At 45.9% G+C, this 56282-nt stretch overlaps 2 protein-coding genes, 1 long non-coding RNA gene and 1 pseudogene across 4 annotated transcripts; 1 reads left to right on the plus strand and 3 right to left on the minus strand.

Annotated features, from left to right (window-relative positions):
* Nucleotides 1-9826: 9826 nt before the first annotated feature.
* Nucleotides 9827-30933, minus strand: LOC309376050 (cytochrome P450 2G1-like). Its single transcript, XM_081922203.1, has 9 exons — nt 30493-30933; nt 30002-30164; nt 26553-26702; nt 21089-21249; nt 20694-20870; nt 18960-19101; nt 17751-17938; nt 16730-16871; nt 9827-10182 (listed from the first exon to the last, which is right to left on the minus strand). Exons 1-9 carry the CDS (start codon nt 30667-30669, stop codon nt 10001-10003), a joined length of 1482 nt encoding a protein of 493 aa, XP_081778329.1. The 5' UTR covers nt 30670-30933; the 3' UTR covers nt 9827-10000.
* On the plus strand, nt 26709-28564 carry LOC309376264. The gene is made up of 2 exons (XR_014171132.1): nt 26709-27876; nt 27986-28564. It is a non-coding gene; the product is annotated as an uncharacterized lncRNA (long non-coding RNA).
* A 3600-nt stretch (nt 30934-34533) lies between the features above and the next one.
* LOC309376135 (cytochrome P450 2C18-like) lies at nt 34534-39475 on the minus strand. Its single transcript, XM_081922338.1, has 5 exons — nt 39203-39475; nt 38361-38502; nt 37482-37669; nt 35834-35975; nt 34534-35617 (listed from the first exon to the last, which is right to left on the minus strand). Exons 1-5 carry the CDS (start codon nt 39353-39355, stop codon nt 35436-35438), a joined length of 807 nt encoding a protein of 268 aa, XP_081778464.1. The 5' UTR covers nt 39356-39475; the 3' UTR covers nt 34534-35435.
* Nucleotides 39476-45045: 5570 nt separating this feature from the next.
* Nucleotides 45046-47291, minus strand: LOC309375823 (cytochrome P450 2G1 pseudogene; annotated as a pseudogene). Its single transcript, XR_014173319.1, has 3 exons — nt 46512-47291; nt 45963-46125; nt 45046-45059 (listed from the first exon to the last, which is right to left on the minus strand). The product of XR_014173319.1 is annotated as a cytochrome P450 2G1 pseudogene (transcript).
* Between the last annotated feature and the right edge of the window lie 8991 nt (nt 47292-56282).

A 56282-nucleotide genomic window follows, 5' to 3' on the forward strand; every position in this document is an offset into this window, starting at 1 on the left:
GACAACGTTGTGTGTGTTCCTTCGCTGAGGAGCAACCTGATGTCCATCTCCTGTCTGCTGAAAGCTGGGTTTGTAGTGCATTTTCGGGACAGTTACTGTGACATCCAGGAAGGCGGAGAGACATTGGGGAGGGCTCTGGCAGAAAATGGTTTGTTTGTGCTAAAAGACTGTGTTCAAGAGTCTGTACTAGCTAGCAATGATACACAACCTGTATGTAAAAATGAGGCTTTCCATAAAAAATGTTTGCATCTATGGCACAGAAGATTAGGTCACACCCACTGGCGCAGTGTAACCAAAATGCCAGAATTAAGTAATGGGTGTGAATTACAGGGTTGTGACAAGTATCTTGACTGTAATGCATAGCTGTCAACTTACGATTTGAAAATAAGGTACCAGCAGCCTCGAAAATAAGGGATCAGCAGCCAAATAAGGGATTTTAGTCACCCAGCAGCCAAACGAAGCCTCAAGCGGTGGTTCCCACAGCGCAGCAACCCGGGAAAGGAAAACCACCGTCACCTCTCTGCTGGGAAGCGCTGAGCAAAGGCAAGTCCCCAGGCAACACGTCCAATTTGATCAGCACAAGGCATGCAAGCTCCACTCCCAGTCATTCTTAGACTCCTTATTGGGTGAGCAACACAGCCAAGCAACACAGTTGGAGCCTCCCCCCTCCCTGGCCAGCAGGGAGGGAGGGAGAGAAGCTGCTTCCTTTGAAACCCGGGAAATTTAAGGAACATCATCAATCCGGGACAGCAGCAGGAAACGGTGCTGGGATAAGGGAGTTTCTTGCCAAATAAGGGACAGTTGACAGCTATGCTGTAATGTTTGTAAGAAAGTCAAGAGCCACTGATGGTCTTATCCCAGAAGTGAGAGAAAATCCTTTCCAACTTGTGCATGGTGATGTGGTGGGTCCTTTCGCACTCAGCAGGGCTAATTCCTGTTATATGCTAACGATCATAGATGATGCCACAAGGTTCTGTTGGGTCTACCCTATGAAGCACGAAGGTGAAGTGTTTACCAAGTTCAAAGCCTGGGTGGCTTATTTTGAGAGGCAGTTTTCTTTCAAAGTGAGAAAGCTGCAGTCTGATCATGGAGGCGAATTTATCTCTGGACCTTTTCAGTCTTGGTCACAGACAAAGGGCATAGGGCATAGGAAAATGAACTCCCATTCTCCGGAAGAAAATGGATTGGCTGAGAGGAAAAACAGATCTCTACAAGAGATGGTGTACTCAATGCTTGAGGATGCTGGTCTATCAAAAGCTTTTTGGGCTGAAGCTTATCTTTCAACTTGTTATTTGCAGAATCTCTTATATCATAAATCAATTGGAACAACACCCTATTTCAAATTGTTCAACAAGAAGCCCAAAGTTGATCATGTGCGTACGTTTGGTGTGAAGGCACAGGTTCATGTGCTTCGAGCACAGCGTAAAAAGGGTGATCCCAAAGCACAACAGCTTATTTTTGTAGCTTACCAAGATTTGGGCAAAGGTTACAGGTTTGCTGTTGGTAAAAATGGGCTGGTTGTTTCAAGGAATGCTACATTCTGTGAGCATGGTGGCTGGGAGAAGGTACATGCCAATTCTGAACTTTGGTTTCAAATAGCAAAGGGGGAATCTTTGAGTGCTAAAGGAAAACCAAACACAGACACAGAAGAGGATTCTTCTGTTGAGGCTAATGAGAATGGCAGTCAGTTTTCGCCACAGGAGGAATTCCACTCTCCTAAAAGGGGCAAGAATCTGAGGGGGGTGACAGAAAAAGCTAAGACAGTTTTACTCCCAGAAGGTCTCAGAGGGAGACTAAAGGTGTACCCTCAGATCGTTTTAAACCTGGTACAGTACTGCTAATGTTTTAATGTAGCTGCTCTCAAAGCTACAAGGAGGTGCTGCGGTTACGGTCTTCAAACAAAAACATCCTGAAGGTCCCAGGCAACAGAGAGGTTAGGCTGGCCTCAACTAGAGCCAGGGCTTTTTCGACTGTGGCTCCAATCTGGTGGAACGCTCTGTCACAAGAGACAAGGGCCCTGCGGGACTTGACATCTTTCCACAGGGCCTGGAAGACAGAGCTGTTCCACCAGGCCCTTTGGTCAGGGCACAGCCTGACTCCCTCCTTTGGCAATCTTCACAGAACTTTAGCCTAATGGTCGCCATCAATTTCATTTGAAATAATTTTATAATGAAATGATTTTAGAACTATTTTATTGTTGTTAGCTGCCCTGAGCCCGGCTTTGGCTGGGGAGGGTGGGATATAAATAAAAATTATTATTATTATTATTATTATTATTATTATTATTACCAGAAGACCACGTTTTGCTCTGGAAAAGCGCTATGCAGGAGGAAATGGATTCTCTGGTTGAGCATGACGTGTTCACACCCACACCACAACCAAAAGGAGCTAAAATAGTGGGGTGCAGGTGGGTTTACAAGTTCAAGCCTTTAGCCACTGGTAATTTTAAGTACAAGGCACACTTAGTGGCTCAGCGTTTTTCCCAGAGACCGGGCTTGATTTTGATGAAGTGTTCACCCCTACAGCTAGAAGCGAAACTCTGTGGCTGTTGCTGGCACTTGCAGCAAAACGCAAGCTTTTTTTAAAAAAAATAAATAAATTTTTTATTGGGTTTTCACATTTTATACAGACATCACAAACACGCAAAAAGACAAAAACAAAACATGTATAATTTCATATCCTTACTTTCTTAACCCCACAAGCTGAAAGTAAACCATTTTGACATCCAGACAGCCTATTTACATGCTAGTTTGAGTGAGGAACTCTATTTAGCAGAACCCCCCGGTTTTGAGTCTGGGTCGGGCAATGTGTAAAAGCTACACAAGGCACTGTATGGTTTACAGCAATGTGCGAGAAATTGGAACAAGTGTTTAGATGAGACTTTGGTTTCTCTAGGTTTCCAACGCAGCGTTGCAGACAGTTGTCTGTATGTGCGTGGCGCTAATGACAAACAAGAGTTCCGTTTGGTCTTTGTAGATTATTTGCTCCATCCTTCTAAGACAGGTAAACAGATCAAAGCATTTTCCATGCAGTTAGCCAAAAGGTTCAAAGTAAAAGACCTTGGTTCTGCGAAAAGTTATCTGGGTCTGGAAGTGTGCTGGGCAGATGATGGCAGTTTGTTGCTTAGCCAGGAAAAGAAAATCAAACAACTGCTAACAGCATACGGAATGCAGGACTGCAAAGGGGCAAATACTCCAGTGGTTTGGTTAAGTCTTTGCAAGCTGATGAAAGCGCAGTGTTTGAGCGACCTGATTTATATCAATCAGCTATTAGGAGTCTGCTATACATATCGCAGTGGAGTAGGCCTGATATCAGCTACGCAGTAGGGATTTTGAGCAGGCAAGTGTCTAAACCTACTGTGAGTGCCTGGAAGGCAGTAAAACGTGTTCTGAGGTATCTGAAGCATACTGCTAGTAGTATTTTAAAGTTAAGCTCAGCAGGTGATGAAATACTTGCGTGCTACTCAGATAGCAACTAGGCAAATTTACCTGACCGAAAATCAATTACTGGGCTAGTGGTTTTTTGGGTGGGTCACTAATTAGGTGGAAGTCCAGGAAACAAAGTATAGTCAGTGTGTCATCCACTGAAGCTGAATTTTCAGCTTTAAGTGAGCTCTGCAGTGAATTAGTGTATTACAAGCGCTGAGAGATTTGGGCATACAATGCAATTCTCCAATTCAGGTGTATGATGACAATCAAGTTTGTATTATGCTCAGTAAAACTGAACAGTTTAAGTCTAAATCCAAACATGTGGCAGTAAAATACCAAAATGTAATGTACAGAGAAATGTCATTGCATGTGAATATGTTCAGAGTACTCAAAATGTTGCTGACATCTTGACGAAACCATTGTCGTTTGTAAGAAACAAGCAAATGTGTGAATGCCTGGGTGTGCAGAACAAAGTTGGGCGAAATACTTTGTATGTGCTCAGAAGTTAATTGCACTGTGTACGCTGTGAGGGGGTGCTGGGTTTTTGACGTGAAATTCTGTGCAGTTTTACACAGAGTCAATTAAGAGTTGGCCAACAGCCAACAATGACTGAGCAGAAAGGAGGATTTCTGCCTGGAAACAGCTCTACCATTGGTCAAGGTCTCACACAGGCGTAATAATTTATGAGCTACTGACTGGAATGTGTTAGTGGTTTGGTCAGTGTGGAGTCTAAGAGTTGTTTGGTGTAAGAGAGTTAGTTAAGATCCATGTATCTGTTCTGTTCTTGTACATAGTAACTTGAAGTCAGTTGTAAATAATAAACACACCTACAAGTAACAAGTTACTGGTTCCTGCTTCATCCATCCATCCTGCTTTCAAGGAACTCTGCGTATGCTCTGCTAAGGTCTGGCTAAGGTCCTGCAGCAGGTCAAAGTTGCAAAACACCAACAGTTTCTGCACAGCGAAAGTGTGTGGATGGTAGCCAGTACTTTCTTAAAAAATGTTTAGGGGCACTCTCATTTTTACTCAAGAAATTCACTATTTCACAGTTCAAATCTGGAGAAATACAGTAAATGGACAAAAGTACAAAGATTCACAAAATGTTTAGGGGTATGCATACTCCTGCGTACCCCACCAGCCCCCCCAAAAAACCAGCACTGACAGTAACTTCTAATACACTGCCATGTATTATGGCAATCTGTGATGGCCTGGGAATCGGATTCAGAGGCTGAACCTGAGGAATCCCAGCCTGCACAGGAATCCTCACCTCCAGGGCCGGCTGAGCCGGGGCTGGGGCTTGAACCTGAAGGGCCCTCACCTGGGCCGGATTCCTCAGGAGCAGACACCAGCTGAATCCGCTCTGGCTCCAGAAGTGATCGAGGACCCATTGCCTGCAGGTGCGCCTCTCTCAGCCCTGTCAGGGGAAGGTGAGTTTGCCTCTGGGTCCAGTAACCCTCCAGCCTCTCCTGAGCTGCAGAGGCTCAGGGCAGAGAGGCAGAGGGAACTAAATTCTCACAGGCGGAGTGCTCGCCTTCAGGCCAAGAGAGGCGAGTCACCTGTGGACCGGGGCCGCCCTATGCCTCAGAGGAGATAAAGGCCAGCCAGCCCAGTCCCTGGTTGCGGGTGCAACATCGTTGGTAACCTGTTCCTGCCGGCACCCTGACCTGCTCTCCTGAGTTCCTGACCACGCCCGACTCCTTGCTTTGGACCTCGCTTCGCCCCTGACCGACAGCCTCCTTACCCTCGACCTAGGACTGGACTTAGACCACGGCGCACAGTAACTCCCCCCGAGACCAGTACACAATCACATGTGATGTTATATGGATGGCCATATGCAACAAATTTTCCTCTCTGTTCCCTGACTTTCTGGAGACCTGGAGCAACAACACATACTGTCCAGCATTCTACTTATGTGGTTTTTAAATTGTATTGCTTCAAATGTATTGCATTTTTCAATCATGTTAGTAGTTATAAAATTGTTTCAAAATGTTTACAAGGCTTGTTGGCTGCAAGTAAGGAGGAGGCGGCAGTAAAAGAAAAAGCCTTCTCCATTCAGGAGCCTCTGGGTCAGCAAACTGCCTAAAATGGGGAGAATACCCAGTGCCCTAGAGCAAATGTCTTACTTGGCTAGAAAAAAAGCTGATACAGGTATATGGAACTCAGTCACAAGAAACACTACGGCTATTTCTGAAGTTGGATTAGAGGTCAGTATGAACTTGTGATTTCCAGCTGGTTATGCCAAACCCCACCTCCGTCTACTGCCATTTTGTTTGGGAACTGGTAGACCTCAGTAACTTCCAGCTCTTTCAGGCAAGCCTAGTGAGGAAGGTGTCAAACTCTGCACTAGAAGTTGCCATTCTTCAGATTTCAGCCCCTTCCAGACAGCAAACTTTGACTCTTGTGTAAGAGAGCCAAACTTCACAGCCTATTATCTTGCATATAAACCACAGCTGGAAAAGTTCTTTGACCAATCAACTATAACCTTATAGGTGCATCAACTTTTTTTCCTAGTTCTAGAAGAGCACAATCTTTCCTCTGCAAATTGCACCACTTTGCTGGGTGCACTGCTGTTGATTCTTGGTGAGGAAAACACAAACTGCTTTCAGTTCCAGCTTTTAAAGCTTAGTACCTGGATAGCAAATTAAAAAGCTTTGTTTTAAACTGTGCCTCCCCCCCCCCCCCAATTTTCAGGGGTGTTTTTGCAATATTGTAAACCACCTAGAGATTTATTTCCAGTAAAAACTCACAAATTATTATTTTTTTAAAGTAGCAACCTCTATTAAAGGAATACCCCTTAATGTTTTTTGGTAGGAAATTTCAAGCTCAAGGTTCCCACTCCCATATTTTTAAAAAAACTTTTAAAAAAATTATCTGCAGTTCTTCAAATAGTGTTTTCAAACAAGTTTATCAAAGGGGAAAAAACCGCCTCAAAGGCTGGAGCAAAAACATCTATGTTAAGGAGACGCTGCAAAACGAGTCCCTTGCTAAATTAATCCCTCTCTACTTTTCAGAAGCCTTAGACCACCAAGCTATTTTGTTACCTAGCAAACGCAATTCCACACATCCTCCCTCCCTTTCGTCTCCCCCGCGCAAAGCGAATGGAGAACTCTGCTCCCTGCACAGCCTTTTATAGCAAACAAGGAGCCTTGAAACGTCAGAGGACTCCGACCCCGCCCTCACCTCTCCTCCAATCGCATTCCTCCTAACACCTGCACAGGTGTAGCGAATGAAGAAGGGGGCAAAATCAGGCAGGAAAGGGAGAGCCGCCTTGCTCTGCTGTGTCGGCAGCTGGAAATGATTTAGTGGAATGGCCGTGTTACTGCCTATGATTTCTGCATCAGCCTCCAATGACACCAACGGGACTTACTCTCGAGTAAGACCCTCCTGCCAGACGCTGCAGCTCCCCAAGTCCCTAGATTGCAATGGGGCTTATTTCTGCATCATTACGCGTCTTCCAGGCGCTTCACGTGCGCTTGACCCTGTTGCGATCCTTGGAGGAACCCTGCGCTTATAGAGCAGGTGTTTTGGGTTGTGGGACTATCTCAGCTGCCAAGCCCCGTTTACGAGGGAGGCAAGGAGCGCTGATGGGCTTGCTTCTGAGTAAAAGGTGCACAGGAATTGTCGTGTACAAAGCACCAGCATTTCCGCAATCCGTGCAGAATAAAACAAGCAAGTTCTCCTAAGAGAAGCAAAATCTGGTTGTGGAGTTTAGGCTTGAATCGTGGGTTTTTTAAAGTCTTTCTTCTAAGGGAGGACGCCGGGTGGTTACCCAACAGAAAGACATACTGATTTCAGAGGTGCAACTGGAATTGTTAGCCTGTCAGATTACAGTCTTGCAGTCTGGTTTCCAAACACCCTTGGGCATAGCTGTCAACGTTTTCCCTTTTTTAAGGGAAATTCCCTTATTCCGAATAGGATTCCTCGCAAGAAAAGGGAAAAGTTGACAGCTATGCCCTTGGCTCAGAAGTTAAATCCCACAATTTCCCACAGGGTTTACTTCCAGGTAAATGGGTGGGACTATTTCTTTGCTAATGTTCTCTTTGAATAAGTTGGAAGAAAGTTCCATTTAATTCAATGAGGCTTACTTCTGAGCAGTGCTTTCCTGGTGGTATGCAGGGATACACATACGGTACTCCTAGACATTTTGTGACTCTTCGTACTTCTGTCCATTTACTGTATTTATTTTCCCCGATTTGAACTATAAAATGGTGATTTTCTTGAGTTAAAATGAGAGTACTGGTTCTGCTGGGTGTGGAATCCTAAATAAATATGAATAAATGAAATGAATGTGTGGAATGAGCGAAAGCAGCAAAAAGGACATGAAGGGGAGGGGTGTGTGGAATTCAGGAAGGGAGCAGTAGATGGTGGGCTGGAATCAATTAAAAGGAGATATGTCCAGGCTTAGCTTCTGAAGACTTTCCTTATGTACCTTCTCACCCCACCCAACTTACAATGACTGGGCTTCCAACAAAAAAAATTCCTTCAAGTGGCACCTTAAAGACCAACTAAGTTAGTTCTTGGTATGAGCTTTCGTGTGCATGCACACTTCTTCAGAGACACATGCACACGAAAAGCTCATACCAAGAACTAACTTAGTTGGTCTTTAAGGTGCTACTTGAAGGAAATTTTTTTGTTTTGACTATGGCAGACCAACACGGCTACCTATCTGTAACTGGGCTTCCAACAAACAGTCTGCTTCAATGTTTATTCTGCTAACTTGATAGTTTGACTGAGAAAACAGTAATTCATCAGCGGTGACATCTAAATCCAGCAAATTCCTCTGGCTTTTCCCTGTTGCCTTCCTGTGCTTTTTCAGCAAAGTCTTTGTTGAAAAATGCAATGGATGCAATGCAGAAAACCTGGTTGATGTTTGTTATGTTACAGCGGTAAGCGGGGGGGGGGGGTTCCCAGGGAAAGCCGTGAGGGAAACCAAAAACCTCTCAGACCCATGCCTAGAAAACATGGGAAAACAGAAGTGTGGACGAGCCCTGTGTCAGGGTGAGACCCCAATTTTCATTCCATCTCCACCTATTGCAGAAAAACAAGGCTTCAGCCAACTTCTGCTGCCTATGCTCTGTTATCTTCTAGGTTAGATTACTGCATTTTATGGGGTGGTTCATGGCTGGTGGCCTCTGGCCTCCTCAGCAGCCACAGCTCTTGGAGCTGGAGTCAGTCAGGGTCTTGCCCTCCCAAGGAGGTGGGGAAAACCCTGCAAGGCAGCGAACAGGTCTTCCAGGACTCACAGCCAAGGTATGTGTTATGTACAGAAGTTCTCACCCTGGGCCAGCAGGGGGATACTGTAGATAGTTTTCACTGAGGTCCACATATGCAAATAAGGGATTGAAAGTGACGTTCAGTGATTGGATAGTTACAGAACGTTGTTACAGTTGTTTTGTACTGGAGCTCTATGTAAGCAGGCTGGCTGAACCCTTCAGTTCAGTTCAGTTCTGGCCTGTGAATAAACAAGAGCTGTTTGAAGAATTGCTGTGTCGTCTGATATGTTCACCCACAACTTAACAGTTGTTGTTCAGTCGTGTCCGACTCTTCGTGACCCCCTGGACCAGAGCACGCCAGGCACTTCTGTCTTCCACAGCCTTACACAGTTTGGTCAGACTCATGTTTGTAGCTTCGAGAACACTGTCCAACCATCTTGTCCTCCGTCGTCCCCTTCTCCTTGTGCCCTCCATCTTTCCCAACATCAGGATCTTTTCCAGGGAGTCTTTTCTTCTCATGAGGTGGCCAAAGTATTGGAGCCTCAGCTTCACAATCTGTCCTTCCAGTGAGCACTCAGGGCTGATTTCCTTCAGAATGGAGAGGTTTGATCTTCTTGCAGTCCATGGGACTCTCAAGAGTCTCCTCCAGCACCATAATTCCAAAGCATCCATTCTTCGGCGATCAGCCTTCTTTATGGTCCAGCTCTCATTTCCATACATCACTACTGGGAAAACCATTGCTTTAACTATACGGACCTTTATTGGCAAGGTGATGTCTCTACTTTTTAAGATGCTGTCTAGATTTGTCATTGCTTTTCTCCCAAGGAGCAGGCGTCTTTTAATTTCGTGACTGCTGTCACCATCTGCAGTGATCATGGAGGCTAAGAAAGTAAAATCTCTCAGTGTCTGTACTGTGTTATCTTCCATTCAGAGACAGAGAGAAGATGTTTAGACTAAACTGACACATACACAACCCTGCATATCCCAGGCACTTCCTCCAATGTGTTTGTATACTCACATATATCTTCTTTAAAGATCTTAAATTCTCCTCTTAAGACATTCTGCATTTCTCCCACAGTATAAAATATTAAGTGAGCCACCTCACCTATTTGTTGCTTTCTTCTCCCGGTTAATACTCTTTTCTTTTTCTACCATGAGAAAAATCAAGAACAGAAGAAGCGCAAGCAAGGAAGACTCCTTTTATATTGAGATTTACACATAACACACTTTAGTCACAGTGATTTTCAAAGCTGTTTTTCAGCCACGAACCTTCATTGTGTTAATATTATCTCCCAATCAGAGAGATAGAAGAGGCACCTATATCCCCCAAATATCTCACGCTCATGCAGCAGGGACCATTTACCGTGGAACCACGCAAAGATTATAAGGCCGGGGAAGCTTTGAACTGCCTCGCACATCCGCTGAAATGTCTATTTCCTCCCTCTCTTGGAGGGATTTTAGGTGGAAGTTTTGCAACACCGTTGTGAGGAATAGGAAGAGCTCCATACGGGCCAAACCTTCGCCAAGGCAGACCCTTTTCCCTGGAGAAACAAAAAATAGGCTTTTATTATGTATTTTGTGTTTTCATTTTGTATTTTTTATGTTGTGAACTGCCCTATGATCTTCGGGTGAAGGGCAGTGTTATGTGCTGAGTTGAATAGGATCCAAAAGGATCTGATTGGTCCTAGAACAATAGGGTCCAGAATGCAGCAGTCTGATTGGTCCACAAGAGTCACCCAATCCAGCTCCAGCTGGAAGTGAATCCGCAACCTGATGGGCCTACAGGAGAATCCCAGAATTAGCCAATCACGTGGGGCCCATTGTGTAAATAATGTATATAAAGCAGACATTCTGGGGGAACTGGCATTCCTCCTCACCACTATGAGCTGAATAAAGAGCATGAAATCCACTCTCAACTCCGAGTATATTTCAGGCAGTATACAAATTTAATAATAATAATAATCAGGCCCCTGCAAAGGGTGGGAGGGGCAGCTGGGGACACTTGCCCTGGGCTTCCGAATGATAAGCTGGCCAGGGGCCCTGCTAGACTTACGCTGCCATGCCAGGAACACCCTGTTACTCCCAGCTGATGAAGAACCCCTGCCCTGGGCCACAGACAAGCTCTGCACTGGCCTGGTAATTATAATACAGTGGTACCTCAGGTTAAGTACTTAACTCGTTCCAGAGGTCCGTTCTTAACCTGAAACTGTTCTTAACCTGAAGCACCACTTTAGCTAATGGGGCCTCCCACTGCCACTGTGCCGCCGGAGCACGATTTCTGTTCTCACCCTGAAGCAAAGTTCTTAACCCGAGGTACTATTTCTGGGTTAGCGGGGTCTGTAACCTGAAGCGTATGTAACCTGTAATAATATTAATTTTAAAGCATTATTCCTCCAAATGTGGTGGTGGCCCAGAGGGCCACAATAAATGTGATAGTTTGTGTCCCTGTAACTCCTTGAGTGTGTTTCTAATAGAGGAGTTATGGTAATCTGTTGCCTTATGAAACTGATGATTTTGCAGGCTGCCCCATTGGGGCAGGAATACAGCTAACAGGTGAATCAGAGATGCAGCTCACAGCTGGGACATTGGTTGCTATATGGTGCAAATAGCTACATGTAATGTGGGTCCCCAACATGCATACTAACCATGTAACAGAACACGGTGAGATTTAGATGCCCCAGTGGTCCCTGGCTATGCCAGCGGTTCTTTGTGAGCAGTGTTATGGAAATTACAGGGGGGGCACATCTTTAAAGTTGTTAAATGTTACAAATATTATGCATAAATGTATCCTTTCAACTTGACAGCTCAGGGAAGTTACCTAGCTTTAACAATCATATAAAATCAACTCCTTTGCCAGTTTCCTCCATTTCAACACTATTTTGCCCTTGGAAAAATGACTCTTTTCCCTGCCACTTCCTCAAGTGTGAGGAAAATGTATACACACCTCCTACCCCAGGTCGTTGGCCAAGGAAAGCCTAATCCCATCACCAGACTTGCCAAGGGGCCCAGACATGCAAAGGAACTTCTATTGTACTTTGGGTGGTGGGACTTCAGAGGTGTTTGCCTAGGCTCATCTTATACCTGAGTCTTGCCCGGACATGTCTGCTTATGCTAATCTTGTACCAAGGACTTGTCTGGACATGTTTGCCAAGGTGAAACTAGTGTAACCCCTGTCTACCCCTCCCCTTTTGTGACATGTCAGTGATGTAGCAATGATATATTGTGATAGGAATTTTATGGTCTTAGATATATGGCAATGTTCATAACTGCACATCCAACCTGGAACCATTTTGATTCCTAAACTGACCAAATGTTTTCTCTGCAAGGTCAAACTGGAAAAGTCTCCCCATTGTCTCTTTCCTCACAAATCCTGTCTTAAGGACACATTTAAGATATGATTAAGGTTTGAGCCTGTGACCTGGCCCAGGAAATAAGTATTTTACCACTACAAAAGAATGGCCAGGCTCCCCAGGAAATCCAATCAAGTAACCTGCCAGACAGGAGATAAACAAGGACAAGAGAAAAACAACATTTAAATTTCTGTGATGTAGGTGGGATGTATCTTGAGGGGTGGTCTTAGGTTACACCCCTTCTGTGATGCATGCATAATGTTTCTGGGGGTGGTCTTGATCTAAAGGTAAAGGTAAAGGTACCCCTGCCCGTACGGGCCAGTCTTGTCAGACTCTAGGGTTGTGCGCCCATCTCACTCAAGAGGCCGAGGGCCAGCGCTGTCCGGAGACACTTCCGGGTCACGTGGCCAGCGTGACAAAGCTGCATCTGGCGAGCCAGAGCCGCACACGGAAACGCCGTTTACCTTCCCGCTAGTAAGCGGTCCCTATTTATCTACTTGCACCCGGGGGTGCTTTCGAACTGCTAGGTTGGCAGGCGCTGGGACTGAACGACGGGAGCGCACCCCGCCGCAGGTATTCGAACCGCCGACCTTTCGATAGGCAAGCCCTAGGCGCTGAGGCTTTAACCCACAGCGCCACCTGCGTCACCGGTCTTGATCTACAGGGTGGCAATTTCAGAAGTCTTTATAAGGCCTTGCACATCATTTTTCTGGGTCCTCCTCCTTTCCTGCGTGTGAGGGGAGCACCCTGTTGCAACAGATCAATAAAGATCAAGCTTACTAGCTCAATATTCTCTGGTTGGCCTCTGTTATTTTCTCCTACCAATAGGGAACCTATGTAAGGACTCTATATGGGCTCTTGGATACCCCATAAGGGAAAAGGGCATATTTTTTATTTACAACAGTATCAATGATGCTGTATGAACTGTATTCTGGGATTTGGTGGGGAAATTTTAAAAGTCATTGCCACCCCATCCTTGGGGTTCAAAATTCCTTTTTGAACCTGTTGCGCAATAAACTTTGGTCTACAACTTTGGTGGCTGGGCTCCTTCCTTTATTCTGCAGGCACCCGCGGGCTCTGCCCGACGAGCTGGGGGACTGAGCAGCCTCACACCTAGAGTCTGCTTTAGAACACACACACACACACACACACACACACACAACGTGGAGAGTTATTTACAGCAAGGTTGACGTGTTCCTAGACTTTGCAAAAGACAGCAGTCTCTGAGAAATGGATTGAGAAAGTGAGAGTCTGGGTCTAATCTTGAAACTTGCTTCTAAATCCTCATGTAGTGGTGGGGGTGGGATTATTGGGACTTCAGCTTTTGCTTATGTAGCAGTTTATAACCTTCCTTTGGACATGCACACATATTATACACGTGACTTGTTTGTTCAATACTATAAATACCCAGCTCTGGTTGGAGTTGGGGCTTTTTGCTTTTGGGAAAAGATCCCATGAAAAGCCTGCTGCGGCAAATAAAGGCTTTTCTCGGAAGAACCCATGTCTACTTTATTGGCAAAGATTCCTGCTACACTAACACAATGCCCATCCAAGACTTAAAGGTAAGGTAAGGTAAAGGGACCCCTGACCATTAGGTCCAGTCGTGACCGACTCTGGGGTTGTGGTGCTCATCTCGCTTTATTGGCTGAAGGAGCCGGCATACAGCTTCCGGGTCATGTGGCCAGCAGGACTAAGTCGCTTCTGGTGAACCAGAGCAGCGCACGGAAACGCCGTTTACCTTCCCGCCGGAGCGGTACTTATTTATCTACTTGACCTTCATGCTTTCAAAATGCTAGGTTGGCAGGAGCAGGGACCGAGCAACGGGAGCTCACCCCGTCGCGGGGATTTGAACGCTGACCTTCTGATCGGCAAGTCCTAGGCTCTGTGGTTTAACCCACAGCGCCACCCACATCCCAATCCAAGACTTATTTTCCTATTAATTAACTGGACATCCTTGCCCTTCTCACTCTTTCTTTCCTCCTTCCGATCCTTAATTGCTTCTAAGGTTTAGCCGAGCCAGCCCTTCTGAGGCATCTAATCATAGCCTGCATTTTTATCAAGGCTTATATTTTGATCAGGGTCTGTATTTTAAAATGAGCTTAAAGATTTTCAAATGTTTTATGCCAGGCAGAAGACCAGCTGCCTAAGTACTTTGGCAAGATGTTTATCCTCCTGGACAAGGGGGCCCCCTGATTTATAGCAGAAAACAATTCTCAAAGTCGTAAAAAGGGAATTACAGGCTGAGAGCAAAGGTTACACTGACCCTACATATTACAGAATATAAAAAAGCTGAGAAAAAACATACCGTATTTTTCGCACCATAGGACACACTTTTTCCCCTCCAAAAATGAAGGGGAAATGTGTGTGCGTCCTATGGTGCGAATGCAGGCTTTCGCTGAAGCTGGAGAGCGAGAGGGGTCGGTGCGCACCGACCCCTCTCGCTCTCCAGGCTTCAGGAGAGCCCCACCGCTAGCCCCACAAGCTCGGGGGACAGCGGGGAGGCGGAACGCCGCCATCCCGCTGTCCCCCGACTTGGTTAGAAGGCTGGCGGGGGGAGAAGCCTGCTCCTCCCCGTCACCAGCTCCGCAAACACGGGAGACAGCGGGAGAGGCGCAGCGCGCCGTTCCCGCTGTCTCCCGACTTGGCTAGAAGGCTGGCGGGGGGGAGAAGCCTGCTCCTCCCCATCGCCAGCCCCGCAAACTCAGGAGACAGCGGGAGAGGCGTAGCGCGCCCTTCCCGCTGTCCCCCGACTTGGCTAGAAGGCTGGCGGGGGGGGGAGCCTGCTCCTCCCCGTCGCCAGCCCTGCAAACTCGGGAGACAGCGGGAGAGGCGCAGCGCGCCCTCCCGCTGTCTCCCGACATGGTTTGGAGGCTGGCGGAGGGCTTCCTCCTCCCCCAGCCCCGCAAGCTCCCAGGGCGATGCCAAAGCTGCGCGCAGCTTCGGCATGGCTCTGGGTCCCGTTCTGGGGGAGGGGGAAGCTCGGGCTTCCCCCGCCCCAGCCCCGCGTCTCCAGCCGGGAGATGGTCGCGGGGGGCTGCTTTAGCCCCGCGCGCGCTCTCCCAGCTGGAGTGGTGACACGCGCCTATGGAGGCTCCTGCCATAGGCGCGCGTCACCTCTCCAGCCGGGAGAGCACGCACGGGGCTACAGCAGCCCCCCGCGACCCTCTCCCAGCTGGAGAGGTGACGCGCGCCTATGGCAGGAGCCTCCATAGGCGCGCGTCACCTCTCCAGCCGGGAGAGCACGCACGGGGCTAAAGCAGCCCCCCGCGACCCTCTCCCGGCTGGAGAGGTGACGCGCGCCTATGGCAGGAGCCTCCATAGGCGCGCGTCACCTCTCCAGCCGGGAGAGCACGCACGGGGCTAAAGCAGCCCCCCGCGACCCTCCCCCGGCTGGAGAGGTGATGCGCGCCTATGGCCGCTGCTCCCTGACCTGCTCTTTGGGGCTGGTGGTGGGCTTCCCCCGCCAGCCCCAAAGAGCAGGTCGAAAGGAACCTGAAGCCTGGAGAGTGAGAAGGGTCGGTGCGCACCGACCCCTCTCGCTCTCCAGGCTTCCAAGGTAGTCGCCTGAATGCACCTTAAATGGCACCTTGTTTTAGAGCGGGATAACAAAAGGGGGAAAATTCTCCCACTCTCTGCGCAGTGCTTCCTGCCGCTTCGCTGAAGGGGCTCTGGGCAGAGAGCAGAAGAATTTTTTTCCCTTGTTCTCCCCCCTCTAAAACAAGGTGCGTCCTATTGTCCGGTGCGTCCTATGGTGCGAAAAATACGGTAATTAAGAGTTAGTAAATAGTAAAATAAAACCATGTGCCTCCCATTAAACTTGAGCCATATCTTCCTAAGGTTAAAGAGCAAATGGAGAAAGCAACTGGCTGGAGAAGGGGAGTGTAAACAGAAGAAGAGGCTTTTTCCTATTTTATTTTGAGGCTGTAAACTGTTCCTTCCTTTTTACTTTGAGAAGGTTTATTCTTCTAAAAAGCTATCTATGATAAATGTATGAAATATATTGGCTTAAATGTAATTATGCAAAGGATCTAGAAAGAAAGAAATGTTAAATTTTTATTTCATAGAGTCTTATAGCTGTAGGAGACCAGAGGGGCAAACGAGCCCAGCCCCCTGCCAGACAGGAAATGCCATCGAGCACTCCTGACATATGATTGTCAGGCCTTTGTTTAAAGACCTCCAAAAAGGAGGTCTTTCATTGATGATGCATGAGAATGTGAACCCAAGATCTCTGACATCTGTTTAAGATAAAAATTTAAAACTATTAACCATCTGTTTTGGAGGGCAATAGGGCAAGGAGGGCAAGAGGTGAGCTGGTAATTAAGGTTTCTTGTTGAGACAAATGTAAGATATATGACTACTTATTTGTCATTTATAGATAGAAGAATATATAGCTTTTTGTTTCCCATAAAAGGCAATAGGAAATGGGTGTATCTTTTAGGATTGGTTCTAGCAAACAGCCAATGGGAATTTCAACCAGGCTGATTGGACAGAGGCAGCCAAAGGAGGAGCAAGGAGGCTGGGCTGAGGGAATATAAGTGCTGGCCATAATGGCAGGAGCCCAGGCCAGAGCTTGGTAACCATATACCACTGTGCCTCTCATTTATTTGCCTGACAAATAAATTATTATTTTAATTTCTCTATTGCTGCGTTGAATATTTCATTCCAACTAAGCGTTAACCACAAGCAGGGTGCTACACTCCCATGCATCCCTCCCTACCATGAGGCTGATGTTCAATACCTGTTGAAAATGGGAGGGAGGCCTCATTCTTCCTGAAGGACCCTCTTTCATCCAGGAAGTGACGAGGATTGAACTTCCTCGGTGTCTCAAAGTGCTGGGGGTCATGCAGGGAGGACGACAGGAATGGCACTACTGTGGTTCCCTGAAGAGGAAAGACAGAGACCGCAAAAGCAATGGTTGCTGATATATAAAATATATCAGAATTGGAGAGTAGCCACTACCAAAGGCGGCATGGACTTTGAAGGTTTTGAATGTTTTTAATGTTCTGTTGAAAGCCGCCCAGAGTGGCTGGGGAAACCCAGCCATATGGGTGGAGTAGAAATAAAAAAATAAATAAATAATAATTGCAACTGATTCAGTTCAGGGCCTTCTGTTTCCTCTTTATCCTGCATTTGGCCTTTCGCCCTGTGCCAGACCCACCTATAGCTTAAACCTCTTGAACTTTCTGCATTAATAATACAATAAGAAACGTAGTTAGTTCAAACCTCCTCAAATGCAGGAGTGATGATGGCTCAGGTTATTTAAGGTAAGACAGCACAATTATAACAGGATGTTGTGTGTGACTGAGCTTGCTGCCATACTAAAGTCCTTCTACAGTGATGAGGGACTGCTTTTCTGTCCATTAGGCGTGATTTGCACCACAGGCATCTTGCCTCACTGATTAGTCCTCGAGTTTGCTGCACTACGCAGATGCACGTGACCTTCTGCTTCCTGTAAATGATGGAAAGAGGAACCACAACCATCTAGGCCAGGCATAGGCAAACTCCGGCCCTCCAAATTTTTGGGACTACAATTCCCATCACTCCTGACCACTGGTCCTATTAGCTAAGGATGATGGGAATTGTAGTCCCAAACATTTGGAGGGCCGGAGTTTGCCTATGCCTGATCTAGGTCACTGCAGCTTCCTACTCTTTCACAGGGGGGGGGTGCAAACACACATGTACACAGCTGCATCTGTACACTGCAGGTAGTATTTTGGACCTGACACTAATGCTTCTGTTGGCCACATGGCTCACCGCACCTTGGGAATGCTGAAGCCCCGGAAATGTGTGTCACAGGTCACCGAATGAGGAGGCGCCAGTGGGGAGACGTCTACAAAGCGCTGGATCTCATGAATGACAGCATCCGTGAAGGGCATCTGACTCCGGTCCTCTAAGGAGGGGCTGCGGTTCCTCCCAATGACCCGGTCAATCTCCTCTTGGACCTTAGCTGTAAAGAAGAGAGAAGGGTTAAAATGATATACTGTGGTACCCAGGCGGTGGGAAGTGGTTAGATATATACATTTATAGGAGGAGGAAAGATTTTTGATAGCCTTTCTTTCCTTGGTGATCACTCTTGGCTGATTAAGATTGTCTTCCATGAATATGGTCTTAACAGTGTGTCCATAAGTGACTGTGGAGGCCAATTCTGGATCCACACATCCTTCCACATTAGGGACATAGGTTTATGGGGGCAAATTGATCACGGTGAGGATTTGCCAAACGTATCTCCCTTTCATTCTGAGTTCGTGCTTCTTCAAAGTTCCCTGATGCCTTTGGTAGAGGCTGTTCTCCAATTCTGATATATTTTAGATCAGAGCAGTGTAGAAAGTAAAATCAAAATGGAGCTCAAGGTTTGCACACAGAAGGTTATTTTTCTGGCATCTCCAATTAAAGGATTCATGTAGAAGCTGATGGAAAGAACCAATCTCCATCTGAGAGCCTAGCTGCCAGTCAAAACAGATAAGAAGGGGCTAGACTGGGGGTAAGGAAGACCTTTTTGAAACCATGGACTGCAGTCTTTTGTGTAGAACCTTTCAGGGACCACATGACAATGGTGGATAGAACCAAAGCCAAAAGTGGATGGAGCAACAGGTGTGACTCTCTTAACACTGGACAGTCGGCTACCTTCCGGTCATGCAAAAGACAACAACCTGCCCCATCATCTCAAGAAACTGCTACGAATGGTCTAAAACTACTCCAGATTATTCCCAGCAGCAATTTCACATCAAACCACCACTGTTCCAGTGTGAACCCTAGAATAGTAGGAGTGCTTGCCATAGATGTTCTGGCCCCAGGGTGATCAAAGAAAGGACCTGGGCAGGCTAAAGTTCGGGTTTCATCCCAGTGGAACTTTCATAGGCTAGAGCTAAAAGGGAGTCCTGGTTTATTTGGCAAGGAAGGAACCCATAAGGCAGCCCAAAAGATGGGCAACAAGACTGAGCGAGGAAGATTTGGTCTTGTTTTTTCACCTTCTATCTCTGGGTATCGGAGGAGGATGAGAAGCCCGTATCTGAGGGTGCTGCTGACTGTCTCTGTCCCTGCAAAGAACAGGTTAAGAACCGTAACAGCCAAGTTCTCATTATGGAATTCCGAAGTTGGGTTCCCTTTCTCCTGACACAGGGAGGAAGAAGAGGAGAGAAGAAGAGAGCAAGTTATACAACCAGGAGCCAATCAGCAATCCTGCACAAAGATTATATGGAAGGCTGGTGTATGGCCAGCAGGATTTGCTTTCCGTATATTTAGATCAATTATGAAAGATCAACTGTGCTGTATATTATCAACCTCTATTACATAGAAATATTTTGGTTTATACATTCCCCTGAATGAGATTGACTGGATACAAGTTAATGAAAATGAAGACATCTCTGCATGACCGCTCTGGCAGGAAGGTAAACGGTGTTTCCGTGCGCTGCTCTGGTTCGCCAGAAGCGGCTTAGTCCTGCTGGCCACATGACCCAGAAGCTGTACGCTGGCTCCCTTGGCCAATAAAGCGAGATGAGCGCCGCAACCCCAGAGTCGGTCACAACTGGACCTAATGGTCAGGGGTCCCTTTACCTTTACTTTTGAGATTGGCTTGGTAAGGAACCAAGAAGTGTTTGGCCGTAAATTTCTATTTTTCATTTTTACACTATATTATGGCAGCTGTTTCTAGTCCCCCTCACCTTAGATATCTGACTCAATAGAATTTTTATTCTAATCCCTTGTAAGTTTTATAACTTTTGTAAAGTGTGGTTGAACAATACAGTGGTACCTTAGGTTACAGACGCTTCAGGTTACAGACTCCGCTAACCCAGAAATAGTCCCTCGGCTTAAGAACTTTGCTTCTGGATGAGAACAGAAATCATGCTCCAGCGGCGCAGCGGCAGCGGGAGGCCCCATTAGCTAAAGTGGTGCTTCAGGTTAAAAACCGTTTCAGGTTAAGAAAGGACCTCCAGAACGAATTAAGTACATAACCAGAGGTACCACTGTATTATTATTATTACCAGGCCAGTGCAGAGCTTGTCTGTGGCCCGGGGCAGGGGTCCTCGGTTGGCTGGGAGTAACAGGGTGTTCCTGGCATGGCCAGGAAAAAGAAAAGCAGGAAAACCCGCTTTTCAATGCTGGACATTGGTGCAGGAGCTGCTCAGGTGCCTGGGGCGGTGTGCCCAGGGGCGGGATGAGCTGCCCATAGGGGCAGGGCACACCGAGGGGCCTCCAGAGTCTGTCTGCCTCCTCCCACTCAGCTGCTCTACAGTTGGGGGAGGGGGAGGAGTGGGCGTACCATTTGGGCAGCGCAGAGCCTGCGGGCACCTAAGCTACCACATCTCTCCCAGGAGAGATGCGTGGCTTGGGCGCACTGCAGGCCCTGCGGTGAGTGCCGCCCAGCATTTTCTCACCCCCCTCAGTGGTGACACCCAGGGCGGTCCACACCCACCGCACACCCCTTGCTCCGCCCCTGATGCCGGACCAGAACAAATGGCGGTTTGGGTTTTTCCATGGATTGCTGTTTGCTCCGATTCATTGGCAAAGAGTAATGGAGAAACCAAAAAGGGGCCAAAAAGAAAAAGGGGGAAGCATTTAGACACGGTGCTTTCAAGTGTGGACCTGTGCCTAGAAATGCAGCACAAAATGAAGTCTGGGTGAGCCGTTTATGGCAGAACAAAGACTGGTGAGAAGGTCAACCTCCAATAACTGGGAGACACACGGTTCCCCGCAACAAGTACCTGCTCCATTTTGGCCAGGAAACAGTCAATGAAGTCCCGGGGACAATTTGGATCGAAGGATTCCCGGTGGATCTCGACCCTCTGAGAGATGAAGTTTATTAACTCCTTCATGTACTTGGGACCTTCTTGATGAGGCCCAGGCAGGATCCGCATCAGGCCCGGGAAAAAATTCTTCATCTTTGAAGAAAAATAACAGACGTAACTGTCTAAGCTTCCTCACTGTATTGCACCCCATGGTCTGGACCCCTTAATGCCCAGGCCCTGTACTATGCCCTCCCAACCCACACCCAAATAAAAATGAGCCATTTTTTTAAAAGTGGAGGGCATGAAATAACCAGGTTACGGGAGGCTATGGATGCATTCTCTTGTCCCAGGTGAGCAGGTGCCTCCATTACCTGCGATGGTGCGGAAGTCACAAGACGGAAGGATTTGTTGATCACATCAAGTAAAAAGACAAACTGTTTGTCTTCATATTCGAACCGCTGGCCAAACACCACAAAGCAGATAACATTGGAGACGGCATGGCTGAGGTAGAAGGTCGGGTCAAATGGGTGCCCTGCGGAGGTGGAAAATGGGGACAACATCACCTAAGATGCCAGGATGCATCCTGTGGTTTAAAGGAGTAATAGTAATAGTAATAATTTACTTATACCCCACCCATTTGGCTGGGTTTCTCCAGCCACACTGGCAGCTCCCAAAAAAATATTAAAAACACAATAAAACATCCAACATTAAAAATTTCCCTAAGCAGGGCTGCCTTCCTCAGGAAAAAGAATATACCTAATGGACACTTTTATATGCCTGTTGCTTTTGTCCATGGAGTAAACACAGAATAATTATACCAGAAAGATATGGATGCCTCGTGTACCCCAGGTAGTGTGGTTCCTGACCTTGAGCCAGACATCCTGGAGAGTGAAGTCAAATGGGCCTTAGAAAGCTCTGCTAACAACAAGGCCAGTGGAAGTGATGATATTCCAGCTGAACTATTTAAAATTTTAAACGATGATGCTGTTAAGGTGCTACATTCAATATGCCAGCAAATTTGGAAAACTCAGCAGTGGCCAGAGGATTGGAGAAGATCAGTCTACATCCCAATCCCAAAGAAGGGCAGTGCCAAAGAATGCTCCAACTACCGCACAATTGCACTCATTTCACACGCTAGCAAGGTTATGCTTAAAATTCTACAAGGCAGGCTTAAGCAGTATGTGGACCGAGAACTCCCAGAAGTGCAAGCTGGGTTTCGAAGGGGCAGAGGAACCAGAGACCAAATTGCAAACATGCGCTGGATTATGGAGAAAGCTAGAGAGTTCCAGAAAGACATCTACTTCTGCTTCATTGACTATGCAAACGCCTTTGACTGCGTCGACCACAGCAAACTATGGCAAGTTCTTAAAGAAATGGGAGTGTCTGATCACCTCATCTGTCTCCTGAGAAATCTCTATGTGGGACAAGAAGCTACAGTTAGAACTGGATATGGAACAACTGATTGGTTCAAAATTGGGAAAGGAGTACGACAAGGCTGGATTTTGTCTCCCTGCTTATTCAACTTATATGCAGAATTCATAATGCGAAAGGCTGGGCTGGATAAATCCCAAGCCGGAATTAAGATTGCCGGAAGAAATATCAACAACCTCAGATATGCAGATAACACAACCTGGATGGCAGAAAGTGAGGAGGAATTAAAGAACCTTTTAATGAGGGTGAAAGAGGAGAGTGCAAAATATGGTCTGAAGCTCAACATAAAAAAAAGATCATGGTCACTGGGCCCATCACCTCCTGGCAAATAGAAGGGGAATAAATGGAGGCAGTGAGAGATTTTACTTTCTTGGGCTCCATGATCACTGCAGATGGTGACAGCAGTCACGAAATTAAAAGACACCTGCTTCTTGGGAGAAAGGTGATGGCAAACCTAGACAGCATCTTAAAAAGCAGAGACATCACCTTGCCAACAAAGGTCCGTATAGTGAAAGCCATGGTTTCCCCAGTAGTGATGTATGGAAGTGAGAGCTGGACCATAAAGAAAGATGATCGCCGAAGAATGGATGCTTTTGAATTCTGGTGCTGGCGGAGACTCTTGAGAGTCCCATGGACTGCAAGAAGATCAAACCTCTCCAACCTTAAGGAAATCAGCCCTGAGAGCTCACTGGAAGGACAGATCCTGAAGCTGAGGCTCCAAGACTTTGGCCACCTCCTGAGAAGAGAAGACTCCCTGGAAAAGACCCTGGTGCTGGGAAAGATGGAGGGCACAAGGAGAAGGGGACGACAGAGGATGAGATGGTGGGACAGTGTTCTCGAAGCTACCAGCATGAGTTTGACCAAACTGCGGGAGGCAGTGGAGGACAGAGGTGCCTGGCGTGCTCTGGTCCAGGGGGTCATGAAGAGTCGGACACGACTAAACGACTAAACAACAACAATGGACACTGGTGCATTTAGCTAAAAATAGCTCCTGAATGTTTTAACAGCATCCAGAAATATGCAAACGATGCTTCTCCAGCTAGATGAAGCCAAATAAACCTCTGCACATGGGCAGGATCTTGCCATGCCGTGGAATACTATAAAGCTTGGGGGCTGTCCTTCCTCTTAATTAGACAAGATATAGAAAGTCCCCTCAATTCTATTAAAAACTTTCCAGAGGGGCAGAGAAAGAAGAAAGATCATTTGACATTTAAAGAATACACTCTTATTTAATATTAAACTGTCAAGGCGTAGGCAGAAAACACAGAGGGTTATATCCACCCTCATGTGCAAACTGTGCCCCAGAAAATGAAACTCTATATAGTGAATTTCGAGAGATCCTTAAGACAATGACTTGGAAAGTTGTGGTAAAAGAGAGGCAGCTATGCCTTTTCAATAGCTGAGGGAAAAGCCTAAGGAAATAAGGAAAAGGGACAAGGCCATCTTGCAGTTTCACCCAGCAATGCAATTCCAAGCCATCCTCTGAGGAACCTTCCAAATTCCTCAGGGACTCGTGAGGCGTGTGTAGTAATTAATTTATTTCAGAATGAGGCATGTGTAGTGATTTATTTCAGAATGAGGCATGTGTAGTGATTAATTTATTTCAGAACGAGGTGAGGCATCTGATCAAGGCCTGTATTTTAAAAATGAGCTTAAAAATGTTTTGATGCCAGGCAGAAGACCAGCTGGCTTTGACAGATGTTTATCCTCCTGGACAAAGGCCCCCTGATTTATTTATAGCAGGAGCCAAAATTCTCAAAGTTGTAAAAAGGGAATTACAGGCTGAGAGCAAAGGTTACTAGGTTACTGACCCTACAGAATACAATCAAGCTGCAAAAGCACTAATTAAGAGTTGGTAAATAGTAGGATTCATTGTTTAACAAAATATAATACCATGTGCCTCCCATTAGAGACTTTAGCCACATATTCCTAAGGTTAAAGGGCAAGAGCTAATGGGAAAAGCAGCTGGCCAGGAAGGGGGGGTGTAAATTTACTAAGTTCCTTTTTACTTTGAAAAGGCCTTTGCTTCTAAAAATCTATATATGTTATGTATGAAATATATTGGCTTAAATGTAATTATGCAAAGGATTTAGAAAGTAAGAAATGTTAGATTCTTATGTTAGATTCTTATTTCATAGAATCATAGAATCATAGAGTTGGAAGAGACCACAAGGGCCATCGAGTCCAACCGCCTGCCAAGCAGGAAACACCATCAGAGCACTCCTGACATATGGTTGTCAAGCCTCTGCTTAAAGACCTCCAAAGAAGGAGATCTTTCTTTGATGGTGTGTGAGAATGTGAACCCAAGATCTCTGACCTCTGTTTAAGATAAAAATTTAAAACCATTAGCCATCTGTTTTGGAGGGCAATAGGGCAAGAAGGGCAAGAGGTGATCTGGTAATTAAGGTGCCTTGTTGAGGCAAATGTAAGATATATGGCTACTTGTTTGCCATTTATAGATAGAAGGAAACATAGCTCTTTGTCTCCCATAAAAGGTAATAGGAAATGGGTGTATCTTTTATGATTGGTTCTAGCAAACAGCCAATGGGAATTTCAACCAGGCTGATTGGACAGAGGCAGCCAAAGGAGGAGCAAGGGGGCTGGGCTGAGGAAATATAAGTGCTGGCCATCAGGGCTGGAGGGGGCAGAGCTTTGGTAACCATATACCACTGTGTCTCTTATTTATTTGTCTGACAAATAAATTATTATTTTAATTTCTCTATTGCTGCATTGAATATTTCATTCCAGCTAAGCGTTAATCACAAGCAGGGTGCTACAGAGGCATGTCTAGTCATTGATTTCTTTTGGAGGGCCGAGCTGTTCAGAAGGGCTTACTCTGGGGGGCAGGAGGGCAGGAGAACCTTTTGAATCCTCCTTAAAAAAACAAAATCCTGAGGCAACTCCTGTGGCCCTCTAAAGGCCCCTGGCCTTGGAAAGGCTCCCCTCACCCTCCAGGCCATGAGGAGAGAGAAAAGGGAGAAAGGAAGAGGCAGCTCCTGGCATAAAGGCAGCCATTTTGAGCCTGGCGTTCATCTAGCCTCTTCATGGCGGGAGAGAGGAAAAAGGCGGGAAAAGGACTCCACTAGAGGATGGCTCCCTGGTATCTCCTCAGTTTGCTCACATCCCTTGTCTGGTCTGAGGAGAAAGAAAAATGGGTCTTATTTCTCCACAGAAACAATCCTGGTTCCTCACCAGATGTCTCACCCCTCAAGTCGAAGGAAGAGGGAACGGAGGCAGACAAGCCCAAGGTTTATACAGGGGTCAGCAAATTGTTTTGCCTACGCATGGTTTATAATAATGATGATAATTTATTATTTATACCCCACTCATTTGGCTGAGTTTCTGAGGGAAGGCGCCGGGTGCTCAGAAAACCACAGAATCTGGCACCACAATGGACCCCTCTGTGGTGATTAAAGCCTTTTTTGCACATCTGGGCTGGAACACAAGGAGGAAGGAGATCCTTTACAGTGGTACCTCGGGTTAAGTACTTAATTCGTTCCGGAGGTCCGTTCTTAACCTGAAACTGTTCTTAACCTGAAGCACCACTTTAGCTAATGGGGCCTCCCGCTGCCACTGTGTGTTTTCTGTTCTCATCCTGAAGCAAAGTTCTTAACCCGAGGTATTATTTCTGGGTTAGCGGAGTCTGTAACCGGAAGCGTATGTAACCCGAGGTACCACTGTATATGCCACAATCTTCCTAGGGGACTAACGCCATCTCCTGAAACCAGATGACAAACTCTGTGGGCAAAGCGGCAGATGCAAAGGAGGAAAGCCGGACCCACTTATTTGACAGGGGACTGAATGACTGTGAGGAAAGCATGGCGTGTGTTTTGGCAGGTTGAGCGGCCGTTCCTCAGTTACAACATCGTTTTCCTCGCCTACTGTCTTGAAAGACCTACATTGGCTCCCAGTATGTTTCTGAGCACAATTCAAAGTGTTGGTGCTGACCTTTAAAGCCCTAAACGGCCTCGGTCCAGTATACCTGAAGGAGCGTCTCCACCCCCATCGTTCTGCCCGGACGCTCAGGTCCAGCGCTGAGGGCCTTCTGGCGGTTCCCTCATTGCGAGAAGCAAAGCTACAGGGAACCAGGCAGAGGGCCTTCTCGGTGGTGGCACCCGCCCTGTGGAACGCCCTTCCAACAGATGTCAAAGAGATAAACAACTACCTGACATTCAGAAGACATCTTAAGGCAGCCCTGTTCAGGGTAGTTTTTAACGTGTGATATTTTAATGTATTTTTGGTTTTTATGGAAGCCGCCCAGAGTGGCTGGGGAAGCCCAGCCAGATGGGCGGTGTATAAATCATAAATTATTATTATTATTATTATTATTATTATTATTATTATTATTACTGCTGCCACAATGTCAAAAAGCACACGGCGCCTCTTCCGAGGGGAAACGTTCACCTTCCGTTTTCCTCAGGGCTTCCACCAGGAACTGGGCCTCCTCCTGGATCCGCTCCTCGATGGATCTCTTCCCCATCCCAAAGTTCCTCAGGGTTGTGAGGGAGAAGCGACGCAGCTGCCTCCACCGTTCCCCGTTGGTGGAAACCACGCCTGGAAATGGAGAAAAACGCCACACAAAAAAAGGCAGAAGACTGGGGGAGAAAAGATGGAGGCGCTACACGGAAAACAATGGCACACAGAACCTCCCTCTAGTTTAACAATCCCGTTCTCACAGGGGCAGGGGGGACATTTTCTTCACTACAAGTCAGGTCTAAAAGAAGATGGAAGGGCCACACAGAGAACAGTGGAAAAAGCAATGTTTTTCTGGTTTCTCAGAGATGAAGTGGGATAGAATCACAGTATTGTAGACATGGAAGGGACCCCAGGGGTCCTCTAGTCCAACCCCCTGCGTTGCAGCAGTTATAGAGGAAGCCCTGGCATGGAAGTCACCACACAGAAAGATGGAGGGACAGTTGGCATGAGGTGCGGGGAAGCAGACTTGTGGTATAATTTCACCCCCTTGAATCAGCTCCGGGGCAGCAGGCCTCTGGACCGCAGGAACCAACCACCAGGCCTATGGCTCTCCTTCTTGGGACCTCCCAACCATCCCAACAAGAGTTTGGCTTTCCAGTGGCAACAAGAAAGAAATGGAAGATGGAGAGAGAGAAAGTGAGAATGAGGGCAGGGAGGAAGAGGAAGCTGTGAAGGGAGAGAGAAGAAGCAGCTTACCTACATTAAATAGGGACGGGCATAAAATTAGATTCGGTTCACATTTAATTCACACTCATTTATACTTTGCAAAACAATAGGAGAACTGAAACACAGCCACACTTCAAAATTTGCACTTGTCCAAATCTTGCAGTGCAGTTCTCCAGCCAATATTTATAAAAACAGTGGAAAGCAGACATTAAAATATATTCGTGAAACAGTGAAAATAACATCAAAATGCATTGTATTGGGGGAGATTGCTTGCAAAGATAAAATGTGTACATTAGTCACAACGGCACACAAAAATGTGCTTACTAGGAGAAATCCGAACTAAAACACTGGAGAATTTTGGAGAGGTTTGTTGCTGTTTTTAAAGAAAAGTGGTGTGAAAATGTGGAGAAGTGGAAAAACGAGAAGTCTAGAAAAGCCAAATTGGTTGACCTTGCCATTCCTAGGAGTGAAATGGGGGAAAGTGAGAACACTGGAAAGTGAGAAAATCGAAAGTGAGTCAAATTTCTCCCCCATCCCTAGAAAAGGAAGATAGGAAAAATGCCTTGGAATGATAGAGTTTTAGAATGTTGGACTATTTTGATTGTTGTTAGCCGCCCTGAGCCCAGCTTCGGCTGGGGAGGGCGGGATATAAATAAAATTTATTTTATTTATTATTACTATTAGAGTTGGAAGAGATCACCATGAACTTCTAGTCCAACCCCCTGCCATGCAGGAATGCAGGAATACTGAGTCAGACCACTTAGTCCATCTAGCTCAGATAATACTGAGACTAGAACAGTGGGAAGGATGAGGTGTGTGTGGCAGAAAGAAGGCGAAAGGAAGGAAGGAAGGAAGGAAGGGAGGGAGGGAGGGAGGGAGGGAGGAAGGGAGGGAGGGAGGGAAAAGGCCATGCAAACCTTTTCCTCTTCTTTCCCCCCACACCTTGGCTCCAGACCACTTACCACAGTCATGCACATCACTGAAAAGTTTCCTATAGTGGAATGCAATTTCCAGGCTAAAAGTAGTCCTGAGCTATATTAAATTATAGAATCACAGTGCTGCTTCTCCCTCTGGTGGCTTCAGTTATAGGTTCGTGTTTTGGTATATCTTGTAAATCAAGTGCACCACACCTCTTGTTTTCTCATTTATTATGATGGTACTCTGCACTTGTATGTTATCTCATCGCAAATACCCAGATAAATTGCTTTATTGTTGCTTCTTGTGAATGTAGAATCCCAGGCTGGGCTGGGCTTGGTTTGATTTACTTTTTATATGTTTGACTCATGAAGTCCTATTTTATTATTGGGTTTACATGGATAATGTTCAAAAATAAGAAGAAAAAGACAGGGATCATAGAAAGCTGCCTTTTATCGAGTCAGGCATGTGGTCCACCCAGCTCAGTATACTGACTGGCGCCTGCTCTCCATTGTTTCAAGTAAATGCCAGAGACTGTAGCTGGGACATTCGGCATTCAGAGCAGGTACTCTTGACACTGAGCTATGGCCCTTCCTCTAATATTGCAAGATTAATTTCTCCCATCCCAGCTTTCAGTTGCATTCATTCACTCTATTTTCAAGCTGCCACTTAGAATCATAGAATCATAGAGTTGGAAGAGACCACAAGGGCCATCGAGTCCAACCCCCTGCCAAGCAGGAAACACCATCAGAGCACTCCTGACATGGTTGTCAAGCCTCTGCTTAAAGACCTCCAAAGAAGGAGACTCCACCACACTCCTTGGCAGCAAATTCCACTGTCAGACAGCTCTTACTGTCAGGAAGTTCTTCCTAACGTTTAGGTGGAATCTTCTTTCTTGTAGTTTGGATCCATTGCTCCGTGTCCGCTTCTCTGGAGCAGCAGAAAACAACCTTTCTCCCTCCTCTATGTGACATCCTTTTATATATTTGAACATGGCTATCATATCACCCCTTAACCTCCTCTTCTCCAGGCTAAACATGCCCAGCTCCCTTAGCCGTTTCTCATAAGGCATCGTTTCCAGGCCTTTGACCATTTTGGTTGCCGCCCTCTGAACACGTTCCAGTTTGTCAGTGTCCTTCTTGAACTGTGGTGCCCAGAACTGGACACAGTACTCCAGGTGAGGTCTGACCAGAGCAGAATACAGTGGAACTATTACTTCCCTTGATCTAGATGCTATACTCCTATTGATACAGCTCAGAATTGCATTGGCTTTTTTAGCTGCCACGTCACACTGTTGGCTCATGTCAAGTTTGTGGTCAACCAAGACTCCTAAATCCTTTTCACATGTACTGCTCTCAAGCCAGGTGTCACCCATCTTGTACTTGTGCTTCTCATTTATTTTTTTTGTCCAAGTGCAACACTTTACATTTCTCCCTGTTAAAATTCATCTGGTTTGTTTTGGCCCAGTTCTCTAATCTGTCAAGGTCGTTTTGAAGTGTGATCCTGTCCTCTGGGGTGTTAGCCACCCCTCCCAGTTTGGTGTCATCTGCAAATTTGATCAGGATGCCCTTGAGTCCATCATCCAAGTTGTTGATAAAGATTTTGAATAAGACCAGGCCCAAGACAGAACCCTGTGGCACCCCACTAGTCACTCTTCTCCAGGATGAAGAGGAACCATTGATGAGCACCCTTTGGGTTCGGTCAGTCAGCCAGTTACAAATCCACTGAGGGGTAGCATAGTCAAGACCGCATTTTACCAGCTTCTTTACAAGAATATCACTCATAGATAATCTTACCATAATCCCTGATGCTTTCATCCACACCCATCATCAGTCCTCTCCCTCCAAATGCTTCTGCATTATCTATGAGTGCTTCCTTTATGGTTCCATAACCACACAGCACCACAATTGGCCGGGAGCCCATGTAGACAGTGAAGACTGAGCCATACTGCTCCTGGAACTGCCAAGAGACAAAGAACACACCTGATACTTGGATGGAAAGCGACAGCGTGAAAGGGTGTGATTCGGTGGAAGACCACGTGCTTTGCATGCAGAAGGACCCAGGTCCAGTCCCTGCCATCTAAAACCCTGGAGAGCTACTGCCGGACAGTGCAGAGCAGAAGAAAACATGACTAGATGGATCAATAGTCTGAATCCCTATAAGGCAGTTTCCTCTTTTTCTGCAGTAACAAATCCTGCCTAGGGGTAGCTTCCACTCCAAATGGCACTGGGACACCTCCTTCACATAGCAGCCCCTAGCCCTGCTGGCAGCAGAGACCCACACTCACCTTCTGAAAAGATGTTATGATGTTCCGAACATCCAACTGGAGCAAATTGCCCAGCAAAGGCAATGGGGTGGGGCCTGGGGGCAGCTTGCCCTTTGTGGCATCTCTCCTCCGGATAAGGATAAGCAAGAAGGTGATGCAGGAGACCAGCAAGAAGGGCAACACTCCAAAGAGGCCCATTTGGGAGCTGACGGCCCTCGTTGAGTTTGCTGCTCCTGCTACTTTGGTTCTGCAAAGAAGTGGATGGGCATCCCAAGCGCTGCCTATAAATCAAAGGGGCCTGAACTCGTTTAAAGATTAACTATTTTCCACGAATGAGCCTGTGTCAAGAATAACAGGGAGAAAGGTCAGTTTGCATAACTTATCTATTATGAGTTTTGCCAGCACACTTTGGTGTCCTCTCCACATTGGTATCAGCAAGGAAGGCAACAGACGACACTCCTCATGACTAGAGAGGTTAATTCCCCCCCCCCCTGATTGCCCCAGGGCAATGATCTGAGTGAAGAAAAGTTCATTCAGTGACATTATTTTGGGGAGAAAGTCTACATAGTTTCATGTATTTGGGCTGTTCATTGACCAGAACTTTGCGGCATAGGGGAGGCTGAGTCTGTTCCCAGCAATAGCAGTGCCTCTGGGTTCAGTGCGCAGAGGCGACTCTAGAGGAGTGCATCCAGTGGGGTCATACCAGGCACAGAGCTTCTGGGTCTTACTGAAATTCAAGGCCAGCCTTTTCTCCCTGAGGCCCAGGATCTCCAGGATGTTGTTATTTGCAGACCGCAATGTCCTTCGTGGGGCATACCAGGAGAAATGGTCCCGTAGGTACGAGGTTCCTAGGCCGTATTGGGCTTTAAAGGGAAGAGCATCATTCCCAGGAGTCTTCTGACTCAGGAAATGTGGCCAGGAAGGTACAGAGACCCTTGCTGTTGGTTCAAGCATCCATGAGGCTTTATTTCTTTATTTTCTCTTTCTTTCTTTAAGTGTAAGAACCAAAACAAAACCGCTTTGCACAAGGATTTATCTTCAGGTGCTGCAAAACCCCTTTCAGCCCAGGCGCATCTCTACCTGCCCCACACCTGACATCATCCATGATGCCAAAGGTAGGGTGCGATGTGTGGCTTGGCCAAAAGGGCTTCAGGGGCCAAAAGGTACAGTCTGATAGGCCTAATTGGAGATGCCCCACTGCTGGTCTGGACATAGCTGAGCCAACCCTACACTCTGAAATTTCTGAGAAATTCAACTTCCCCCAGTATCCAGAGGATCTGTCTATCGCCTCTTACCTCCTTCCAAAAAATAAAAAGAAATGGGCTCTGACATCTAAGACAACTCTTAAAACTAATGCTTTTTCCCTAGAAAAATAGGTGCTGGTACTCACCATGGAATTGTTACACTAAGTACCACACTTTTTAAGCAAGAGAGAGAGGGGTACGGGTACTGCGTGCCCTTCAGCACCCCCTGGCAAAAAAGCACTGCTTAAAACAATTCCACTCGTTGATTTCCCCCCCTGCTGTCATCCCACAGAGAAAGCTTAGTTTCATTTCAATTGCACTGACTTCCATTTTGGAAACCGACTGCTTTTAACAAATGGGCTGCTGCCATTCTGCTCTTGCTGTGATTGTATGTGATGTGTGTGGGGTGTGTGTGGTTTTAATTTTATTCATGTTTAATTGTTTTATTTTATCCAAAAGCTGCCTTGAGTCCCTGTCAGGGGGGAAAGCTGAGGTATAAGTAAATTGTTGTTGTTGTTTGTTGTTAATAATAATAATAACTTTCTCCAGTTCTACAATTTCCTTTTGGAGGTCAGGCAAACAGAATCGCACATAGTATTCCAAGGGCAATTGTACCATTGATTCATATATTTATCGAATCATATTAATCAAAGGAGACTGGGCATGTTCACACTTCTTGTGTTCCTGCTTCGTATTCTTTTCCTCACAGCTAGCAATGATTGCTCCACTTTCATTTTCTCGTGTTCTTTAGTGGCAGGGAACAAAAAAAGATACTGAAATTTCTATCATCCATTGAAATCTTTATTTCCACCATCAATCAAGATTTCTGCTTTGCTTTAAACAATTTAATAATTACTTTCTTTTGTTTTTCCAGCAACAGAAGGCGGTACTCCCAAATCTTTAGTCTTTGGGTTGCTTTTCTTTAACATGATGGCAATGGACCTTTGTTGTATGGAAGTCAAGATTGTTCTTGGAACTGGTTTTTGGTCATTGTCACTGATATGGTGTCTCCCTCTCCAGCTACTGGTGACGTGGGGCAGCACCTGCCATTTCTGAACTATGCTTTGTTGTCTGGAATTTAAGATTGCTCCCCAGACTGGTGCTTTTTTGTGGGTGTATTCTGCAACAGGGACGCAGGTGGCGCTGTGGGTTAAAGCCTCAGCGCCTAGGACTTGCCGATCGAAAGGTCGGCGGTTCGAATCCCTGCGGCGGGGTGCGCTCCCGCTGCTCGGTCCCAGCGCCTGCCAACCTAGCAGTTCGAAAGCACCTCCGGGTGCAAGTAGATAAATAGGGACCGCTTACCAGCGGGAAGGTAAACGCCGTTTCCGTGTGCAGCTCTGGCTCGCCAGAGCAGCAATGTCACGCTGGCCACGTGACCCGGAAGTGTCTGCGGACAGCGCTGGCCCCTGGCCTCTAGAGTGAGATGGGCGCACAACCGCAGAGTCTGTCAAGACTGGCCCGTACGGGCAGGGGTGCCTTTACCTTTTTATTCTGCAACATGCCAATAATAATGCATTCTCAAGGGATTTATACTGGACTACCAGCAGGTGGCGCTGTGGTCTAAGACTCTAAACCACAGAACCTAGGGCTTGCTGATCAGAAGGTCGACGGTTCAAATCCCCGCGATGGGGTGAGCGCCCGTTGCTCAGTCCCTGCTCCTGCCAACCTAGCAGTTCGAAAGCGGCTTAGACATGCTGGCCACATGACCTGGAAGCTGTACGCCAGCTCCCTCGACCAATCAAGCGAGATGAGCGCCGCAAACCCAGAGTCGGCCATGATTGGACCTAAAGGTCAGGGGTCCCTTTTCCTTTTTACCCACGCAACATTCCACTTTATTAGTAATTCTCCAACGTTTTCCCAATGCAACTGCATGATTGCTGCCAAGAGGAGCACACTTGTGCTGTAGCACAACGAAAGCAAGATATAAAGCAATGCTCCACAACATCTGTCATGTGAAAAGACCCAGGATGGTTTTTTAAAAAAATATTTACTTGGTTTTTCAAATTAAAATTTTGCAGAGATATATCAAATATTAATCATAAAAACAAGATTGCAAGGAATCTCCTGGTCTTCCATCCTCCCCTTTGTGGGTCCTATTATTGTTCATTTCCTCCCGCATCTTTTATGATGATCCAAATCTTTTACATCTCCACTGTGTCTGGAATCCACCCTTAAATTACAACAGATATTCCAACCCTATTAACCATTTTAAATGTTTACAATGGTCTTTAAGATAAGTTATCAATTTCCCCCACTCCTTATTTAAATTTCGGTCTTCCTGATTTCTGATTCTTCCAGTCATTTTGCCATTTCAGCATAGTCCAACAACTTCATGCGCCATTCTTCTCTGGTAGGAACTTTATCCCCATCTCTGGACCAATAACATCCGTGCAGCCATGGTCGCATAGATAGTTTTTTCTGATACCTTGTGATTTCAGCACCTAGAATTCCTAAAAAGATAGCTACAGGTTCTTTAGCAAAGGTTATTTTAAACATTTTTTCAATTTATTATATATCATTTCCCAAAATCCTTTTACCACCTTACAATTGCACCACATATGATAGAAGGAGCCTTCTTTTTCTTTACATTTCCAGCATACATTTGAGCATGTTTTATCCATTTGTGGTAATTTACTATGAGTTAAATACCATCAATGCATTATTTTCATATGCAACATATATTTATATGCAAATATAAATTGTTGGTATACTCTAAAGACAGAGGCAGATGAGGAGTCCTGTCTATGCTGGCTAAGGGAATGGATGATGTTTTAGACCTGGAAAAGTCCCATGGTTTTAGCAGGAGACCTCTTGCAAACAACAAAATATGAATGCTTGTGTTTGCAGGAGCAAACAGTACTGAAATCATGATCCCATATGTTGTTGTTGTTGTTTAGTTGTTTAGTCATGTCTGACTCTTCGTGAGCCCATGGACCAGAGCACGCCAGGCACTTATAACCACCCCAACTGCACCACGAGCACAGATCATGAACAATGCTCAGTAAAAATAATGTCTGGAGGGGCCATTCCATGATTCCTTCCCCCTAAATCATTTCATTATCATTTGACTTGCTCTAAGGAAGGACATTTTTGCCTTTGTATCTCTCTCTCTTTTTTTTTTACTTTGAATGCATATGTATACTAAGACAGAACACTGAGTCTATATGTACAAGAACTTCCACCTTATCCCCTTCTGGAATTCCATTAGGGTTAAGACTAGGTTTACATTGTGGATTATCAAGCTCCTTTAGTAAGTCCAAATTTGTCTCATTTGCCTGACTGAGTTTCAAATTCAATACCTCAACTTTTCCCCCTAGGTGAACTACCTCAGTTGTCATTTCTTTGATATTCAAATTATGAAGTTCACTTTCAAGATCTTTGCTTTCTTCTCCTGGGTAATAATCCTTTTACCTTTTTCTACCATGAGAACAATCAGAAACAGAAGAAATTCAGAATGGGCAGATTCCTTTTATATTGAGATCTGTGCATACGGCAATTTAGTCGTAGAGATTTTCAAAACAGTTTTTCAACCATAAAACATTTACACTGAAATCTATGCTGCAGGTTTTCAAAGCAGTTATTCAGACACAAACCTTCATTGTGTCAATATTATCACCAAATCAGAGAGACAGAAAGGAGTTCAGATTAAGAAGAAACACACACAAGGGACAGTCCCCCCGAGTCTCCCAGAGATTTCAGCTCTCTTGTATCAAGGACCATTCACCGTGGAACCACGCAAAGCTGATAATGCCGGGGAGCGTGTCCATTACTTTCCACTTCTGGTGCAATGTCAATTTCTTCCCGCTGCTTGGGCGTTTTCAGATGGAAGTTTTGCAACAGTGTTGTAAGGAACACAAAAATCATCATACGGGCCATACCTTCACCAGGGCAAGCTCTTTTTCCTGGAAAACCAAGAAACAGGAGTTCCATTTATATATACAGGGTGACTCCTAACCCAATATTTCCCAGGCCATACAATCCAGCATTTTTTGCTCTTCTTTTCCATCCCCCTCTCTTTCCCACTACAGATCCTTAGATTCCCCCGAAGGTTAAGCCAAGCCAGCCCTCTCATTCGCTCCTCCTCCCTATTCTGGACATATAAAACAGAGTCCCATCACCTGCTCCGAATGGCAGAAAGGCTTCCACCTTCTTGAAGGCCCCGTTTTCATCCAGGAAGTGGCCAGGATTGAACTTCCTGGGTGTCTCATAGTACTTGGAGCTCTTCATGATGGATGACAGGAAAGGAATAACGGTGGTGCCCTGCAGAGGAAAGACAGAGACCCCGGAGGCAACGGTTACTGCAACTGGCCCAGTTCAGATATTTCCTCTTTAGCCTGCCTTTATCCCTAGTTCAAATCCCTTAAGGATTTGCTGATTAGGAGATGGTACCCTCCATAGGGAATCATTCAATTTATCTGAATCACTACATGTGGCCTGGGAAGAGTCTCATGGCTTGGCAGGAGTCAGGGACATATAGTGGTACCTTGGTCCTCGAACTTAATCTGTTCCAGGAGTCCATTCAACTCCTGAAAACTGTAACAGTTACAGAACTATACTGGGAAATAAGCTTCTATCGGAGCCCTGATAGAGGTTCAGTTAAAACATTGCAGGCCTTGCCCTGGGTAGCTGCAGGACCCCACCTCATGATCCCACCTCTCCGGATTACATCCTTCCAGTTCAAGAGTTGAGTACAAATGAAACAATCTCTCATTCTTCCAGCCCAGAAGCTGTGCATGTGTAGGAACAGTTCTCACCGTGATGACCTTGCCCCCTGGTGTAAACAAACCAGCATTCCCACAGCTTCTGGAAACTTCTGGTAACTTTTAGCAACTTTGAGTGTTCTTTCTGGGAATGAATGTCTCAACACAACATTCCCTCCACTGTCAAAGGCAGCATGCCTCAAAGCACCAGTGGCTGGACTGACACAAGCGCGGAGAGGGCTCTTGTCCTCCAGTTCTGCCTGTACGCTTCACATGGGCATCTGTGGGATGAAGGTGCTAGACTTGTTGGGCCTGTGGCCTCATCAAGCAGGTTCTTCTTATGTTTCCTTTAAAATACTAGCATTACTTTAGTTCAAACTACTTCAAATATAGGAGTAAAGATGGCTGAAGTAATCTAAGGTAGGTTAGTGCAGTTATTACAGGATGTACTGATGTATACTGATGTACATCACTGCCCTCCTAGAGTCCTTTCCCACTGATGAGGGATTGCTTTTAGGCAATTAGGGGAAATCTGAACTCTCCACTTAGTCCTTTGGGTGCTGCAAACTGACAACTCCTTCTTCCTCTAGATGCTTCCTCCTTCTGCTTCCTCTACATCTGAGCCACTGTAGATTTTGAACTCATGGTGATGTGGATACCTGGCTATTGTTTGGAAAGCAGACGCGCACACCTCCATCTCTAAGGTCTTATCCAAACTTACCTTTCCTCCGCTTTTTCCAGGCATGGTACATGCTCCATGTCTGAGTGTTGTGTTCTTGTTCTTCATGTTGTTGTTGCTGCTCGGGAACTTTCCGTGTGAAAAACCACTCTTTAAAGCTCAATTGGAGCAAATGGCAACCCACAGAAAACCCAAAGTGATGTTTGCTCCAACTGAGCGGCAAAGAGCAGGTTTTTGTGCAGCGAAAAGCAACAAAACACAAACATGGAGCTTCTAAACGCAGACGTTTGTCTGGAAAGAGTGGGGCAAAAGCTAAGTGTGGATAAGCCCTAAGCTGCAGGCGTAAATCTAAACTAATATTTCTGTTCGCCACACGACTCACTTTACCTTGGGAATGGTGAACCCTCGGAAATGTGCTTCCTGGGTGACCATATGAGGAGCTGCCACTGGTGAGGTGTCTAGAAACCGCTGGATCTCACTGATGAAGGCTTCTGTGTAGGGCATCTGATTCCGGTCCTCATAGGAGGGGCTGCGGTTCCTCCCGATGACCTGCTCAATCTCCTCTTGGATGTTTGCTATAAACAATACGGTGGGATTAGAGCTAACAGGCCATAGGAATTGTTAAATATAATTATAGGAGGAGGAAACATGGCTCAGTAGTTTAGAGGTTTGTAAAACCCTACATCAATTTAATATCAAGGCAGCATAGAAAGTATGAGCAAGATGGACCTCCCTGCTTTGCATGTAGAAGGCTTGTTCTCTGGGTTCTCCGGTTACCAGAATAATGTAGAAGGAGATGGAAAGGACCGTTCTTGCACACAGTCAGGGAGCAGGAGGGGCCTACAGACAGTTGCACATGGCAAAGGAAGACGTGCTCTGCAGCAGTGTGGAAGCAGGGGAAGTACAGGAGTGGAGGGTTGCCCTCAGTGCTATTTTTATAGAAAAAGAGGTGCCAGAACTCACCATTTTCTCTTAGAATGGCAATGGCAGCCACCTGAGAAGTGCCAGAACTGAGTTCCTGTGAGTTCCCCCTGGAATAAAAACCCTGGTTGCCCACCTCCAATATTTTCTTCAAGTTGGTGCCTATAAGTCCCAGTGTGATCAAAGGAAGGAACTAGGGTTCTGACCCAGTTGAAGGGAGAAGATCCCATCAGTTAGAGCTGGAAAAAGAGAGTCCTGGTTTATTTAGCAAGGGAGGAACCCATCAGCCATCCACACAAACAGGAAACAAGAGTGAGCGCAACAGATTTGACCTTGCTTTTTTACCTTCCATTTCTGGGTATCGGAGGAGGACAAGAAGCCCTTGTCTGATGGTGTTGCTGGTTGTATCTGTCCCTGCAAAGAACAGGTCGAGAACTGTAGCAATCAAGTTTTCATGAATGAATTCTGAAGCTGGGTTTGTTTTCTCCTGACACAGAAAGAAGAAGAAAAGAGCAATGTTATCAAACCTGGGGCTAATTTGTACATCTACAGAATGGTTTTATGGAAAGCTGGCTGGCAAGATTTCCTTTCCAATCTGATTCAAAGTATCACAGGATAGACTGATAAAAAATAACGCTGAATTACAGAGGTATATGAAAAAACAATCTGAAGAAGTGTGCATGCACACGAAAGCTCATACCAAGAACTAACTTAGTTGGTCTTTAAGGTGCTACTGGAAGGAATTTTTTTTGTTTTGACTATGGCAGACCAACACGGCTACCTATCTGTAAGAGGTATATGAGAAGCAGCGTCCTGCTGGCCCATCAAGTCCAGCATCTCACAATGACCAACCAGATGCCAATGGGAAGCTCACAAGCTCAGGAACCAGGTGAAACTACAACAAGTGGAGAACTGTGCCGGTAGAACTTAGCCATTGAGCAGGGAAGGTGTTAATTCAAAGAGTGGGGGCAGGTGTTTGGGGGCATATCTTTCATGTTGTGCTGTTTCCCCAGTTGTGTCTTCTACAAAAGAAATGAGAGCTAGGGAGAGCTTGGCAGAACCTGAGGAATAATGGAATTGTAAGGTTGGAAGGGACCACAAAGGTCCTTGAGTCACAGGGGCGATGAGGAAGACGCAGCAATGTTATAAAACAATAGTATTAGCATACAAATCCCAAATACTGCTACCTGCTCCATTTTGGCCAGGAAGCAGTCAATGAAGTCCCGAGGGCAATTTAGATCGAAGGACTCCTGGTGCATCTTGACCCTCTGAGAGATGAAGTGTGTTAACTTCTTTATGTACCTGGGCATTTTTTGCTGAGGCCCAGGCAGGATCTGCATTAAGCTTGGGAAAAAATTGCAGATCTGTGAAGAAAAAGGACATGCGGCCTCATCAAGACCTACCCATCCTTATTGCCATGCATCCCATGTTCTGGAACTTAATATTCAGCTCCTGAACCATGTCCCGTCCTCCAGAAGCAAAATGAGCAATTACGTTTATGAGAAATTTAGGCAGAGGCAGCTGAGGGCATGAACCAGCTTACACTCTTCCTTCCTGTGGTTATACAGGAAGCAGCCTGTGACATCCAAGAGACATCCCACCACTTCCTTACCTGTAACCAGGTGGACAACATAATTGATGAGGTTTTCTTAATCGTGTCAAGTAAAAAGATGAAGTCCTTGTCTTCATATTCAAACCGGTTGCCAAAAACAATGGAGCACATAACGTTAGAGACGGCATGACTGAGGTGAATGGTTGGATCAAATGGGTGCCCTGAGGAGGAGGAAAGGAGTTTTCACATAATGGGCTGAAAATTTCCATTCTTTCCTATGCGATCATTTCTGATCTGTGATTTGTCCAGTGTCTCTGGCCCCCAACCCTCCATAGTTTCTTCTTGAAATGGCTGCAGCTAACCAGCAAAAGAGAGTCAAAGCAAAAGCGGATTTGTCCAATCCTTACTACTCTCTGATTTATCCGACTACTCTCCCTCCCTCCATGCATGGTTTCTGCTGGAACATGGCTGCTGCAGAGTGGGCAAACTCTGGCTGTTCAGATATCTGCATCTGTGCAGTACATAGCAAGGTTGTGAGATAACCAGCCTCATATAACCAACATGATTAAGTCTAATAAACACATGAAGGGCTTAAGACCATAGAGTAAGCTGTCCTGTCAGGCTTATCACACCCTGGTATTCTTCAAGTGTAATGGAGAAAATGATCTTGTGGCTAGTCTTGAAACACCTTAATTTATTGTTGTTTCAAGCATCATGGTCATAGTGACTAGTCTTAAAGTAAGAGTCAATGGCCAGTTTGGTTGATTTCTGTATGTGGAAAGGGTGGGGCACCATCTTGGTCTTTTTGTCATGCGTCGAAATGTCTTGGAGTGGTAATGTTCATGAGGATGAGCTCCTCAGAAAAACAGTGTTGGTGTTGCTGTGGTTCTATTCCTTTCCTTCCTCTGTAATTTGTGAACTGCCCTCCACCCCTTGCCTTGAGGTGGGAACGGAGACTGGGGATATGGAAGGTGGCCAGGGAACTGGGTGTGAGGTGACAGGAAAAGGGTGACTTCAGCAAGGGTTGCTGGGGAGAAGAAGGAGGAAGAAAGACTGGGATCCATCTTGGGCAGGATCCTCTTGAAGGATCATGCTGCAAGATCTGGACTTCCTTAAAGCTACAATGGTCTCCGCCGTGTCTCAATTCTCCAAAGGGACACAGACCCTGGGTCTTAACTGAAATCTATCTAGTCTGTGTGTACACACAAACATTCTGCACCTAAAACTCAACTCAGTTAAAAATCATGAATGGGCTTTTTAGTAGGGTTGCCATATTCCCAAAAGATCCAGACAAAGTTGTTGAGTTTTGGGGAACATCTCCCCCAAAATATTAAGTTTTGGGGCTTTTTGGTAATTTTTATTGATTTTATTTTAAAAATTACCCTTCCCTTGCCATCATAGCTGTCAACTTTTGCCTTTTCTTGCAAGGAATCCTATTCGGAATAAGGGAAATGTTGACAGCGATGCCTTGCCATACATCTGGGTTTTCCCAGACATTTTGCCAATTCGCCAAAAATCTGCCTAGACGCCACTCTGCTGCCCAAATCCCAGTTGTGTCTGGGAAAATGAATTTTAACAGGGAGAAATGTAAAGAATTGCACTTGGGCAAAAAAAATGAGAGGCACAAATACAAGATGGGGGACACCTGGCTTGAGAGCAGTACTTGTGAAAAGGATCTAGGAGTCTTGGTTGACCACAAACTTGACATGAGCCAACAGTGTGACGCGGCAGCTAAAAAAGCCAATGCAGTTCTGGGCTGCATCAATAGGAGTATAGCATCTAGATCAAGGGAAATAATAGTGCCACTGTATTCTGCTCTGGTCAGACCTCACCTGGAGTACTGTGTCCAGTTCTGGGCACCACAGTTCAAGAAGGACACTGACAAACTGGAACGTGTCCAGAGGAGGGCAACCAAAATGGTCAAAGGCCTGGAAACGATGCCTTATGAGGAACGGCTAAGGGAGCTGGGCATGTTTAGCCTGGAGAAGAGGAGGTTAAGGGGTGATATGATAGCCATGTTCAAATATATAAAAGGATGTCACATAGAGGAGGGAGAAAGGTTGTTTTCTGCTGCTCCAGAGAAGCGGACACGGAGCAATGGATCCAAACTACAAGAAAGAAGATTCCACCTAAACATTAGGAAGAACTTCCTGACAGTAAGAGCTGTTTGACAGTGGAATTTGCTGCCAAGGAGTGTGGTGGAGTCTCCTTCTTTGGAGGTCTTTAAGCAGAGGCTTGACAACCATATGTCAGGAGTGCTCTGATGGTGTTTCCTGCTTGGCAGGGGGTTGGACTCGATGGCCCTTGTGGTCTCTTCCAACTCTATGATTCTATATGATTCTATGATAAAATACAGGTGTATGGCAGCCCTATCTTTAGGAAGATGGAAGGACATTCAGCAAAAGAATCAAAAGGCATGTATCTTGGAGATTCGCCAAATCTGAGCAGAATTCCATTTTGTTTTCTTAGAAAAAAGAGCACTCCTTCTCTTGGCTACTGTGGCAATATTAAACCTTTTCAGCCTGCTGAGGGAAAGCATAGACGAGTGGCAAGAACATTCACCTTCCGTTTTCCGCAGCACTTGCACCAAGGACTGGGCCTCCTCCTGGATTCGCTCCTCGAGGGATCTCTTCCCCATCCCAAAGTTCCTCAGTGTTAGAAGGGAGAAGCGACGAAGCTGCCTCCAACGTTCTCCGTTGGTTGGAACCACTCCTGGAAATGGAGAGACGCTCCACAAATCAGAGAAGGCAACACGGAAAACACCAGAAGAGAAAAATGGCAGAATGAAAGGAGTAGCAGAGCAGTAAAATAAGAGAAATAAAGGAGGTTGTTATGTACTGAGTTGAATAGGATCCAAACTGCAGCAGTCTGATTGGTCCTAGAACAATGCAGCAGTATGATTGGTCGGCAGGAACCACCCAATCATGCTCCAGATATAAGTGAATCCACAACCTGATTGGCTTACAGTAGAATTCCAGAATTAGCCAATCATGTGCAGCCCATTGTGTAAATAATGTATATAAAGCAGATACTTTGAGGGGACTTTCATTCATTCCTCCTCACCACTATGAGCTGAATAAAGAGCATGAAATCACTTTGCAACTCTGAGTATATTTCAGAGGTGAAAGTGAAGCAGGGGTAGATTAAGAATGGAACGAGTTGGGAGATGTTTGGCCTTGGAAACCTTTTCCTGTTGTCCGTCCGTCCGTCCGTCCGTCCGTCTCCTGGTTGCAGCTCCACCCACCAGTGTCGTGAATATCCTTGGAAAGTCCCCCCTATGGGGGAATGCAGTTTTCAGGCTGAAAAGAGCTCCCAATTCAGGGTCCCGGGACCCCTGGAGCTCTGTGGAACGTACCCAGGGAGACTGCGGCCCCATCCTTTGCCTCCCCCCAAACTAATTTCATGCCGTTTTTGCACGGTATCATAACAAATTTTATGGACTGTTTTAGCGCTGTGCAGTTTTTCAATATATTGGCCAAAATCAGTTTTGAAATCACACTGCAATAATGATTTTGACCCAGCAATGAACAGCAATATACCAATAACGCTGCTAATCTTAGTTGCCTCACACTGAGGGAAAACAAGGCAGCCTATTGCAAAGCTCTCCCTTCCCCTCACACTGATGGAGAACAGGGCAGCTGATCGCCTTCACTTTAAGGCACCATGGCACTATCAGAAGGCAGAGCAACTTTTCTCAGCCAGCGGGAAAGCAGCAGCAGCCACAGAGGGATGAGCATCTTCAATAGCTTCCTGCTGACAGAGGCTTGGTGCACTCATCCGATCCTTCCATCATTCCCACGCCTGTTCTCCAATTTCAGACATCGTGATATATCAGAATTTCGCAGTCTTTAGCTCCTAGTTTAACCAGATATCGCTCAGTCCTAGTCTGTTTTTATCTTGAATGGATTTTACTACTTTATTGTTCGGCGCCCAGCCACACTTCCCGTGGCAAGCCTCTGCAGGTCGTAAAGCAATTAGCAATTAAGCAAAGTTGCACAGCGGTCATGTGTCGAAAGAGCAGTAAATGAGTCCCAAATGCTTCTTCTGTCCTAAAGTCTCTTTATTGAAACAAAATAGCGTATTTACACTCTCCAACTTCCACCTGAGTTAAGCTGCATCTTCTCTCTCTGCTTGCAGCTACGCAACAAACTGCTTTCGATTCCCACTCAGCTCACAGCATCCAAGCTGCTTTCCTCACATCCCGGCTTACTTCCCTTGTAAGCGCCTCCTCTCAGGCTCGAGGCACAGAAGGTTAACCCTTCACTACACCCAACATTTTAGTATACCTAAAATGCTTTGAAGGTCCCAGGCCACAGACAGGTTAGGCTGGCCTCAACCAGAGCCAGGGCTTTTTCAGCTGTGGCTCCGATCTGGTGGAACGCTCTGTCACAAGAGACTAGGGCCCTGCGGGACTTGACATCTTTCCACAGGGCCTGCAAGACAGAGCTGTTCCACCAGGCCTTTGGCCAGGGCACAGCCTGACTCCCTCCTTTAGCAATCCTCACTGAACTTCTAGCCCAATGGTTGCCATTCATTTGATTGGAATTAATTTTATAATGAAATGATTTTAGAATGTTTTATCATTTTACTGTTGTTAGCCGCCCTGAGCCCAGCTTCGGCTGGGGAAGGCGGGATATAAATAAAAAAAATTATTATTATTATTACCGTATTTTTGCTCTATAAGACGCACCAGATCACATGACACACCTAGTTTTTGGAGGAGGAAAACAAGAAGAAAAAAAATCTGAATCTCAGATTCTTTTGGAGCGAATGCAGGCTGCGCAGCTATCCCAGAAGCCAGAACAGCAAGAGGGATCGCTGCGCAGCGAAAGCAGCAATCCCTCTTGCTGTTCTGGCTTCTGGGATAGCTGCGCAGCCTGCATTCGCTCCAAAAGACACATACACATTTCCCCTTACTTTTTAGGAGGGAAAAAGTGAGTCTTATAGAGCAAAAAATACGGTATTTGTTTATTAGGCGAGGCTACCCCACATTTTGTTCAAAAGATTGCTTTCCACAGGTAACTACCATAGAGTTATCAAAATTTTCAAAACTAGGGGCTTCGTAGCTTGGCTTTTGAAATACAGGTGTTCCTTGTTGTAGTTTAGTCGTTTCCGACTCTTCGTGACCCCCTGGACCAGAGCATGCCAGGCACTCCTATCTTCCACTGCCTCCCGCAATTTGGTCAAACTCATGGATCACTGCCTTGCCCTTCATGGATCACTGCCTTGCCGTGGCGAAGGAGCTTGAATAACTCAGAGAAGCTATGAGCTATGCCGTGCAGGGCCACCCAAGATGGACAAGTCATAGTGGAGAGTTTTGACCAAACGTGATCCACCTGGAGCAGGAACCGGCAAGCCACTCCAGTATCCCTCCCAAGAAAACTCCATGGTGTTCCTTAGGAATTAGGTAATTAGAAAGCACTGTCATAGAAGACCTAAAAAATCTTTGGATTTCTGTCATCCAGAGGAAATCAAGTTTTATAGTGCTACCCCTGGAGATGGCACAACGGAACAAGACAAATTCATGCCTGCACCTCTCTTCAGACTGCTTGTGATTCTTTAAGCCTCACCCTTGTCTCCCATCACTCCCGGCACATTCACAAAGCCAGAAAGGGATAACAGGAAGGAAAGGAACATAGAAATCTTCCTTAGATACATAGAGTTGGAAGGGATGCCCCTGGTCTTCTGGTCCAGCCCTCTGCAATGCAGGAATGCCTTCCACCGGATCAGCAAACTCAGCAAACTGACTGGTAGCTGCTCTCCAGGGTCTCGTGCAAACGCCAAAGACTGCAGTTGGGACATTCTGCATGCAAAAGCAGGTACTCTACCACAACCCTTCCTGAACTACTCTGAGGTTTAGGGGTATAGGGTGGTATATAGATTGATTAATCACCATATTTTTGCTTTATAAGACGCACCAGACCATAAGACGCACCTAGTTTTTGGAAGAGGAAAACAAGAAGAAAAAAAATCTGAATCCCGGAAGCCAGGACAAAAAGCGGGATCGCTGCGCAGCGACCCCACTTGCTGTCCTGGTTTATGGGATAGCCGCACACAGCCTCTCCCGGGCAGTGGGAGGAAGGCTCCCCCAAGAGCCGCACTCCCTTTAAAGAGCGCGTGGGGGCTTTTCCCCAAGGAGGGAGAAGGGCAACCCCTCTCCCTCCTGGGGGAAAAGCCCCAGGAGCCGCACACACGCTCCACGCGGCTCTTTAAAGGGAGCGCTGAGCAGAGCCTCCCGCCTGCATTTACTCCGTAAGACGCACACACATTTCCCCTTACTTTTTAGGAGGGGGAAAGTGCATCTTATAGAGTGAAAAATATGGTAATTAATTAGTTAATTAAAAGCCTTCCTCTAACATTGCAAGGCAAATTTCTGTTCTCATGCTGCCACTCACCGTATTTTGTCAAGGTGTCATCCAAGACCTGTATCGGTCCCCTTCCTCCAAATGCTTCTGCGTTATCAACAAGCGCTTCCTTGATGGCTTCATAACCGCACAGCACCACAATTGGCCGGGAGCCCATGTAGACAGTGAAGACTGGACCATACTGCTCCCGGAACTGCCAAGAGACAAAAAACACACCTGATACTTGGGTGGAAAGCGACAGCGTGAAAGGGTGTGATTCGGTGGAAGACCACGTGCTTTGCATGCAGAAGGACCCAAGTCCAGTCCCTGCCATCTAAAACCCTGGACAGCTGCTGCCGGACAGTGCAGAGCAGAAAAAAAAATGACTAGATGGATCAGTAATCTGAATCTGTATAAGGCAGTTTCCTCTTTTTCTGCAGTAATAAATCAAGAGACCAATCAATCAATCAATCACACCTCAGGACGAGGATCCGTGGATGGGGGCATGTGGTTCACACCCTCTCAAAATTGTGAGCCTTGGGCCATGGCCCCCTTGTCTCCCCCCCCCCCCAACGCTGCGCAGGAGAGACCCACACTCACCTTCTGAAAAGACGCGATGATGTCCCAAATATTCAACTGGAGCAAGTTGCCCAGCAAAGGCAACGGGGTGGGGCCTGGGGGCAGCTTGCCCTTTGTGGCATCTCTCCTCCGGATTAGGATAAGCAAGAAGGTGATGCAGGAGACCAGCAAGAAGGACAACACTCCAAAGAGATCCATTTGGGAGTAGACGGCCCTCGATGAGTTTGCTGCTCCTGGTACAGTACTTTGGTTCTGCAAAGAAGTGGATGGGCATCCTAAGTGCTGCCTGTAAATCAAAGGGGCCTCCCCCTCACAGAGATGGACAATTTTTTTTTTTTTGTAAAAGTGCAAGCAGAAAGAATAAAAACCTGTAATTCAGGATAATTTCGAATTGCACAAGCATTTCTCTGGGCAATGCTGCTAGAAAGTTACATGCCCCTATGGGACTCTCCCTTCCTGTCCATGAATGAGGAAGGGAGATTAGAAAGATTAGAAACTCAAGATGCCTGCAGCATCTCAGTATTATGGAGGACAGAGTCAGAACCTTAAGTCTGTGCAAATGAAGTGGATTAAAGCAACAAATCCACTTTAAAAAGAGAGGGTGGTCCTTTTTGCAGTTTGGAAAGCAGCAGGGGAATGCATTGCAAAAAGTGGAATGAACAAATCATTGTCAGGAAGGTGTGTGAAGGCCTTGCAATCAAATCAGGGTGCATGCTCATTGCCATATAGCCAACCCCTAAGCAAAGCAGACACGGGTGGCGCTATGGTCTAAACCACTGAGCCTAGGGCTTGCCGACTGGAAGGTCAAGAAAGCGAGAGCCGTTTGCGACTGGACTTAACTGTCAGGGGTCCCTTTACCTTTTAAGCAAAACAGAACTAGGGCCTCAGCAAGATCACCTGCTCCATCCACTGGAAGATCCCCCCAGAGCAGTCAGGAATCCCCCAGATTCCATCAGTCTCCAAGGCCACACCATTATGCTCTCTGGGTGCATTGTGGGCAATGCACAACCGCTGTTCACTCTGGGTGACAGTATATGCACGTATGTTTGTTTACAGTTGCCCCATTTAAGAAGGACATGCTGGATGTGGCCCACTTAATCTAGCATCCTCTTCTCAGAGTGAGTGACCAGGTTCCTGTGAAGAAACCAACAAGCCCTCTCCCGCTCCGGTGTTTTTCCAACAACTGAGATTCAGATGCTCTGTGGAGGCAGAGCATAGGCATCCTGGCTAGCAGCCTATCAATAACTGTCTCCTCCATCCCCTTCTTCTTCTTCTTGCAATGGCAGTATTTGTTTATATTTAAAATTGCAAAAACATGTCAGTACACAATGGTTTGGGAGGGACGTGGGTGGCGCTGTGGGTTAAACCACAGAGCCTAGGACTTGCCGATCAGAAGGTTGGCGGTTCAAATCCCTGCCACGGGGTGAGCTCCCGTTGCTCGGTCCCTGATGGGGTGCTATGATCCTATGATCTCACTCCCTAATAGAAAATGCACAGAGAAACGCCAGAAAATTTGGATTCATTTATCTAAGGTGAGAAAACACTTATCTGATGTCCGTTTTTCACAAACAATTTGACTGGAAATAATAACTCTTGTAAATTCTCATTTCTAGACGTATGTTGGAAAAAGAAACATAAAAGAATTGAATGATACAGACTTCCAACAGATTTATATTCCTTAAAAAATCGAGGTATGGAACCAAATATCATGATATGCATTAATACACTTTAGTATGTATATACTTCATTATATTTATGATTTATGGTATTGGAGAACCTTGATTTATTTTGACATATTATTTGATATTACCAGCTGAAGAAGGCGTTTACTCCGAAACAGGGCCCTGTCCTGGTCACCACTACTGAGTCGTACATCTGATTCATACTCCGGATACTTCTCTTTGGCCCTATTTGATTCTTTATTCTGATTTTATATAATATGGATTCTTTTTGACTGCCATTGAGACTTGTATGAAACAATTGTTGTGTACTGGTATTTTATGTACCTTTATACTATATCACTGCATATTTGAAACTACATTATTTCTGTACTTAAACGTTGTGTTTAAATTTACTATTATTTTAAAACTGTCACACTTATGTTCGATATCGATCTGCCGAGCTTGATCGATGAGCCGTGACCTCTGATTGCTTTACGATCGTCAATCAGCAGTTTATAACGGGTCCGGCACACTTCTTCAAAAGCTGCGCCACTGTTGCTCCCTTCAGGTCACGGCTTAGCAGAGTAGAACACAGCGGTGTAAAGCAGTCTTACTTCCTTCAAGCAAGCATACACAGACAGCTCTGTCTATTTACAGCTCTTTATTGAAACATTTCAGCCATCACTGCTGGCAGCCATTGCAAACATGTCTCTCTCTCAGATACACAGAGAGAACTGAACGTACAGGAAACAAGCTCCTCCTCAGTTTCCAAAACTGACGTCAGTAGGTGACGCACTCACTCAGAACACTTAACCATTTAAGTTCTGAACTATCACACGTTGTGTTTAAATTAATATCAGTTTAAAACTGTTATTCTTAGCAGAATATACACGTTTTTCTTTTCAACTCTCGAGTAGGAATTATTCCTTGTATTGAAACTTTTGGCCAGAGCTCTTGGTATATCCGTTTTAATGATCCTACACATGACTGTGGCCTGATGGGAAGTCTTGCACATGACTGTGGCCTGATGGGAAGTCTTGCTTCTAAGCTTCGCTTCTGTACATAATGCTGCACAAACCATTCTAATACTAAGACATTCACTCATCACCTTAGAATGTTCAGTTCACATTGAGTTCAGGGAAAACATTGTACTTTGACCTGTTCTTAAATGCATAGTTGATCACATCTACGGAACATGCTTGTTATGCTCTTTTAAGTCTCCTATATCAATCATTAGTAATTGTTTTAAGTCCTACTATATTAATCACAAGTTATAATTTACCGGTAATTAGGAGGTTTTTTCATGCCTGTCTAGTTTTGTGCTCCCTTTCCCAGCCTTTAATCTATTGGTGATTAATGACTATATGCAACCCTTTGCTTTGTACTTGTGTTGACCAATCAGCAATAAGCACATACGTGGCAATGCTGTAATATTCAATAAAAGGGTCTCCTCGAGACTTGCTCGAGAGGTGCCTCCCATATGACGCTCACCACTCGTCTGTCGTTATTTCAACCCAACAGCTCCTGCCCACCTAGCCGTTCGAAAGTACGTCAAAGTGCAAGTAGATAAATATCAAAGTGCAATCAGAAGTCATTTGAGTCTGCAAGCTAAGAACCCGTTTATAGCTTGTTCTTCCTTATTCTTTACTTTTATGGCGTGATGCAACTTTAAAATCATTTGAACTTGTTGAACTCCCTGCTTGCTTTAGATGGTGAGAAAGCACCAATCAATTTGTGACAGGATTCCTATTGGGGCCACATTACGAAACATTATCTCAGAAGCATTTCTACATGTAGCAGTGGACCTACATTTTGGGGGCCCTGAAACTTGGGGGGGCCTTGCAAGTGGCAACCAAGTCTGGGTAACCCCTGTCCTCTTCTTCAATGCTGCTTTTCCATGACGGATCATGGCACTCTTACAACATCTATGCTACTGACTCTCAAACTTTGGAATTGTTGAAATATGTTGTTGTTGTTTAGTCATTTAGTCGTGTCCGCCTCTTCGTGACCCCCTGAACCAGAGCACGCCAGGCACTCCTGTCTTCCATTGCCTCCCGCAGTTTGGTCAAACTCATGCTGGCAGCTTCGAGAACACTGTCCCACCATCTCATCCTCTGCCGTCCCCTTCTCCTTGCGCCCTCCATCTTTCCCAGCATCAGGGTCTTTTCGAGGGAGTCTTCTCTTCTCATGAGGTGGCCAAAGTCTTGGAGCCTCAGCTTCAGGATCTGTCCTTCCAGTGAGCACTCAGGGCTGATTTCCTTCAGAATGGAGAGGTTTGATCTTCTTGCAGTCCATGGGACTCTCAAGAGTCTCCTCCAGCGAATTCGCAACTGAATTGTTGAAATATATGCAACAACAAAAAAATCAATTTGAGTCGTACCAAAAAAAATTCCTTCCAGTAGCACCTTAAAGACCAACTAAGTTAGTTGGTCTTTAAGGTGCTACTGGAAGGAATTTTGTTTTGTTTTGACTATGGCAGACTAACACGGCTACCTATCTGTAACTGGAATTTGAGTCGTGTCACTCAAATTGGGTCTACTAGACCCCAAGTTTTATAGCAGTGTGGAATAAAGTCGCTTCTGGGGCCCCTCTAGGATTAAGGGCCCCGAAGCTTAAGCTCCATTTGTTTCAGAGTAGATCCACCCCCGCCTACATGATTATAGCAGACTGAGGGGAACCAGGAGATCGGGGACAAGCCAGTGGTCACTGCTAAAGAAGAGCAAGTCAGAATCAAACACTAACCAAAGATGCAGAAACATGCCAGAGCCCAGGAAGACCTCACTGCTTAAACAAGGCTCAGCTGGAGGCTCAGGGTGGGGGGGCAAAGCCTTTTCTTTTAAAAAAAATCTTTTTTATTAGTTTTCTGAAATATACTTGGAGTCTGGATTTCATGCTCTTTATTCAGCTCATAGTGGTGAGGAGGAATAGAAGTTCCCCCAGAATGTCTGCTTTATATACATTATTTACACAATGGGCCCCACGTGATTGGCTAATTCCGGGATTCACCTGTAGGCCAATCAGGTTGCAGATTCACTTCCACCTGGAGCTGGATTGGGTGGCTCCTGTGGACCAATCAGACTGTTGCATTCTGAATCCTATTGTTCTGGGACCAATCAGACTGCTGCATTCTGAATCCTATTGTTCTAGGACCAATCAGACTGCTGCATTCTGAACCCTATTGTTCTAGGACCAATCAGACTGCTGCATTTTGGATCCTATTCAACTCAGTACATAACATTTTCCAATAAAAAACAGCCAATCAACATATACAATCATAATGCAATTAAAACAAGAAACTTTTTTTTTAAAAGACCAAATTATAATCCAAATTGTAATTATTAATTTTTCGGGGCTCCCCATAGTCTGGACCTCTGAAGCCTATCTCCAAATCTTCAGTCCTGCCTCTCCTCATTGTTTTCATATTTTCCACATCCCGATTTTAACTCTTTAAAGTTCTCCGTCCCTGGCTCTACGATTCTCAATCACGTCAGAAATAATATATCCTTTTGTCCGTTGAATACAGCTTTCTTTATGTATATTTATATTTTTCTAACTGTCTATTTGCCAGCGCAGCTTCCCCTGACTCCATTCCAATCTTCCAATCCAGGCTGTGGGGCAAAGCCTTTTCTATCCCTTCCTACCCGAAAGGATCCAATGGCCAGCTTCCCATTGCCTCTCCCTAGGCACCACTGTCAGCCTCTTCCCTTGGAGAGCTTGGGGCAGCTGCTGGAGACTGGACAAGGAGGAGAGGCTGCAGCCCTCCGAGGTTCAGCCCCACATGATGCACCAGCTCTGAGGGCCAGGCAGAGGGCAGGGCATCCCCGGGTGGGAAGGAAAGGGGAGCGGAGCGCAGAGTCTTATTATCGTTTTTAAAAAATGCTTTGTGCACCCATGTCTAACCTTGCCCCTTTCTAAAATTTATTGGTGTGCATTTTTCTTCTTGCAAATCTACCAAAGAATAAAGTGAAATAAAATTAGGATTAAGGGCGTGTGAACTGTGTCCCATTGGTGTACTAGTGCTGGCACTTCTTCTGATAGGGAATGCTCTGTGGGTGGGGGACAAAAAATGAGAGTCGAATAGGGTCAGTTGTGGGGGGTGGATAATAATAATAATAATAATAATAATAATTTATTATTTGTACCCCGCCCATCTGGCTGGGTTTCCCCAGCCACTCTGGGCAGCTTCCGCAAAGACCAAAAATACACTAATATGTCATATATTAAAAACTTCCCTGAACAGGGCTGCCTTCAGATGTCTTCTGAATGTCAGGTAGTTGTTTATCTCTTTGACATCTGATGGGTGTTCCACAGGGCAGGCGCCACTACCGAGAAGGCCCTCTGCCTGGTTCCCTGTAGCTTTGCTTCTCGCAGTGAGGGAACCGCCAGAAAACCCTTGGCGCTGGACCTCAGTGTGCGGGTAGAACGATGGGGGTGGAAACAAAAAAAATTCCTTCCAGTAGCACCTTAAAGACCAACTAAGTTAGTTCTTGGTATGAGCTTTCGTGTGCATGCACACTTCTTCAGATAGCTCATACCAAGAACTAACTTAGTTGGTCTTTAAGGTGCTACTGGAAGGAATTTTTTTTGTTTTGACTATGGCAGACCAACACGGCTACCTATGTGTAACTGGAACGATGGGGGTGGAGACGCTCCTTCAGGTATACTGGGCCTTTGAGGCCGTTTAGGGCTTTCAAGGTCAGCACCAGCACTTTGAATTGTGCTCGGAAACGTACTGGGAGCCAATGTAGGTCTTTCAAGACAGGTGTTATGTGGTCTCGGCGGCCACCCCCAGTCACCAGAGGAATGTCCCTATTTTCTCCTGAGGAACATCAGAGGGTACCTGCACCTTCAGCTTCCACAGGATGCTGAAGATGCCAACCCCCCCCCCCTTTACCCTGGTCTTTTGTCCCTTGAGGTCTCTGTTTTTAGGACCCATCTTGCTTTTATGATTGCAGGTTGTTTTGGACAAGTTTCCAATGTTGTGACCTGCTCGGGAACCTTAAAGTGAAGGGAGAGGAGCAAATAACAAAGTCATTTATTATTTTAATTGAGTTACCTTCTGCGTTGCTTTTGATGCTTCCTGGTCGTGGAAATTGCTTATGGAATCTGTTGCATCGGTTTCGGTCGTTGAGGATAGCTAAAACTAACGTTTTAGCTGAACTGAAGCAGGGCGGCAACAGCAGAGATTGCAACCAACTCATGATGGGGCCGAAATCATTGCCTCTGTAACATCCCTACTGCCTAGTAGTTGACTCAGAAGCTGCCAGCAGGGGGCTTCCTAAGCTTTTTGAAAGTCTAAGTGCACCATGCTGACTAGATTTGCCGCTGGACCATAAAAAAGGCTGATTGCCGAAGAATTGATGCTTTTGAATTCTGGTTCTGGAGGAGACTCTTGAGAGTCCCATGGACTGCAAGAAGATCAAAATAATAATAATAATAATAATAATAATAATAATAATAATAATAATAATAATAATTTATTATTTGTACCCCGCCCATCTGGCTGGGTTTCCCCAGCCACTCTGGGCGGCTTCCAACAAAGATGAAAAATACACTAAAATGTCACATATTAAAAACTTCCCTGAACAGGGCTGCCTTCAGATGTCTTCTGAATGTCAGTTAGTTGTTTATCGCTTTGACATCTGATGGGAGGGCGTTCCACAGGGCGGGCGCCACTACCGAGAAGACCCTCTGCCTGGTTCCCTGGCAGTGAGGGAACCACCAGAAGGCCCTCGGAGCTGGACCTCAGTGTCCAGCAGAATGATGGGAGAGGAGACGCTCCTTCAGATATACTGGACCGAGGCCGTTTAGGGCTTTAAAGCTGCTCTGGACACAGAATTGACCTGCGCCTCCATGGACACCTGTGAGTCCAAAATGACTCCCAGGCCGCGCACCTGGTCCTTCAGGGGCACAGTTACCCCATTCAGGACCAGTGAGTCCTCCACAACTGCCCGCCCCCTGTCCCCGCAAAACAGTACTTCTGTTTTGTCAGGATTCAACCTCAATCTGTTAGCCGCCATCCATCCTCCAACCGCCTCCAGACACTCACACAGGACCTTCACCGCCTTCACTGGTTGTGATTTAAAAGAGAGGTAGAGCTGGGTATCATCCTGGGTATCAGAAAACTCTCCATTCTGAAGGAAATCAGCCCTGAGTGCTCACTGGAAGGACAGATCCTGAAGCTGAGGCTCCAAGACTTCGGCCACCTCAGGAGAAGAGAAGACTCCCTGGACTCCCTGGAAAAGTCCCTGATGTTGGGAAAGATGGAGGGCACAAGGAGAAGGGGACGATAGAGGACGAGATGGTGGGACAGTGTTCTTGAAGCTACCAGCATGAGTTTGACCAAACTGCGGGAGGCAGTGGAAGACAGGAGGGCCTGGCGTGCTCTGGTCCAGGGGGTCACGAAGAGTCGGACACCACTAAACGACTAAACAACAACAAAAACACCTGTGGACTTGGAAAACTCTAATAAATAGGCGAGACAGGATTTGCCTATGCCTGATGGTTCTGTTCCAGCAAAATTGCTTTTCTCATGTGTAGTAGTTCTCGCCTTTATCCATGCTTTCCGCCAGTTTTCCTGAAATCCACTCCCTATCCGTTGCATTCTGCACTTCCTTTAATCTTGCTGTTGTGTCAGTCGTCATGCTAGGGGGTTGTTTGCATTAGGTACAAGCCTAACACCAGCAGCACTCCAGCCTCCATTTTGGCCCTTGTAGTGGAAACAATAGTATAGATGCTTTGGTAGGTAAAGGTAAAGGACCCCTGGATGCAGCGGTGTAGCTAGCTGCTCAGGTGCCTGGTGCAAGGGGGGGAGGCATTCTGCAGCCAGGGGCGGGGTCACCCATGCCCATGGGGGCATGGTGAGCTTCTCCAATGCTTGGAGCTTCTCTACCGCCTCTCCCCCAGTTGTATTTTTTTTCCCAAAAAAATTATTCATTTTATAACACAAATAAAACACAGACAGAAAAGACAAACAATACGAACAAATTCTTGTCATATCCTTATTTTTCTAAACATCGTTAAATTGGCTTCCCCAAGTCCCAGCTATCTGATTTTCATTTTACTTCATCTTTAGCAGTTTATATATATCATCATTTCTAACCATCTTTTTTTTAAAATCATACTTAAAATAACTTCACATTTTATCACTTACAAATAATACTATTTTAAAATACCCTATCTTCTACTTCTAACCCTACAGCCTATATCCACTTCCAAAGCTATTCTAAGGTTTAATATTCCTTAAACTTCTTCCAGTCTTCTTCCACCATCTCTTCTCTCTGGTCTCGGAGTCTCCCGGTCAGTTCGGCAAGTTCCTTCATCACCTCTCCCTCAGTTGTAGGGCAGCTGAGGGAGAGGCAGTAGACAGATGCAAGCTCCACACTGCCATTTCAGGCAGCACAGAGCCTGCAGGTGCCTAAGCCACCACGTCACTCCTAAAGTTTCATGAGCCCAGTTCTTTAAAAAATTAACTCATTTTGTCACACACCCCTCAGTGATGACACCCGGAGCAGACTGCACACACACACACCTCTTCCTCTGCCATTGCATGGACGGTTAAGTCCATTCAAAGGCGACTCCGGGGTTGCAGCACTCATCTCGCTTTCTGGCCAAGGGAGCCGGGGTTTGTCCACAGACAGATTTCCGGGTCATGTGGCCAGCAGGACTAAACCACTTCTGGCACAACGGGACTCTGACGGAAACCAAAGCGCACGGAACGCCGTTTACCTTCCCACCGCAGTGGTACCTATTTATCTACTTGCACTGGTGTGCTTTCAAACTGCTAGGTAGGCAGGAGCTGGGACAGAGCTTTATATTTGACTTTCTTCAGAAATGTTTGTCTGGATTGTTTTATTAATATGCTGTAAACTGCTTTGAGATTTTTCTTCAAAATATAAAGCAGTACAGAAATGAAATGAATAATAATAATCCTTTTCTCCACCTGCATTACATTTGGCAGCCTGGAGGCAAACTGGACTCAAAAGGCCTCAGGACTAGCAAAAGCCTATGAGTAAAAAGAGTGAGGTGAGCAAAATTAAAATCAAAGATACAGAAGCAAATTCTAACACTGAGCATGATTTTTGGTTTGCTTATTGTAGGAGCTCTTGGTGCGACTGAAGATCTTTTCCCA

The sequence above is a fragment of the Podarcis melisellensis genome, assembly GCF_964234715.1.
Source record: "Podarcis melisellensis genome assembly, chromosome: 8".
Lineage (NCBI taxonomy): Eukaryota > Metazoa > Chordata > Lepidosauria > Squamata > Lacertidae > Podarcis > Podarcis melisellensis.

What these genes read in the sequence shown, in the direction of transcription:
- LOC309376135 (XM_081922338.1), bottom strand. Translation starts at nt 39,355, where the DNA reads ATGCAGATCCTGCCTGGGCCTCAGCAAAAAATGCCCAGGTACATAAAG. An exon ending in TCCTGGCCAAAATGGAGCAG is followed by an intron (nt 38,503 to 39,202) that starts GTAGCAGTATTT and finishes TTTCTGTGTCAG; the next exon opens with GAGAAAACAAACCCAGCTTC. An exon ending in CCGATACCCAGAAATGGAAG is followed by an intron (nt 37,670 to 38,360) that starts GTAAAAAAGCAA and finishes TATTGTTTATAG; the next exon opens with CAAACATCCAAGAGGAGATT.
- LOC309376050 (XM_081922203.1), bottom strand. Translation starts at nt 30,669, where the DNA reads ATGGGCCTCTTTGGAGTGTTGCCCTTCTTGCTGGTCTCCTGCATCACC. An exon ending in TCATAACATCTTTTCAGAAG is followed by an intron (nt 30,165 to 30,492) that starts GTGAGTGTGGGT and finishes GTCTCTTGGCAG; the next exon opens with TTCCAGGAGCAGTATGGCTC. An exon ending in CCGATACCCAGAGATAGAAG is followed by an intron (nt 17,939 to 18,959) that starts GTGAAAAAACAA and finishes TCTTCTTTACAG; the next exon opens with CTAAGGTCCAAGAGGAGATT.